This window comes from Elaeis guineensis, chromosome 16, assembly GCF_000442705.2.
Source record: "Elaeis guineensis isolate ETL-2024a chromosome 16, EG11, whole genome shotgun sequence".
Classification (NCBI taxonomy): Eukaryota; Viridiplantae; Streptophyta; class Magnoliopsida; order Arecales; family Arecaceae; genus Elaeis; species Elaeis guineensis.
Window position 1 is genome coordinate 29,725,148 of NC_026008.2, and position 72,089 is coordinate 29,797,236.

General features: G+C 40.0%; 2 protein-coding genes and 1 pseudogene across 3 annotated transcripts; all 3 read left to right on the top strand.

The window, feature by feature from the left end:
- Positions 1–17,513: 17,513 nt before the first annotated feature.
- On the top strand, positions 17,514–28,785 carry LOC105059357 (aldehyde dehydrogenase 22A1). The gene is made up of 14 exons (XM_010942622.4): positions 17,514–17,787; positions 17,898–17,941; positions 18,689–18,790; positions 20,244–20,371; positions 20,797–20,919; positions 22,670–22,823; positions 24,611–24,714; positions 24,801–24,879; positions 25,540–25,635; positions 25,801–25,938; positions 26,670–26,885; positions 26,968–27,159; positions 28,307–28,450; positions 28,526–28,785. The coding sequence occupies exons 1-14, from the start codon at positions 17,676–17,678 to the stop codon at positions 28,679–28,681; spliced, it is 1,788 nt and encodes a 595-aa protein (XP_010940924.1). The 5' UTR covers positions 17,514–17,675; the 3' UTR covers positions 28,682–28,785.
- A 12,441-nt stretch (positions 28,786–41,226) lies between these two features.
- Positions 41,227–45,296, top strand: LOC105059356 (large ribosomal subunit protein mL101 (rPPR4)). 2 transcript variants are annotated; one of them, XM_073250195.1, is made up of 2 exons: positions 41,227–41,724; positions 44,141–45,296. In XM_073250195.1, the coding sequence occupies exons 1-2, from the start codon at positions 41,446–41,448 to the stop codon at positions 45,125–45,127; spliced, it is 1,266 nt and encodes a 421-aa protein (XP_073106296.1). In that variant the 5' UTR covers positions 41,227–41,445; the 3' UTR covers positions 45,128–45,296. The 2 variants fall into 2 exon arrangements, with proteins under 2 accessions (XP_073106296.1, XP_010940923.1); XM_010942621.4 differs by having other exon boundaries at positions 41,234–41,724; positions 44,120–45,296.
- Positions 45,297–65,891: 20,595 nt separating this feature from the next.
- Positions 65,892–66,278, top strand: LOC140854393 (uncharacterized; annotated as a pseudogene).
- The last annotated feature ends 5,811 nt before the right edge of the window (positions 66,279–72,089 follow it).

Here is a 72,089-nt window from a genome sequence, read left to right on the forward strand (position 1 = left end):
TCTCCTCTTATAAAATTTTTTTTCTCATAGTGAAGTTTGCATGCCCCGTAGAGATGAGCCCTTTTTAGTTGATCTACATATTTGATTATTTTCTGTTTTATTTCTTCTTTCTTTCTGCTGCATCGCGCAGTATCGAAAAGATCTTGGAAGATGGTGTCCTGATCAGACATCCACCCAACAAATGATGCCAAAGACAACCTCCCTCCCACTCTCCTCCTTCCCTCATCCCCCCACCACCCTCTCCTCTTCCTCCTCATCCTCAAGTCCCATCACAGCCCCCCTCTCTCCTTCAACCCCTCCCATCCCAATTCCCCAAAAACCCCCTCATCCTCTTTGTTTGACCTCGAGTCTCAATCTCCTACCGACCATCTCCTATCCGATCCCACCACAATCCCCTCCAAGACTCCCCCAAAGGCAATTACCTAAAAAAAACCAACCCCATAGTCTAAGCCCAAGCTTTCGCCACTGCTTCTTTCACTGCCGCTTCTTTCGCATTGCTCCCCTCTCTACATGAATGCCCTCCTCCACCCTTAATTGATGCTTGCCCCACTATCGTCATCTCTGGTGAGACCAACTGTATTGTCCCTATATCCTTTTCCACCCGCTCCACTCTCATTAGTTGAAGCCAAGCTAATGATCGAGAGAGAGAGAGAGAGAGCTTAACGATCCAACACTGAAGCCTGATAACTAACATAATTGAGTCTTGAAAAGTAGGTTTGAAGGTGGGGCCAAGCCCAGACCTACCTCAATGGCTTGGTATGTTGGGTTGAGTATAACCCGAATCCAATTCATATGTTGAGCAAATCTATTTCTATCCCCTGACTATAGATATGCCAACTAACCAATAAGCTCCATATTGACGGAATCACTAGCCCAAAGAGTACTTTAGTAATTCAACAAAAAATATGATCTACTTCTTCGCTCATTTCTACCAAAAAATATTTTAAAAAAAGAAAAAAAAACTATTTCCTTCTTCTTTCTTTGAATTTCTCTTAACTTACCACCTTTCACTACTAAAGTAGAGGAGAAAAACAAAAATCTTGGTAGATAATCGAATCACCCATAGTTCTCTCTCAATTTACCATTTATGCCACTACTTCTACTCCTTACCCAAGTTGTCTAAAATTAGGGTTTTCTTATAATATTCCAAAGTGCATTTGAGTTCTTTCATAGATGTCCAATCCTTTGCCATCCGATTCTATTTGAACGATTTATATTTGTCTACCGACAACTAGTTGCAACTAGCTATACATGTAAAGATTGGCTCAATAAAGGAAAGATAGCTGACGACCTCAAAGGAAAGCTACTAGTGCCTGATCATTCTTCTCCGACATCACAACCAAGTGTGAAGGTAGATCACCCACCACAGCAGACATTGGCTTCGTCGAGTTATGCTGAGTTGGGGAATGGACAAAAAGCTTCTCGATCATAGGCTTACGTAACAATGGGCAATTGATGACATCATTGGGAGGCTTAGAAGGTTTCTAAAGAGGAAATCAATCATTTGCAACAATAGTTCTCTGATGTAATTATCTTCACAGATAATGAATATGATGGTATTTGTGAGAAGTAGGCCATCTTGTTGATTGGTAAGTTTTTTGGAGTTGGGTTTTCTGCTGATTTTATTTTCAAAGAGTTGAAACTCTAAATGAAGACTTTTTAAATGATTTCAAAATTATCCCATTATCTACTAGTCATCTTCTCTTTCACTTTCATTCATCGGAGGATTGTGATTGGATTCTTGCCAATGATCCATGGGTGCTAGCTGGCCAAGTCTTGGCTCTTGAACATTAGTGGTTAGATTTTTATCCAAGGGTAGATATTCTTTTTCAAGCGATAATTTGGTTGTACTTGTTTGACCTTCTTTTATGTCTGATGTTACTTAGAATCAAAGACAGATCCAAGATTAGAACTTAGGGGGGCCGAAGTATATAATCATAATTATGATAAAAATTTATATAGTGCTTGTATAAGTATGAATAAATAAATGTAATGCATATTTCAATGATAAAAATATATGAAATGTCTTATATTTATATACTAAATAATCAAATCATAATTTATATAAAAAAATACCATGATCTATCTTAAGAAATCATCGTAGTTGTGTACGATGCTCTTTTAGATCATAAAATTGATCAATGATGGAATTTGTATCAAACTTTTCAGTAATTCTTTTTTCAATATAAGTAATCGAGTAATCTACAAGAAAATTATCTTCCATCTTGTTTTGAAGTCTATTTTTAACAATTTTCATAGCTGAAAATGATCACTCAGTTGTTGCAGTTGAAATAGGAAGAGTTAATATCAAACAAATCAAATGATCAATCAAAGGGTAAACAATAGACTTTCATGTATTTGTCAATCCTTGACAAAGTTCAAAAATTGTTAACAGCTTCTTTGACTCTGGATGATGAGAGATATCAAGCTCATAATATTGTGTCTATATTATCAGATGTAGCTTTTTCTATTCACTAAAATCATCAGGATAAAATTTGCTTACTAGCTCATAAATATGATTAATATTAAATAACTTGTAATTATCTCTGGGATCCAAAGTTGAGCTAAAAGTATGTATTTTCAGTGAATCTATTATTAAGCCCTTACCACTGAGTATCTATGGTGGTAATAAACAAGTTTACCCGATAATGATGCTTAAATGAAATATGATCCTATTGTTGATGAGCTCAGCTCCTTCTAATGATGTAAGGAGTACACATATCAAAAATATTGATCTTATACTTCTCACAAAATAATTTTACTTCTTGAAAAAAAAAATTCCAACCCGATTCTCTCTTTCTTTGTATCAAAGTTTTAGAACTAGACACCAAAGTGATGGCATTTAGGATGTCTTGAGATTTACGTTGCAGGACTTGACACAAATCATGAGTAATTGTCATAATATCTTTCATAAAATGCAATATAATGATAAACTCATAAGATGTCATAGTATTATAAGCAAAATCTACATCACCTCATTGGGAATAGTTATCTTCTTTCATAATCATTTGAAAGACTGTGCAAGTGCCATCAAATATCTATAATAACCTTTTAATAGATACCAAATGAGAACCCCATGAGTATCTCCAAGTTATTACAATGTTTCAATTTAATGCAATCCACTGCCTGTCTTAATCTCATCATTGGCAATTAGATTGAAAATATTAGTAGCATGTGCTGCTCTAAGTTGATCATGCCTTTTGGGAGAACTACTAACAGTACTGATAATAAAATATCAAATTAGAAAAGAATTGCTGTATTGAGCTAACTTCTCTAGCTACTGCAACTCATGCCAATTATAAAAAATGAGCAAAATAATGAATATAATATACATAAGGATATTCTTTCAAAATCAATGTTTGTAATCTATTCCACTCACCGCATATATTACTAGCTCCATCATATCTTTGACCTTCAATATTATGAATATTAAGGCCATGACAAGAAAAAATGGATGCCATCTCATTTTTCAAAGTTAATGCTGTAGTGTCGACACATGAATAAAATCAAAAAATCTTTCTTGCATACAGCCTTCTTTATCAACAAATCTCAAAACAATAGCCATTTGTTCTCTTTTGGACTCATCTCGAGCTTCATCAATAATACCACAAAACTTTGAGTCATCAATTTTCTCATAAATAGTAGCACGAATTTTTCTTACAAAAATGAATAATATCTTTTTTTGAATACTAGGTGAGATATATTGAGCATTTTCAGGGGCATTTTCAAGAACAACATTTGCAACATTCTGATCATAAAATACTAAAAATTTTATTAATTCAATGAAGTTTTCATGATTCGATGATTTAGAACTTTCATCATTATCTCTAAAGGTGCATACTTGAAATGTAAGCCACCGAACTGCATCAATAGGTGTCCTAAGCCGCAAATGATGATTAGCAATTACTTAAGCACTATGCTTGTTGGAGACTTTCTCCATATGCTAAAATTGAGCCATCAAAGTATCACAAGACTTTACAGAAATGTTGTGTGGTGAATTTGGACAAGCTTGAACATGAGCTAAAAATGCATAATCTTTTTCATAAACTTTTTTCAATTTTTAAATCTTATTTCTGTAAAAGCATTGGTACCATGATGAATATTTGAAAGATTATTAAATATATAGTATGGCAAACAAAATGCTGTATCTTTAGTAGGCAAATACTCTAACCAACTAGAAAATTATTTAAACCAAAAGTATTGAAAATGTCATTGATATTTTTCTGAACCAGATGAAGGATATTCAGAAAGATGAGACTGATATGATCCTGCTTTAATATAAGCATGCCGAATTTCATCACATTGATTAATGGGATACTCCCATATTGGCACTATACGTAATCCTAGATTACATTCTAAAGAAGGGAGTATTTGCAGCAAAGCACCTATGTCATAGTGAACAATCAAATAAAAGAGAGGTCAGAGAGTTTAGGAACAGAGGAGCACACCAAATTTATGTGGTTCAGGGATTTAAAAGGAATCCCTTACGACCATGGGTAGAGATGAGTAAATCCACTATTTTGATTGCAAAAGAGAAAAAGCTCTCAAAATCTCAAAAATCCTCATACACCCAGTAATCTATCTCTCAATTTTATATAATAAAATAGAAGCGGAAGGGTGAAGATGCCGCTTGTGAAAGAAAGGAAGACAAGGACCCCCTCTTGGTCTGCTGAAGATGTGGGATATATTTAGATCCCGCTATTGCCGCTATTGCAAAATAAGAAGGATTCTAATAGGGAAGAAAATAAAAAAAATAAAAAAGAGTGAATAGGTTTCTGTTACTCCCATGATGATCGAGTCAAAACAGAACCTAACAAATCTCTACCTTTTGATTTGGACAATACAAAAATATTTTTCAAAATAAAATTCTTGTGAATACAAAATAGTAGAAGATACTCATCTCCACCAAAATGTATTTTCAAGTGCTGTAGACACCAACTAAGTCCAAGCAATGCTTGAACTTAACAACTGAAAGAGACTTCATCATCATGTCAGCTGGATTATCTGCAGTATCAATTTTTTTTACAACAATATTGCTTTCGACAATCACATCTCTGATAAAGTGGTACTTGATATCAATGTGCTTTATCCTTTCATGATAAATCTAATCTTTAGTCAAATATATAGCACTAAGATTGTCATAATAGACAACAGTGATATGCATACTAGAACTGAGCTCACTCAGTAAGTCTCTCATCCAAATAGCTTCTTTCACTATCTCTGTAGCTGCCATATACTCTACCACAGTGGTAGAAAGTGCAACTGTGGACTGTAAGGTAGCTTTCCCACTAACAACACAACCTCCAATAAAAAAAAGATAACCAGTAAGAGACTTTTTGTCCAGATCTCTAATAAAGTTCGAATCAACAAATCTAGTCAAAATATCACTATTCCTGCCAAATCCTAAACAAGTGCTAATTGTACCTCTCAGGTACCTCAAAATATATTTCACAGCCTACCATTGAGCTTTATCAGGATTTGCCATGTATCTGCTCACTACATTGACTGCATGTGAAATATCTAGCCTAGTGCAAACCATAGCATACATCAAACTACCAACTACATTAGAGTATAGAATATGTGACATACAATTTTCTTCTTCTAAAAACTGTGGTGACAAAGAAGCTGCAAGTTTAAAATGAGCAGCAAGAGATGTAGAAACAGGCTTAGCATCTGACATACCAAAATATTGAAGTATCTTCTCAATGTACTTCACCTGCATCAAATAAAGTTTACCTGTAGCCCTGTTTCTCTGGATCTCCATTTCAAGAATCTTCTTTGCTACTCTCAAATCTTTTTTCTCAAACTTACAGTTGAGTAATGCTTTCAACTTATTTATCTTAGACCTGACTTTTGCTGCAATCAATATATCATCAACATACAGTAATAGATAAATGAAGGAATCATCAGACAATTTTCTAAAATAGACACAGCTATCATAACAGTTTCTGAAATAATCATGTTATCCATAAAAATGTCAAATCTTCTATACTATTGCCTTAGAGATTGCTTCAAGCCATATGAGGACTTCTTGAGCAAACATACATGGTCTTCCTTTCCTTCAACTCCAAAGCCTTCAAGTTGTTGCATATAAATTTGTTTATCAAGTTCACCATACAGAAATATAGTTTTAATATTCATCTGCTCTAACTCTAAATTATGAGAGGCAACTAATGCTAGCAAAATATGAATAGAGCTATGTTTAATAATAGGTGAAAAAATATCATGGCAATCAATACCTTCAACCTGACTATAGTCCTTTGCAACTAACCGTGCTTTATATCTAGCATTTTCAACACCTAGAGCATCTTCTTTTTTCTTGAAGATCCATTTGCAACTAATCACTTTTTTTTTTCTTTAGGAGCTTTCATCAACTCCCAAGTTTGATTCCTACAAAGAGACTCAATCTCTTCTTGCATAGCAACTAGCCACTTATTAGAATCCTTACAAGATATAGCCTCTGTAAATTTAGAAGGCTCATTAGCATCAAGTGTTTCTTCTGCAATAGATAATGCATAAGCAACCATGTTTGCATAGTCGTATCTCAAGGGTGGTCTAGTGTCTCTTCTTTGCCTATCTCTAGCAAGAGAATATTGATTGCTGAATTTATGGGATTTCCTCCATCTGCTGCTGTGAATCAAGCATCTAAATAAAGCTGATGCTATTGCGGAAAAGGTCTTTGATGTTATTCTGCAGTTTCAAACTCCACCTACTCTGCTATACTATCTGGAGAATCTACATCTTGTGAAATAGAAATATCCTTCTTGGGATGTAACATTACAGATTCATCAAAAATAATATTTCTCTCAATAATAAATTTAGATGATTTGAGATTTGGGCACCAGAACCTATATCCTTTGACCCCTTTTGCATAACTGAGAAAAATACACTTCTTTGCTCTTGGCTCTAATTTGCCATCATTAACATAAACATAAGCAGGAGAATAAAAAATCTCTCAAATCAGAATAAGCAGGAGGATTACCTGACCACATTTCTTCTGGAGTTTTGAAATTAATGGCAGAGGCTGGAGATAGGTTTACCAAATGACAAGCCGTAGACACTGCTTTTGTCCAAAATTCTTTGCTTAAACCTGCATTTGATAACGTGCAATAGGCTCTTTCTAACAAATTTCTATTTATTCTCTCTAGAACTCCATTCTACTGTGGAGTTTTTCTAATTGTATGATGCCTGACAATGTCTTCATCTCTATAGAATTCTTCAAACTTTGTTGAACAAAATTCTAGCCCACTATCAGTCTCATCCTTTTGATCTGCTTTTCAGTCTATTTTTCAAGTAAAGCCTTCCATTATTTAAAATATTTAAATACTTCATCTTTGTGCTTCAAAAAATATATCCAAATTTTTCTAGAGTAGTCATCAATAAAACTCAGAAAGTACCTTGCACCACTTTTTACAGGAACACGAGAGGAACCTCAAAGATCTGAGTGGATGTAATCCAAAGTAGCCTTAGTTCTATGTATTGCAAGCTAAAAACTAACTCTTTTTTGTTGGCTAAAAATGCAGTATTTATAGAACTCAATATTTTCAATACTCTATCCACAGAGCAAGCCTCTTTTGCTTAATAGGGTCATATCCTTCTTACTCATATGTCCCAACCTCATATGCCAGAGCTTTGTTACATCTAATTCTGTCATAAAGGTAGATGTAGTAGCTGCTGCACCTATAATAATAGTGCCTAAGAGGATGTACAAACTATCATATAGTCTGCCTTTCATAAGAGCAAGAGCTCCGGTGCTGATTTTCATAACTCCACCTTCAGCTGCATATTTGTACCCTTTTTTATCAAGAGTACCTAGAGAGATGAGATTTTTCTTCAAATCAGAGACATGCTTAATATTTGTCAGTGTTCTCATAATGCCATCAAATATCTTGATTCGAATTATGTCAGTTCTAGCAATTTTACATGGAGCATTATTTTTCATCAAGACAACTCCACTAGTAATTGGCTCATAAGTGGAGAAGAACTTCTTATTAGAAGTCATATGATAAGAACAGTCAGAATCTAAAATCCAATCATCCTTGGATCTGACAGCATCAACAGGTAGAACATAATCTTCAGTCTCTTCTTTTGCAACACTAGCCTTAGCAGACTTCTCAATTTTCTATGCTTTCTTGTTATCTTTTTGTTGTCTATTCTTTAGCTTCCAACAGCCATCAATAACATGATCTTTCTTGCAACAATACTTGCAGAAATTAAATTTAGTTCTAGATTTATGTCTAGATTTATCATGATTTTCATCAGATGAGGTTCTTTCCTTGGGTTATCCTCTAACAGTAAGACCTTCAGACTGTTGATTTCAGAATTACCACCTGTCAAATCTCTGCCTAACAATTATTTCAAAAATAGAGATGATTTCATATCTTCAACTGAAATAGAGTCTCTGCCATATAATAGGGTCTCGCAAAAATACTTAAAAGATGAACGTAATAAACACAGCAACGATAAAGCTTGATCTTCATCTTCTATTTTCACATCAATATTTTTCAAATCCAGTAATATGAAATTAAATTTATCAAGATGGAGCTTGATAGATGTACCTTCTGTCATGTGCAACATAAACAGATGCTGTTTCAGATGTAGCTTGCTAGTGAGCGATTTGTTCATGTATAGTGACTCAAGCTTCAATACTGTCTTCTCATGAATGACCTCTCACAAAACTTCATTGGACAAGCTCAATTGAATAGCAGCAAGAGCCTTCTCATCTAACTCTTGTTTCTCATCTACCGACATGCTGGCTGGCATCTTCTCCTTGCCAAGCAGAGCCTTCTGCAACCTCTGATGGGTCAATAGAGCTTTCATCTTGACTTACCAGATAATAAAATTGATGCTTCGATCGAACTTCTTAATTTTGAACTTTATAGATATCTTGTATTTTTTTTTTGTTGTAGTTGAATATACCCAACTAAGATGCTCTGATACCAATTTGTTAGGGAGTATTCGCAGCAAAGCACCTATGTCACAATGAACAGTCAAATAAAAGGGAGGTCAAAGACAATAGGAAAAGAAAAGCATACCAAATTTATGTGGTTCAGGGTTTTAAAAGGAATCCTTTACATCCACGGGTAGAGATGAGTAAATCTACTATTTTGATTACAAAAGAGGAGAAGCTCTCAAAGTTTCAAAAATTTCCATACACCCAGTAATCTATCTCTCAATTTTGTATAATAAAATAAAAGAGGAAGGGTGAAGACACCGCTTGCAGAAGAAAGGAAGACGAAGACCCCCTCTTGGTTCACTGAAGATGTGGGATATATTTAGATCCTACTATTGCTGCTATTGCAAAATAAGAAGGATTCTAATAAAGAAAAAAATAAAAAAAAATAAAAAAAATTTGAATAGATTTCTCTTACTCCCATGATGATCGAGTCAAAACAGAACCTAGCAGAAGAACTATCAGCTTCTTTTTCTATTCTTAGATTTTTAGCAGGATGATTTTTGATATGAGTAGATTGTATATTTGAAGATGGAGATGACTCGATAGCTTCATCATGTTGAATATTTTTTTTTGAAAAAAATATTAATAGTACGTGGCTTTCCCATGATTAGCCTAATATAAAATTGATAAGAATAAAAAAGACTTATTAATTAGACAACCATTATTATAAACAAATAAATATAACAATCTAATAATTGGCTCCCACAATGCCACAGCTTAGTATCAAAGTTTGATTAACAATTGATAAATGCATAGAATATGATTCTAATTAAAATAATACTAAAGTAAAAGGTAAAAGCTAATTAACAAATGGTAGAGTTTAAGATTTAGCATTCTAAAATTGTTCAATAACTAAAACTAATTAAAAGTATTGCTATACAGTATATTGTTTGGTACTTTGGTTCCTAATATATATTTAGTTTATTATTAAAATAATTTATAATAATCTATAGAATTATTCTATTTTTAATTAGATAAATACTATAGTATTTTTAGTGTTTGTGTTTGGATGGCATCTACAATACTAATTTATGAAAAAAAATACTCTGCACCATACAAATTTATGTTCTTGTTTGTTGAATTTTATTTTCTATACATACATACATACACACACACACACAATAAATCTCAAAAATAAAAGTTAATCCATAGCGCTAACAAATAATAACAAATTAAATAGATAAACATTCAAATTTGGATAAATATTCAATTTATCAAGCATATAATAAATGATAAATAAAAGATAATAGAATTTAGAATAATGAAATAATAAAGTATGAAAGAAATAAAAAAAAGAAAAGAAAACTAATCTTGAGGAATCTATATATAATTCTAAAAATCTCTATTTTATTCTTCTACTGTATTATCATAGAGTGCTTTATGAAGGAGATGATAAAGTGAAAAGACAAAAAAAATGAAAGAGACTTGAAGAGAGAGAGAATGAAAGAGAAAGAAAGAGATTGATTAGATAGTTATAAATTTGTAGTGAAAGACAAAAAAACAAAAGAATAAAGAAAAGATAGAAACGTGGAGAGAGAGAATAGGAAAGAAAGAGAGAGAGGAAGAGAAAAAAACTCCTTGTAGGTGTAAACCACTTATAAAATTTTATATTTATTATAATTATTAATTATCTTTGACTTTTTGTTCACTTGCAAAAAAATATTACATATTATTTCATAAAAAAAAATATATTTTTTTTTTCAAAAGCTTGGGCGGGCCACGTAATGAATATGTCTTTATATTTACCTTTAATATATCTAAATATCTATATTTTATATTAATTTTTTTTACGTTTGGGCCCCCCTCTCCCTCCATCTATCCACATCTACTACTGGAATGTCTTTATTTATTAATAATTATGCTAAAAAAAATATTAGGGGAGGATATGGAAAAGCACGTGCACTTATTGATTTGTCAAAGCCTTTAAAGTCTAGAATTGATATTGTGACCAAAGAAAGGTGTTCATGGCAATAATTTTAGTATGAAAATTTATCATTGGTGTGTTTTCTTTGTGGATGAGTAGGTCATGCGGAACATAAGTATTTTTTTGTTGATGCAAACGAGATAGAATGCATAAGGTGTGAGAAAAGTCGTATTTTCAGTCCTTGGTTGGTAGCGACTTGGGTCTCGATAGAGAAAGACAAATGGAAGAGGGTGATGAACTAAAACCTCGATGGTGGTGTCATGGTTCTGTCGATTCTCCTTCAAAATCTTCTTCAAATATCGTGGATGATAGTCAGCAAACGGTTAAGAAGAACACCAATCAGCAAAAAACAAGTGGTTATATAGCACAATAGGTGGTTATTGGTGATGCTTCACATCCATCTAAATTTTTGACTTTGGATGAAGAGTATAGCTTAAAGTCTGATGTAGATTTTCAACTGATGGATTAGGTTGAGTACCTATCTTTTGAAGTTCATGCTTATCCATTTGACTCAAGAAAAGAGAAACAGAAAAGGAGTCTTCCATGGCATGAAGTTAGGGATCATATTTTCTCTCCCTCTCATTCGGATCCCAAGGTTCAAATTGTTGAGGATGTGGATAAATGTTTGGGTTAGCTTGAGTCACCTCAAATCAGTCAACTTGTTCTCATTTTTGATTCAGCTCCCTATCATTTGATTTAGCCGAAATAATATTCCAATTCGCTTGACCTCATTGCTCAATCCTCTCCTCTAACATCATCATCCTCTCAAGTTATTCTTCAATGTTTGTCAGTGAATTATGCTTTGCCAGAAGTAATTCTCATCAATCTTCTTTCCTATCCCTTGTGAAAGCATTGTCAGAAGATGGGAAAGAAAATAACTCCTCTTCTAGGTTATTGGAAGGTAGTTCTTCTTTGTTGGGTCCTTCATTAGTTACTTCCAATTCCTATGATCTGCAGGCTGCCTCTTAGTAAGTAGCTCCTCACTCTTCCTCCTCATCCTTATGATCATTCTTTCATGGAATTGTAGGGGGGCTGCAAAATCTTCCTTCTTTAATATTTTTAAAAAGTTGATTAGGGATTATGATCTAGATGTATGCTGTCTTTTGGAGACTTGTTTGGATGTTAGTTCTTTTCCTCAAGTTCAAAAATTTTTGGGTTGGATTTGAAATTTGTTTGTTGTCCCAGAAGATGGTTTATCAAGTGGTATCATAATTATATGGAAGTCAATTTTATCTGTATTAATCATCAGATAATTTTTGGGGGTATTACAATTTTGGATTCTACTTTGTAGATTTTGGGGATTATCTATACTAGTACAGATGGATTGCAACATCATATTGTCTAGGATATGGTTGTAAGAGTTGTGGGCTTGGATCTCCTAGTACTTCTTATTGGTGATTTCAATATTATTTTATCATTTTTTGAGAAAAAAAATGGTAAGGCCTTTGCTCTTACAAGGGATGTTAGAGAATTTTAAGATTTTGTCACTATTAATAGTTTTATTGATCTTGGCTAGAATGGTGCTCCTTTTACATGATGCAAAAATCGCTAGGATGGGGGTCATGTATAGGAGCAGCTTGATTATCCTATGGCAATTTCTTGTTGGTTGAATTTCTTTACTAAGGCAAAAATTTTCATTTGTCTAGATTTGATTTGGATCATTATCCCATCTTGGTTCATGTTCTTGCACACATATTATGTCAATCAGCACCTTTTTATTTTGAGAGATTTTAGCTTAGTTATGATGGCATTCAAAAAATTATTCGTCGGACTTGGCATGGTTACTCAGGACAGTCATCTTCTCTGAGGATGGTTAGATTGCTGAATTTGATTAGATGAGCATTATTGCAATGGAACAAAGAGTCTATGGGCAATCCTTTTCAAAAAGAAAATAAGTTGGAGGAGGAAATTAAGTCTTTGCAGGAGGAGGATATCCATTCGGGTGGTCTTAGTAGTCCAAAACATTCCGTGCTTCTTTGGAAGATTAGAGAATTAAACAAAGTTCTTTGATAGTATGAGATTTTTTGGCATCAAAAGACGAGGATGTTACGGTTAAAGATGGAGATTCGAATACTTCTTTCTTTCATCACTCTACAGTGTTTCATCACCATCGCAATCGCATCCATTGCTTAGTCTAATATGATAAGTCCAAGGCCACTTCTGATAATGATATTCATTATCTTTTTGATGACTATTTTTGCAATAAGTAGAATCTTAATTTGCCCCCTCCGCCCCCTGACCTTCTATCTATTCCTATTATTTTATCCTCTACTGACAATAAAATATTGATTGCACCTTTGTTAGACAAGGAGATGATATTATGAAGTCTCTTGTTGTTGAGAAATCACCGAGATTGGAATGTTTTTCACCATTATTCTATAAAATATTTTGGCCGATTATCAAGTAGGATATTTGTTTTGTTGTTTGTGATGTTTTGTCTACCAATCTTTTGCCATGCCATTAGAATAATACTTTTGTTTTATTGTTGTCAAAAATTGATAATCCTCGGGTTACAAAAGACTTTTGGCCAATTAGTTAATACAATACCCTATATAAGATTGTAGCGAAACTTTTAATGGTTTAAGTGTCTACATTTATGCCAAAGTTGATCTTAAAAGAACAATATGTATTTGTTTAAGATAGACAAATCTCTGATAATATCCTTATTGCCCAAGAAATTTTACATTCTTTACAAATTACACCGAAGTCTAAGCCTTTGATGGTTATTAAAGTTGATATGAAACAAGCTAATGATCGAATCTAATGGAGTTATCTTGAAGTTGTATTGTCTCATTTTGGCATCCATCCAACCTTTATCGAATGGATTATGATGTGTATTGCTCATCCGTTATTCTCTGTGCTGGTAAATGGTGGCCCCTCTTTCTAATTTTCTTCTTCTATTGGCATGTGACAAGTTGCCCATTGTCTCCTTTTTATTTATGTTGTGCTATGATATATTGTATGTTGCATATTTCGGTTCACCATGGCGCACTAAAGGTCTTTGAACCATCTCACGATGGTCCTTGGGTCTCTCACTTAATGTTTGCATACGATCTTTTATTGATATTGAGAGCTTCAACTTAGAATGCCACTATCAAGCAGGTAATGTTGAATTATTATGCCCAATTTGGTCAATTTATTAATGCCACTAAATCTTCCATCATGTTTAGCTCGAAGATTTGTTTGAATCTTAAGAATCAGAATTCCAAAATTCTACAAGTACACTTTATTATAGGTCTATTGGTTTATTTTGGAATTCCAATGTCTGGTTGTCGATCGAAGTTATCTGATTTGGCTTTTAAATTGATAGAATTTATGTAAAGTTAAATGGATGGAATTGGAAGCACCTTTCTCAAGCTGGTAAGCTTGTCTTAGTTCAATCCATTCTTATTGCTATCCCTCTATATTTTCTAACAAATGCAGTGGTTCTATTATCAGTTATTGATAAAATTTAGTGTATATTAGATCCTTTCCTTAGGGTCATGAAATTAGAAAAGATGGAATTCATTTGATTTCTTGTGGTGATGTTTGTAGACCAAAAACAAAAGGTGGTTTGGGTATTGTTGATTCTCTTCTTCTTAAAGCAGCAGCAACTTTGATATTCAATTCTTATTTATTTTAGGCTCGAATTATTATAGCATAGTACAAATTTAATGATAGTTAGGCATCTTATTGTTGGGGAAGAAGGTGTACTTCTATATGGAGGGTGATGGCCAAAGAAGGGAGAGCTCTAACTCATTGTTTCAGTGGTTTATTGGTGATAGAGCATGAATCAAAGTTTTATAAAATGCATGATGTGATACCATATCTCTATTATAGAAACCTAACCCATTAATTATGATTTGCAGCTGGATGGTATGTTTTTATCAATGTTTATTTCTTCAAGTAGAAAGCAGGATGAGGAAGTGTGATATGACTACTATGCTCCAGAGATAATTAGTTCCATAAAGGCTCTCCCTATTCCAAAAGTATCCATTGCTAATTTGTTTGTTTGGTCAGAGTTCAGGTCTGCCAAAGTTAAGGCTCATGATTTTTATAATTTCTTAATGTCTCTAAGTAATCTAATAGTACAATCCTTGACTTTCTTCTTTTCAGTTTGGCGTCTTGCTATTATCCCGCGAGTTTGGATTTTTTGGTAGTTGGACTGGAATTGTTTGTCGTGTAATTCCTTTTAAATACATAGGGGTATAGTTAGGGCTTACAATGGTAATTGTGATTATTGTGGTGTATATGAAGATATTAGCCATGTATTGCTTCACTATCATATAGCTAGAGCTACTTGACAACTTCTCACTGTAAGGTTTGAATATGCCGATTCCTTTGTTTATGGTCATTATATGATGTAGTGGTTAATAGGTAGAGTATTTTTCAATCTACTATTATTTATGCGGCTTAGCTTATTTGGAAGGCAAGGAATGAGAGGATCTTTCAACAATCTATTTCAATTCGAGCTCAACTTATTGATCTATCTTTTCAATTGGCTTTTGAATTCATGGAGACCATAATTGAAAGGTCATCCGACAATCTATGGCTCTGGGATACTTGTGACTCTAGAAGTCTCTTTACCTCCCCTATTCAGGTAGCTTGGGTATCTCCTCCCTTTGGGGTGTTTAAAATTAATTTTAATGGTTCCATGAAGGGTAAGGTTGGTGGTGTTGTTTATAGTTTAGGATCATATGTATTGGAAGATTGCTTTTAGCTGGTTTGTGATAATTTCTCATAATTTCTATTCTATAAGCCGAGTTTCAAGCAGTTTGGGAAGGGCTTTCCAATGCCATCTCCATATTGCACTATAATTTTGGAGGGTGATTCCTTCACTGTTGTTCTTGGATTTCTAACTTCGACATAATTGGAATTCTTCTCCACTTCTATCTGGTATGTTTCACCTCATTTTCTCTCTTGAGTTCTTCCATGTTCAACATATTTTTCGAAAGGCAAATCAAGGGGCAGATTGGCTTGCAGGTTTAACTTCATCAATTGACCTTTAGGCCGAATCGTCCATTCCTCCAAACCTTTCTCTTCTTCTAGCATCTGATTCATCCGATGTTTGTTTTCTTCATTTTTGATTACTTTGTTTTTATGTTTACATGTTTTCTTTTAATTGCTTTGGTTGTTATACCAAAAAAACTAGCTATATGTGTCACTAGTATATTAAATATAACAAATTTAAAATTCGTTTTAGTATTGAATTCAATGAATTGGATAGTAGGTTTGGTAATTATCTTAAACTTCAAGATTTTTTTCAAATGTTCTTCTTTCCTCGGATGGTCAATGCCTTAGAAGGACGGCATGAGTAAGAGGAGGGCCATGTGAGGAGGAGGATTATATAAGGAGAAGTGGATCTTTCGAGGTAGAGGTGATGAGTGGTGGCAATGATGATAGTGTCGAAGAGAGAGATGAATGAGGAGGAAGAGATAGCAATGCTTACAAGGAAAGAAAGGAGAGAGTGGAGGCAGCGGAGGAAGAGGTGGACAAGAAAGAAGCTCTCATCTAGATTTGTCATTAAATTTGCTTGCTAGGAAGGGGTGAAGAGGAGAACATCAACCTAGCCCACCACTCCAAGCTCGCCCTCCTCTTCCATGCGCTCATCGAGATTCGGTGGAAGAGCTGGATCTAATCTTTTGTTGTCGACGTGTGATATACTCATGGTTCGAGGACCTCACAATCTTTAGCCCCCTGATATACAAGCGGATCTTTTGCACTTGCTTCCTCTTTGGTCACCTCCACTCTCTCCTCTTTTCTCTCTCTTGCACCACCACTTCTTCTTCTTTCTCATTTTCTCTCTCCAGCACTACCACCACTATCACCCATCGTCTATACCTTCAAAAGCACCACAAGTAGAGGAGGCCATTAGATCGGGTCAAATTAAAAATGGGGTGAGTTAGGTCAAAAATTCATCAATCCAAATATGATTAGTTTATTAAGCTACTCAAAAATTTATATCTAAATTCAATCTATTTATTAAACAGATAACTTGACTTGATTCATATAATCCATTTATTAAATAAATCAAGTCAGATTAAATGGGTCAAATAGGTTTAACGAATTAAATATGTTAGGAGGATTAGATTAAATATGTCATAAATAGGTTAAGTAGATTTTAAACAAATTAAACATGTTTTAAATATGTTAAATTAGGTTGGATTTTTGACTCGATCCAACTATTAAATCGATCAAAATGGATTAAATGGATCAAAAATTTAAACTTAAATTTAACCTATTTAATTAATAGATGGAGATGAATTGATCCGTTTATAATCTAAACCTATTTACGTTAAATTCAAACATACTTGATATAGATCATTTGTAGATTAAATTGATAGGTTGGATCACAATTTATCGCACTTAACAGTAGGATAGAAGAAAAAATAATAAAATATTTTTTTTAAAAAAAATATAGAACATATAAAAATAATAAAAAAAATTAATAAATTCTAATAACAATAGAATATAATTTTATTATTTAAAAAAATATATTTTGTTTCATAAAAATATAGCAACCTCCATTTAATCGGTTGCTAATCCGTTAAGAAAGAAATCTTCCGCATGCCCTTATCAGAGGGACAAGATGGCTTCCATCTTTCTCATAGAATCTATTCGAGTAGCCTTCGAAAGCGGGGACTAGAACAAGACATGAACAAACCAAGATAGCGACGCGTGGAGCGCTTTTCGAACGCTCCTCTCTTTAATATTCTTTCCTCGATTTCCCGGGAACCCCAAATCCAAACCCAAGTATCCTTTTTAAACCTTCCATCCACATTCCAGAGCTCCACTGCTCTCGCGCGAGCTCCGGCAATGGGGTTCTGGTGGCCGTTACTCGTCCTCGGGATTGCCTTCGCGGTCTGCCGGTTCTTGCTCATGCTCATCCCCCCCAAAGTCCCCTCCATCGAAGTCGACGCCTCCGATGGTACTCCGAAACTAATCCTGTCTCTGCTCTGCTCTTTTTGTGTCTTTTTGTTGTTTTCTTGGTCCTCTTTGGGGGATGTTTGAGGGTTAATGAGCTCGAATTCGTGGCAGTGTTGGAAGATGGGAGCCAGACCAAGGAGAACAGCTTCATTTATGTGAGTAGCCCCTGGTGCTGCTTGATTGTTTTGTTTCCAATGTTTCTTGTTTTGATCGCATCTCTTTTTGGTTGAATTGGTTGTTCTTATAGCATTCTTGTAGTTTCGAAGTTTCTATGCTCTTTGATTAAAAATAGAAACATTGGACAGTAAATAGATGAGGATCTGAACTGATTTGAGCTCTCACCGGAGGACGAAACGAGATTAGACTAGCAGAGGTGACAAATGGTTTTTGGTCTCCTAATGTTCATTTCTTCCGAATGTTCTTAGTTGTATTGTATTTGGAAAGTGGTTATGCATCATGTTGAGTATATCTTGAGTTTACAAGCTTTAGAGACACAAAAAGGGACCTTTTTTTTCCTGAAGCAGAGGCGCTCCAGAAACCGCAGACCTGTCTTGTTTGGGCTGCACGAATAGCTGGCCGGGGATGGAGCCCTGTGGGCTCTATCTTTTGTAATTCTAAAAGAAGAGAATAATTGAGTGTTTTGGAAGTTGGGTGTATTGGGCGCTAGGATTTGTGATGAAATCTTGTACTCTGTAATCTCTAGTTTTCTATAATGAAATATTTGCATCATCTTTGCCCATGGACGTAGGTCAATAAACTGAACCACAAATATATTATATGCTCTTGTTCTTTTCTCTTTTTTGTTCTTGTTTCTTTATTCTCCCTGCCTGTTGCAACACATTGAAAGTGGTTAATTGAGTGTCAATTTTTTTGTGATTTTTTTTTTGTTTGATTTGTTATAGATACCACGGAGGGGAGGAGTGACGCCGACTGATAAGGTTCAGTGCTATGAGCCAGCAACAATGAAGTACCTGGGGTATTTTCCGGCACTGACACCTGATGAGGTTGGTGATGGTGATTTTTTTTCATTTATGGATATTCATTAATTGATTTAATGAGCTTTACTTTCTGTGTCATACTTATAGTTTGGACGGACGTTTAGAAAGGGAATCAAAAGAACTTTGCAAAATCTCCATCACAAGAAAATCAACTGTAGAACAGAATTAATCCTCATTTAAGCTTTTAGATGGATTTAATTTCTTCATTTCAATCCAGTGTAGAGCAGAATTAATCCATGGAAGGGAAAAGTTGCCATATGTTGCTTGGATTGAACCCAACCTTTCTTCTTTTTTTGAGAACCTATTCTTTTTTTCTTCATTTATCATCTGGAATTGTGTTCTGTTTTATCTTGTAAAAATTCTCAATTGAGAATAAAATGGAGGCTACCGTTACTGTCTTCACCTATAAGCATTTCGCTATCATGGGCCATGTATTGGGTTTTCACTATTCCATATTTACTTTTGGTTGAAAAATGAGATTGTCATTTATTAATTTCATGGTTTTTGATGGATCAAAAAGCAACACTATGGCACAAATTTTGTGTAACTATTCATATCAAATGTTTGATTTTCATGATAGTGTAACTGATAAAGGGGGAAGAGACATTATACAAGTATTGCAGCAGGATACATAGGATGAGAGGATTTTTGATGTCTATTAGAATTTGACCTTGTTAAGCTCATCTAGTTACATAAGGATGACTTGCAACATGTTGCCCTAGTTAGGGGATATATCGAATAAGGGAATTAATAATTGCTGTATTGTTTATTTCTTTGCATTTCTGCAGCAATGTTATTAAGACCTGTTACTTCAATATGCCTGACATATAAGATGGTATAAGAGGCCCCCTATTTCTGTTTATACTCCATCAGAGAAAGCATCTTTGGATTGATAATAATCAAGGTTGTCTTTAATGCAGACACGTTAGTAAATTGATTAAGAGCTCAACATTATTCGAGCAGTACTATCTTCAGCATAGGTACAACCCATCAGATTGAAGTTGCATTGTGATGGTTATCACTCTATTTCTCCAGCCACATTAGCTCAAACTTTCATTACTAGCAGTTTCTTTTGCTGACTATTTATCCAGGATAGTTCTTTTAGTAAATCTCATGTTTTGAACAACTATATGTTTTTCATTGAAGGTATTTAGGAAATACCCATTGGCCTGCTATGGTGATACCAATAACATATATATCATGGATATGTGATTAATCATCCAATATGTAGTCCGTTATTCTGATGTGAAAATGGACAAGCCTAATCATTGCAACTGGAATAATCATTGAGATCTGCATAAGTTAATATCTGCTATGTATCTACTGGATATCATACGCAGTTCTCTTGCTGTTTCCATAACATACTATTTCTTTTGGATTCACCTTCACCCTTTTCCTTGATTCTTGAATATTTTGTTCGACTTTTATTGTGAAGTGTGGTTGAAATCTGTTTGATCAGGTTAAGGAGCATGTGGCACAAGCCAGAAAAGCACAAATGATATGGGCAAAGAGTAGCTTTAGGCAAAGACGTCAGTTTCTGCGAATCCTTCTGAAATACATCATTGAGCACCAGGAGCTTATATGCGAGTAAGGACTGTAACTACATTTAGAACTCTTTTTCTTGTGGTTTGATTTTGAATGTGTAGATCAACTGAATGGGCTGTTGCAGATGGTATATCCAACCTTAAGGTAGCAGTAGTCTTCTTTAAAGAGAACTATAGATGTTTTCAAGGATTTCAACACTTGATTGTTTTCCAGATAATTGAGACTGCAGGAAGATTTTTCCTTTTTATCCGCATGTGCTGAAATAATTCTTTTGGATCTTTGTGCCAACTGTTCTCTTCTCAATACCATAGGCTTCTTGGATATTCAATTTGGATAACGAATGCCTTCTTTAGCTTGCAAATTAATTCATTTGACCCCCCCCCTTCCTTCTCTCTCTCGTGTTTTTTATGTCAATGCCAATGTATTTATATTCAAGATGCAGAAATCTGATTCTTGATGCTATATAGGATATCTTCTCGGGATACAGGAAAAACAATGGTGGATGCTTCATTGGGAGAAATTATGACAACATGTGAGAAGATTACTTGGCTTTTAGCAGAGGGTGAGAAGTGGCTAAAGCCTGAATACAGGTGCAGTGTAAAATATAGTTCCAATTCAAAGTGCATATTTAGAATTTTTATTGGTAATTATCTGCTTCCAGTCTTACTGCTTATTTGATGCATTATCTACATCACTTCATGTGGCAATTAACATTATTGAATTCAACTTTGCATTAAGTAATTTCTCTTTAAGTTCTAAACACCTGTTTCTGTGACTCCATAGTTGTGATTTTTCTTCTTTTCCACTAAATTACTGGCTTGAGATTAAGTTATGATCCATACGTCACCATGTTAAGTAATTTTTCAAAAGTGGCTATTGGCTAAAGCCAACACGACACTTCAAAATTGTTGGAGACTAAAGACCAAATGAAGACAGTGTAATCCATATAATCTTTCTTTTTGGCATCATGAAGATTTGCTCAGAGAATACTAAAAAGTGGGTTGCAGATTGTTCTTTTAACAAGATTGCATGGAGGGGAATGAAAGCATGCTTATCTCTCTGTTGAGAACTTACCTGAGAAATGCCCCGAAGTCCGATGAGAAGACTACAAAACCATGATTCTGCATGTGTCTTCTAAGATGGCTTACCTTATTTTCTACATCTCTAAGATTATGCTGTTTCTAGATAAGATGACTTTACTGCTAAAAGACAAAGGTCAAATGAAAAAGGAATAAAAAGAAGGATATAGGTAAATCTGAACTCCTATATAAACTGATTCATAATTATATATCCAAGAATTGATGGGGGGGGGGGTTTGACATAGTCTCATCCCTACATTTTACAGGCTATTGTTGCACTAGAAGGAAACCTAAGCTTGGTGCTCACATTGAATAAATCTATGCATGTACAAACACAAACATACACCAGATAGACACTTGCAGTTTCATTCAAATGGAGAATATTTGGTGTCTCAAAATTAACGTGGCACTAGTGCATTTTATTACAATTGTGCCGACCTTCATAAAGCTTGTATATTCTTTACTACCATATATATGTTTTCTGAGAGAATAAAAAGAAAAAAGATGACAGCATGTGTGATAATGGTACATCGGTTAACTATTGTGGATATCTATGATATATTGGATATAAATGCACTGATGCTAACAGTAGTTCTTCCTGTCCACCACTGGGACTGCATCTGTTGCGGATACATATCAGGACTGATACTAAATTTATATAATATAGACGCCATCTCCAATACAAGTAGCAAAACCATTTTCCAAAATTTAGTGTTACAACCATATGATACTCCTGATGGCCGTTAGTATCTGAATAAGAAAATAATTTCGCAGCTTTGATTTTGGATATCTTCAACCACTGTATTCAAAGTAAGTGTGCATTTTCCTGCAGTTCCACCTACAGGAATGATCATACATCGCATAATATGTTAAAAATATTCATGCAATTCATCATCTTTGAGTTTGTGCTTCTATTGGCCTAGTTGCTGCTTGGTTTCTTGAAAAATGCTGGATCTGCACAATGACATGGACACATATACACACGGGCAAATGAAAGAAAGGAAAAAGAACATTTGCTTATGTTTTGTATCCATATCTGCATATGCACACCCATATCACACCTTTTGTTTGTTGCTTGTATGGAGTGTCACATACAGTTCATCAAGGGTGGCATCGTGAAGAAAGATTCTAGATTGCATTATGCTGATAGTTGTTTTCTCCATTCTAAGAAGCAAAATGTGTTCTTGAATTAGCAGAATAAGTAAATGTATTTGAGTTTAGTAAATTTTTAAGTTTTATTTCAAACTTCATTGGTGTGCAGATCTTCTGGAAGATCGATGTTACACAAGAGAGCAAAGGTGGAATTTTATCCTCTAGGAGTGATCGGGGCAATTGTTTCCTGGAATTATCCCTTCCACAATGTTTTCAACCCAATGCTAGCTGCAGTTTTTTCAGGAAATGCCGCAGTTATAAAGGTATCTTCCTTCAATTAGGATGTGGTTTTTTTCCCATAATTTAAGTCACTTACTCATGGAACTTCTGCATATTAAAGGAAATTCTTAGGTATTGTCATTTGTTTCTCATTTTGCACTTATGTTAGAAGCAAAGTTGGCTGTACTGGTATTGGAGCCTGTACCACTGGGCCAGCGGCACGATTCAGTATACGATTCAGTATTCCCCCATGCCGGGCCCGAACTGACACAGTAGAGAGAGAGAGCGGGGGAGAGGGAGAATCGGAGAGAGGAAGAGAGAGGGGGGAGGGAGGGAGAGGAAGAGGAGGCCGGTGGTGGCCGTCGGAGGGCTGTGGAGGCCCTCAGATGACCAGATGAGCGAGAAAGAGGAAGAACCGGGAGAGGAAAGGAGAGAGAGGGAGGGGAAGGGAAAGAGAGAGAGAGAGAGGGCGTGGAGGCCGGCGGTGGACGGCGGAGGGCTGTGGATGGCCACATCTCCCTTCCTGATCTCTTGCAAATCCAAACAGGGGTGCTTGCCCATGTTTCCATCGATCAGTTATATCTGTTCACCGACTTACTCCCCCCCTCTCTCTCTCTCTCTTTGGAGGAGGATGGAGCTCAGGCGGCCTCCCGGTCTTTTTCTCTCTTTCCTTCCCTCCCTCCCTTTATCTCTCTCTATCTTTTTTTTTCTCTTTCCTTCTTCCTCCCCCTGTTCTCATTGGTGTCTCGTTTCATACACTTGAACTATTCTAGTCAGCCATGGGTATAGTTTGACAAGCCCCGAACTGGACGGTTCCGTCCAGTTTGGTGAACCCTACTTGGAAGCATGCTTTACCTTGGGAAATCAGCCCATGTTATCTATTTTTAACAATTATTCTGCTGCTGGACTCATGAAATGAAATTTGCTATTCAAGATGTCTCATTGATTTGTTCTTGAAGCAGTGTGTGGCACGGTGGAAGTTTGGAAACCAGCTTATCTCAAATCCTGGACCATTGCACAGGAAGATGGGTTAAAAATAACCTGTCTATGAATTCTAAATTTAAGAAGCAAGCATGAATGTACAGTACCAATTTTTTAATGGGAAATATACCATATTTAAATAAAGTGCTGGAGTTTCTGAGATACTTGATTGAGAGTAGGTGTCATCATGCTGCACCTGGGATAGCTAATAATGTACACAAAGCAGAGAAATTGGCTTGGCTTGGGCCTTTTTTCAGATTAAAAGATCAATTTGTCCAGGCTTTTGCAATGACACCCTGCCCGCTGAAGATGATAACCTTGTCCGGTCAACAATGTTTCTTCCTTTTGATGAGCTTGAGTTAGGAAAAAAAACTCTGCCTTCGGTGCTCTAGTGAACCTTTGTATTGGATATAGAAAAATATGTGTTTAATTTCAGTTTCTCATTGTTTGGTTCGTTCTGCATGTCTAGGCTTATTACTGCTGTTTTACATTTGAGCCAGAAACCTGATAGCATGGTTCAGAATTACAAATGTTCCAATCAGTCCTGTCCCTGCTCATGCAGTAACTTAAATGCAGGTGGCATATTTATCATTAGTTTTATTGTCTGTATTTACATGACCATATTGAAATGAAGATCTAAAATATCTGTCATAAATTTCATTTGTTTGATGCATATCCTAAAAAGTAGACATTCAATTCTGGAACATTAGTAGCACCATCATTGATGTTCTCTATTGCAGAAATGTGATTTAACGATATACCTTGTTGGAGTTCTATCATTCTTAAGTATTGTTCCTTAGTAATTTTTGTTCATGACCTCTTATCTGATTGGATGGCATTCTTTTAATAGGTTTCAGAGCACGCAAGTTGGTCTGGATGCTTTTATTTTCGAATCATCCAAGAAGCTCTTGCTGCTGTAGGAGCACCTGATAATTTGGTTCACGTATTAACAGGGTATACATGGACCTTCAGAATTCATGTTTGTGCTGCAATTGAAGTTTTACAAAATTGTTTTTGATAATTTCATTTTTCCTTGGCAGATTTAAAGAAACAGGACAGGCTCTTGTATCTTCAGTTGACAAAATCATTTTTGTTGGGTCACCTGGAGTGGGCAAGATGGTATGTCCTATATGATATCCTGGATAGTTTCCTGGTTGTTAACATTTTTTAATTATCTGATGTTTTTCTGAATCATTGAGTTATTTAAAGCTTCCTTAAAAATTATTTTGGGATGCACACAGTTTCTATTTGTTCAATTGTGATTATTATTTTTTGATAATAAGGAAATGGCATTCTCACATTCTGCTGCAATTCTCAAAAATAACTGACTTCAGAGTTCTATGAAGGTGCAGAACATGTTCTCCTGTATCCAAGCATTGATAATTGTCAAACTGTGGAGTTTAAGTTGAGAGTATCACACTACATCTTTACAAGTATTTGATTCCCTTTCCTTTCCCCTTAGTTTCAGAGCCAGCCAACTTATCTAGTTCTGGGCTGGATAAAAGAAGGGACAAGCTTCATGGGTACTACCTCATGTTTAGGGATCCCTTGGAGAAGGGTTATAATATATTTTTGATCAATAAAGAATGTAGGATTTTTTTTGTAAATAATAGTAAATCTCATTAATTTAATCAACATGCAGTGGTTTGGGCTCAGTAGGTTAAGGGCTGTGAAAACCACAAGTGGTCATGATTATGAACTGTCGATTTGTTTACTGTACTTTTCCTATTCATGCCTTTATTTGCTGGATTTTCATATTTGTTTTTTCACACATTACAGATCATGCAAAAGGCTGCAGAGACCTTGATACCTGTCACCCTGGAGCTTGGAGGAAAAGATGCATTTATTGTGTGCGAGGATGTAGATGTGCCTTATGTATTGATGTTTCTTTCTTGTTTTAGTTGTACTATTTTATATTGAGTGTCTTCAATTGGATTTCTTCTTGTTTAAAATAAAAACTGTATTAGGTTTTGTTATGTTAAGCATCCTTTGAAGAGTGCTGTTGATATGTTGCTTGAGTTATTTTCTCCCCTTTTGTAGGTGGTGCAAGTTGCAATTAGAGGTGCTCTTCAATCCAGTGGACAGAACTTTGCTGGTGCTGAGAGATTCTATGTCCACAAAGACATCTTTTCTACTTTTGTTGCTCAACTAGTCAAACTTGTTAAATCGGTTTCTGTTGTAAGTAGATCCATTTAGCTTAGCTGATGTTAAAATGTTCTACATCATTAGTTCTAAAGATGTCCTGTAGTACTGCAAGTCAAACCACTTACACTAACATGAAATGTCAGTCAATAATTGAAGACCTCAATATATTTAGTCACAATATTCTTGAGAGAGATGACAGTTAGGCAGTATATGTGCTTATTCATGCTTTCTAATAACACCCACCTTCATATGACAGGAGTTTACCACAAAAATATTGTGCATTGGTTTGGTTCTGGAATGATTGTTGAAGAAGTTAATGATATGAAGAGATTGGAAGCATGCTTCCAGCTACTTGACTGATTTAACTTGATTTTAGTGAATTTCAATTTGAATTACTTTATTTTTGTTTTCCTTTCTTGCAGATCTCCATACTGGTAGATAATGAGTTCCATAGGCATAAATTGTCACTAAGTAACTTTATGTCATATTCCTGTGACAACGAGATTGTAACCATTTTTTGTGGCTTCAAAATTGTATTTGTTGGATTTAGCTGCTTTCTTTTATGATAGGCACACAGGATTCCTGGGAGAAATACTTCAATGAGCCAATGCTTCTTCATGCAATATCTTCAGTGTCTCTACACATTTTCTAGACCTTATTATATCTGTGGCTGGTTGAATTAAGCTGTGCTTGTTTGTTGATTGGCATGTTGAATCACAAATAAAATTGAATCTCATTTTTGGTTGACCATCTTGTTTGTGTAGGGCCCACCACTAGCTGGCAGATATGATATGGGTGCAATATGTGTGCAAGAACATGCTGAAAAACTTCAAAATCTTGTGGATGATGCACTGGAGAAAGGAGCTGACATTGTGGGTCGGGGAAGATTTGGCCATTTGGGAGAAGATGTAGTTTATCAGTTCTTTCCTCCAACTGTTCTGGTGAATGTTGATCACTCCATGAAATTGATGCAGGAAGAGGTAGCTGAGAAATTCTCAAGCTTTTAAAAATTACATTTTCCACATGATGTTCTTTGTAAAGTCATATTTGATTGATCTCTAGGTTTTTGGACCAATCATCCCAATCATGACATTCAGTTCTGATGAAGAGGCTATTAGCCTTGCAAACGACTCGAAATACGGACTTGGTTGTGCTGTGTTTTCTGGTAACCAGAAGCGCGCCATTGAAATAGCTTCCCAGTTGCATTGTGGAGTCGCAGCAATCAATGATTTTGGATCAACATATCTGTGTCAGGTAATTGAAACATGCAGTCTGTTATGTTTGCCCTTGTTTCCTGAGCTAGATTCAAAGCTGAAATCTCGTGATCCATTCACAACACTATATTCACTTATAAGTAAGAATAGCAAAATTTTCTTGTAATAAATTAATCCTTGTCATCACTCTTTGGGGTCTGCAATGTGGTCCTCTTATTCACCAATTATTTCTGTCAAGTGTTACATCAGATGTATTGCATTTTTTTTTTCTTTTCTTTTTTTTGTGGAATTAGCTTCTTTGCATGCTTTTGCTCCATTTAATGTGGTTGCCCTTGTCTTTCTGCTATTAAAGTTGTCTTAATATAAGTTGTGGTTTATCGAGAAGTTAAAAAAAATTGTGTAAAACAGAATGAATTAATGTTACATAAATGGTATTGTCGTTTAACTTATATTATTCTGCAGAATATTGCTCAATTTACATATTTCTTTTAAGAATCAGTAATTTTGTAATGTAAGGACCCATTATAAACGTTGTTTTTCTACTCTTACTTGAATATCTTGTGCTATCAGAAGGTAGTATTATCAATCATGTTTGGTTTCATGTTATTCTGTATTGCCATTGCTTGGATACAGGGAATTTCAACTTCCATCAGATTTTTTGAGCTAACCTGAAGCAAATTATATTATTTCTGCTGTCCACATTGTATCTATTTTATCAAGTCACATGAATCGTTTATGCATAATCATTAGGTTGGTGGCCTATGGCTGAGGCAATCCTGGGTTGTTCATGTAGATGGGCGCTGTTGGCCCGAGCAAATGCATTTGTTGGACATCTGATTTAACCATGAGACTCTTTGTAAGGGTTTCCATGGAAAGCTCTATAGACACATTACATACTAAAATTTCCTCTATATATATATATATGTCAGCAGCAAGTGGTTGATGAATCAGCAAAATGATTTGGACTTAGTAACAGGGATAGGAGTGTGTCATATTTGGTTTTTTCTGAACGAGTGTTTGCTCCATAGTTTTTGTGTGGAAATGAGATTTTGTTCTTTGCCCGTAGCTCTAGGCTAGTTAATGATCTTACATGGCTGTAAAATTGAGTTTCGTTTCCCTCCACTACCTTCATATGATCGAGCAGTCAACAACACTGGCTGATTACCTTTTTCCCCTCTTCCATGTAGTCTCTGCCCTTCGGTGGTGTAAAGGACAGTGGATTTGGAAGATTTGCAGGTGTGGAAGGTTTGCGAGCTTGCTGTCTTGTCAAGTCAGTAGTTGAGGACAGATGGTGGCCATACATTAAAACAAAGATCCCGAAGCCCATCCAGGTCTGCAATTAGAAAACTTGCCCCAAATTAAGCATGGTGTGCATTTTACTAATGCACCTCTAACTTGTTTGACAGTACCCTGTTGCGGAGAATGGCTTCGAGTTTCAGGAATCACTTGTTGAAGCTCTTTATGGCTTGAATGTATGGGACAGGCTGCAGGCACTGGTTAATGTGTTGAAGATCCTTTCAGTGCAGAACTATACTTCTAGGACTCTGCTGGAAGGGCAATGAGAAGATCAATGAAATTTGTATGATCTGCTTCTACTTATTTTATGGATTTGCTTTCAAAAGATCTTTTAATCTTTAAATGCACTGCCTCTGCTGAGCTTTGAACATTTTTTTGGCCTCTTTCGAGGTAGATGTGATTGACCTACACCTATATGTTGTGTTGCTTTCCAATTGAGTACCAGAACCTGCCACATTTCTATTTAATCCTAGATCTCATACAGGTTCATCATCTTTAACTGAATGGGAAAGGGATGGCTAATTTGGAATAACATTGTTCCAGACACTTGACAACCTTAATCTTGTTAGAGTATTTGTTATGTTTTTAAGATTAATCTGCACTTGCTTGCATCTCTGGTTAAGGTGAACTCATTCTCAGAAGTTGGATAATTTGGTCATCTGGTTTGGGTGAAAAGGAGAATCTAACTCATCTACGACCTATCAGTTTGCATACACATTGGTCAGTTTGCATTGTTCTGTGCTGTTGATCAGTCGCACAGCATGGCGTCTGTAGAAAAATGGATATCGCCAAAATCATCCAATTCTTTGTGCAGATTGGATATAATGGTAGGTTTTGGTCTATTTTACTCCAAGCACTAGAAATGATGCATAAATATATATTAGTTATCATTGTCAGAGTGGCACTGAATGGTGATGGAACAATAACTATCTGATGCTTGCAATATTTCAAGTTTTTTCACTCTCTCTAATTTTTTACTACAATTTCCACTAATAATCTTTAGATGAAAAAAAATTGTTGTGTAGTGTTCTTTAAAAGTTATTGCCGTTATAAGCTGGCATACCGTGTTATGGCAGGGTGGCAGCATGTAATGGATATTATGGGAGAGTAATGTTTAAACAAGATTGACTAAAACTAATTAAAATTTCAAAAATCTTTGGCTTTGTACTTCATTCGATCTTTTGTTAAATGTTGTGTTCAGTGCTGACAACATCAGAACTGCAATTCTAGCTTGACACTAAGTATCAGTCCTGTCCATCACTTGTGGAGTTAAAAATTCAGATGTTTGGCTTTGGAACATTGCCAACTTACCTTGTTATGCAAAAGATTACATTGAAGCATCTGTTGTCTGAAGTAAGCATCCCTGTTCCCCTCCACACAATTTGTTTCCCAAGTCATCGCATGCAGACTGGATGAAGATATTCATTATAATTAGGCATTGAGTTTCCAAGCTAGTACGTGGGCATAAGGATTTATGAGCGGACACCTGTTCCCATTTTTTCTTAGAGAGATATTATCTAGCGTCCCTTTTTCCTTAGAGAGATTCATTATAATTAGTCTATAAATCTTTAGAACTTCAAAAAACGTAGTTCCGGCTTAGATCGTACTTGGAGAAATGTCTAAACTATCCTCTCTAATTTGATCAAAATCTTGTACTCTTATTGAATTACTTAGCTCATATGAATAAGAATTATACACATAGTAGCTCACATAAATAAGAATGCACACAAGGAGTAATACTAGCTATATCTATAATATCATAACTACAATTAACACAATCTTAATAATTAGCAACCATCTATTCTACTAGGTATCTTATCCAATTGCATGCTTAAAATTTTTTGCCTGTTACGAGCTTAAAAATTTTGTTGGATACAGATTTAAACAAGATTCGCTGTCTTGGTACCGGCGGCTACCTCGATACTGGTGGCTATTTTAATAGTACAGTTTGGTATGATTCTGTATCGTAACGAACCGACAACAAATCGACGAAGGCACCAGATCCGAACTGGAAGAAGAAAAAGAGAGAAATAGAGAGATAGAGAGAGGAAGAAAGAAAAGAAAGGAGGGGAAGGAGGGGGTGGGGATGCCGGATGCCCTCCGGCTAGCCGCCGCGGCCACCGGACGGTGTAGTCCATGCACTGTGCTGTGGATGAAATAGGGGAGATGTCTCTGTTTCACGAGTTTTTTTAGAATCTAAAACTTAAGTGAAACCGGCAAATGGTTTGTCGGTTTCATTGATTTTAATTTTTTAAAAAAATCTTTTAAACAGTGAAGCCGACAAATCATTTGCCGGCTTCATTGATTTTAATTTTTTTTAAAATTTTTTAAATAGTGAAGTTAGCAAATGGTTTGCCGGCTTCACTGTTGATCTTCGTTTTTAAAAAAAGAGTCGCGAGAACAGAGGCAACAGCCCCTGTTTCGCGACTGCGATGCCGCCGCACTGCTTCCACCACCTCCCTCCTCCGACCTCGATGAAGCTCGTATCTGCAACTGTGATGCCACCTGCTCCCATCTCGACGATCTCTCCTCCTCTCTCTTTCTCGCACGTTTCAAAGCTCTATTGGGTGAACTGACGAGCTGCAGACACTTCTGCGGCCCTCCGACGGCCGTCGCGGGCCATCGCCGGCCTCTAACGACTCCCACCTCCCTTCCTCTTCTCCTCTCTCTCTCTTTCTCACTTTCTCTCTCTCTCCCTCCCTCCTCCATCAGTATATCATTTGAACTGGCCAAATCGTGCCGGTTCTCCATCAGTCCAGCTCGATACGAGATGTACTGGTAGGTTTGGTACGGTACAGCATTTCATTTAAATTTTAAGTTTTTCTACATTCGTACCTAGATATCCAGTAAACCACCTAAAAACCATTTATATACCGCATCTAGCGGGATTGAAACCTTTTTTCAAAAAGAAAATAAAAGTATCAATAATTTCAATATATTCTTATGTTGGTGTATAATATTTTCCTTATAAGTTTTTTTAAAACATAGATACTTCTAGATTCCTCTTATTTTTGTTGCAAATTTGCAATTAAAGAGTGGTAGTGGCATTTAATATATAACCTTTTAATACTTCTATATTATTATTTGTTTAAATAATTTATAATTTTTAATATTTTTTAATACAATATTTGGTCTGATCAATGATCGAGATCCTTTGCTAAATTGATTTCATTGCATCAAATATGATCTTAATGGCGGATTCCATTAATATCATTTATATAGTTTTCATTTTTGAATTCTACTTAAAATTTATTTTATATTCAAATATTATTGATCTTATATCAATTCGGACAAAAAAATAGATAAACTTATACCATACTTGTATTTGCATGCATTTAAAGTAAATATGGATATGTTTAATATTCAATCTGTATTGATATTCTTTTAGAACAAATATAGATAATTTAATAATCATATTTATATGATATTCATGAATAAAATATGGATATGAATATTGACATTTTCGTATTCTATCCAATTTCAGCCTTATATTCTACAAATTTGGATAGATACTGAATGACTAGCAGAAGAATGCATATGTAAGAATTTCCATTAAAACCACCATTTTGTCATGCAATAACTTTACAAATACCCCTAGTATGTCCATTTTACTTTATGGTAGAAGAGAAAGTCTTTGTACACCGTGTGTGGTGCAATAAATTTGATGTGGAGTGCATTGCCTAATTATCTTAAAGCACATAGCATACTTAGTGATAGGACAAACATTTAATGCTGTTCAATTTTTTTTTTCTTAATTTTCAATGACAAAAATATCTTTTCTTCTATTCAGCAAAGAAAGAATAGTATTATTATTTCCTAATATCTTGTATGATTTTTCATGAATATATATGACGTCCTGAACCATATATATAACTTTTTGTATATTTATGACATCCTAAATAATATATATGACTTTCTGATGTTTTGTATAACTTTCTGTTAGTATATATGATATTCTGAATAATATATATGACTTTCTGTGGATATATATAACGTCATGAATAATATATATACCTTTCTAACGTCTTATATGACTTTCTGTGAGTATATATGGTATCTCGAATAATATATATAACTTTCTGTGAATATACATGACATCCTGAACAACATATATGACTTTTTAATATCTTATATAACTTTCTGTGAGTATATATGATATTTTGGACAATATATATGACTTCCTGTAAATATATATGACGTCCTGAACAATATATATGACTTTCTAATGCCTTATAAGGCATGTTAGAAAGTCATATATATTATTTGGGACGTCATATATATTTACAGAAAGTCTTATAACGTGTTAGAAAGTCATATATATTGTTTAAAATATCATATATATTTATAGGAAATCATATATATTATTCGAAATATCATATGTACTCACAGAAAGTCATATAAGACATGTTAGGAAGCCATATATATTATTCAGGATATCATATATATTCACAGAAAGTTATATATATAGTTTGGGATGTTATATATACTCACAGAAAGTCATAAAAAGTATTAGAAAGTCATATATATTATTCAGGATGTCATAAATATATAGAAAGTCATATATATAGTTTAGGATGTCATATATATTCACAGAAAGTCATATAAGGTATTAGGAAGTAATAATATTATTTTTTCTTTGTTGTATAGAGGAAAGAATATTTTCGTCACTAAAAATTAAGGAGAGAAAAAAACTGGACGGCATTAAATGTCTGTCCCATCCAAATATATTACATATCTCAATATTATTGGGCGGTGCGCTACTATTATACCGCACATGGTGCACAAAGTATTACTCTTGGTAGAAAGAGAAGCATTCCTTATTTTGGCAAACAGCCTTTTGCAGCCCATTTTGAGCTTTTAATGCCTTAAAAACTCCCATTTGTTCTCCTACAATCCACTCATTTAGTTCCATTGGGTCTCCTACAGTTTTCCATTATCCTTTTGTTCTCCATTGAATAAGATTTTGCCCACATAACTGATAAATTAATTTTCTCACTATTATCCCTTTTTTATAAGATAATTTATGTCAGTATTTAAAACCCAAATGACACCTATCACCAAGATCTCTGAAATACACACTCTTTTTTTTTGGTACGATGATTCATTCAAACAAATGTTGTATGAATACAACCAAGAGAATTGAAAAATAAAATATCCTAAAATTGCCTAGGAATGACCCCCACCTTAGTCCATAGAGTTTGTCTAGTATACTCAGCTATAAAAGTTGCCATCTAGTCAGCAGCAGTATTTGCATAATCGAAAACATGCCTAATAACCAGTACAATGCATCCTTCCTAGCAATATTGAGGTGTCATGCGGAAGGGGGTGAATGACTCCACCGTGGGTATATCTCTAGAGCCAGGATACCATCATGGCTGATTCAGCCTCCATAACAAGCTAAGTCGCCCCCAAAATTTGTCTGGCAAAGACAATCCCAGCCCAAACTACACGAAGCTCCATCTTAGAAACTGAAGGCTCCAATAAATGATTCCCATCAGCTGCCATAAATGACCCATGAATCATAAAGCCAGCCCCACCATATTTGCTTCTAACACTCCCATTGAAGTTGACTTTCAGGTCCAACGGAGGAGGGGACTCTCAAGAGATAAACACCCGATGGATCGTTGCATTAGTAGGATGGGAGCTCTGGATCATTGAAGGCCTAGATGTCATATCAATGATCTCTGTTGCCATAACCAAGGCTCTTTCAAAGATAAGCCTCGTCGAAGATCGCTTGGAATCAAACACCAGGCTATTTCTGGCTAGCAAAATACGAAGGGCCATATAGGCCACATGGATGCCTGCCATCCTAGAAATATCACCTCCAGTGCTGCACTGCAGAAACTCCGAAAAGGTCTAAGTGGGGTCCTCTGCTTGAGCGATCTGCAGATGCACCCCTCCAAGGACCAAACAGTTCTCACCCTCGATCATCGAAAGAGAATATGCCCATAGTCTCCTCCTTAGAGTTGCAGTAAGGGCACGACAACTAAATGTTCATGCCCCGAGCTCGCAAGAGGAATTTGGTCGGCAGCCAGTCCGAGATCACCTTCTAGAGGAATAGGCTCACCCTAGGATGCACTCCAATCCTCTAGATCTACCTAACATTCCTATGTTTGAAGGACTCCCTCTGATAAATCTAGTAGAGGTCAGTCGTCATAGCCATCGGAGTGTAGGAGTGTTCCCAAACCCTGACGTTTGGCTTGTTGAAGATGGGAGTCGCAAGGGACGATACCCACTCCCCTAACTACTTGCCAAATAGATGGGACACGGTTGTCGGATCCCACCCCCCACTGTCAGTATGAAGAAGATCCACAACTGTCATGGAGTTCGTCATCTCCACACTGATAAAGGTCGATCACTGACTGATTGGCAGATCTCTAATCCATACATCATGTAGGACACCGACAGAGTGTCCGTCTCCCACTAGCCATCTCATTTGGGGAAAGACATCAGGTATGCGGATGCAGATCTCTCTTCATAAGAAGAAGGCACTATATCTAGGATGAACCTCACCCCTGGCAGGCCATAGACCATACTTAGCCATCATGATCGAGCTCCATAGAGAATTCGGACTGAGCAGAAGCCAGACAACATATCTCATGATCAGGACCTCCCTCTTTGTAGCTAAAAACTGGATGCCCAGGCCAACCTTTCTCAAAGGCTGGCAAACCACATCTCAAGCAAGCAAATGGATGCCTCCCCCTCCTTTCGAGTGAGATCCCCATAGAAAGCTCCGAAAGAGCTGCTCCAATCTCGCCATCAGGGCTCTAGAAAGAACTGTGTGAGAGAAGGTAAATAAGAATGGAGTTGAGAACAAACCTCATTAGGGTGGCCTGCCCCATCATGGATAGTGCATAAGCTTGCCACCCATCCCACCAACTCTCGGATCACTCGCTTGATATCCACACACTTCGCCCTCCTCGGTCTGTGCTTAGTGATAGGAACACCTCAATACTGCGAGATCCTACTATGCTCCCCAATTTCGAGAATATCCCTGATTGCAAGCCATTACTGAGCCGGCATCCTCGGACTAAACACAATCATCGATTTGAGGAGGTTGATCTTCTGGCCTGACACTACATAGTACTTCTCCAAAATCTTTCAAAAGCTAATCGCGTTCTGGATAAAAACCCAATCGATTAGCAAACAATCATCTATAAAGAGGGGGTGAGAGATCAATTGGGCACTGGGTGCCGGCATATAGGGGTCTATGGTCGGCCCTCTGATCATACTATGAATACCTCATGAGAGAGTGTCAGCATAGATAATGAAGAGATATGGGGATAGGAGACAACCTTGGCATAGTTTGATCGTGAAGCAAAAGAAATCTGAAATGTCCCATAGAGCAGGATGGCAAAGGAAGGACCCCAAACACAAGCCAAAATCCAGCTGATCTATGTCGGTGGAAAGCCGATCCATCAAGGCCCTCTCCAAAAAATCCCAACTCATACGATTATAAGCATGCTCCATATCAAGCTGGATCACCATCAGGCCATGATGGGGGGTTGGTTCGTCGAAGATCGTGCATGAACTTTTGGACAATAAGAACATTATCAGAAATACTGCATCCATAAATAAATGCCTCCTACTTCGGATAAATCAAGCGAAGAAGAATGGGCTTCATCCTACATACCATCAACTTAGCATAGATTTTATAGAGGGTAGTACATAAGTCAATCGATCTGAAATGGTTGGGCTTCGAAGCATCCTGTCTCTTCAGGATCAGGACAATGAATGTCTACTTTCACAGCCTCGGTATTTGATTGATGGTAAAGAACTCCTGCACCGCCGCAACCACCTCAGACTAGATGAGTGGTTAGTATCTCCTGAAGAAGAGCGGAGAAAAACTATTGGGACCTGGGGCTTTGTCCTCAGTCATGGTCTGAAGAGCTCTCCTAACCTCTTTCTCGGATACATCCTCGACTAGACCCCTATTTTTCTCCCATGTGACCACCACTCCATAAGGGAGAAAAGTAGTCTAGGCCCCCCTAGCGGCACTGTCTAGCAGGATTTGAAGAACTAAACAATCTCCTATCTGATCTCCTCTTCAATGGTCAACCACTGCCCTGCATTACTTCTGATTGTCCAGATCCGATTCCTATATCGCCAGATGATGGTGGACTGATGAAAGAACCTTATATTTCGATTTCTATCTCTAATCCATTGCATCTTGGACTTCTACCTCCAGAGTATTTTTTGTTGTTGTAGAAAGGAGTGATGGATGGACAATAAGCCCTTCAGGTTAGTCAACTCAGCCTTCGCAAGTTTTTCTCGTGATCCTCCACTACTGGAGTGCCAAGAAAGAGGCCTCAACAGCCTTGAGTCTCTTGAATATATTACCAACCTCGATCCTATTCTATCTTAGCAGATGCCTCCTCATCAACTCCAATCTCCTGATCATACGATACCTGGCATTACCTCGGATAGGTAATCTTCAAACCTCCCTAACAATTGCTCAAGATCTGAGGTAAGAGAGCTGAAACTTCTCAAATCGAAATGGGCTTCAGTGAAAAGAGGAGATATTGGTGACCAACAACAACAGGCAATAATCAGTGGCAATCCTCAGAAGGTGGTGTACAAGATGGGTGGGATAGTGCTGAATCTAGCGAGTCGTAGCAAACATCTTGTCAATCCTCTCCCACACTCGAGGAGCACCAAAGCAGTTGTTGCACTAGGTAAACCTCTATCCCATAAAGCCAAGGTCCATAAGACCGATAGATTGGATGAACTCTTTGAACTTCCTGGAGCCCACATCCTCCACAAAAGGCCTACCCCTCCTTTTGTCCTCCAGACTAGTAATACAATTGAAGTAGCCAGATATGACCATAGGAATCCCTTGATCAGTTAGGCTAGCCACCTTATGCCACATGATCCTTCTTTCCCTATACTCAGTACTAGCATATATATCGGACTAGAGCCAAGTAAATCCATTTATTTCAATGATAACAACACTAACTTGCTGATTACAATGGTGGAACACATCCATTACAATAACTCCAGTATGCCAAATAACAATAATGCCCCCCAACAGACCTTGGGACTCTATAGCATAGAACCCCCAGTTGGTTGGGAAGCAATAATGAGCATGGGCTACATTAGGCCTCGACAATCTAGTTTCCATCAAGACACAAATTTTTGGACTGTGTTGCCGTATGAGTGTTCTGAAGGTGGAGCAAAAAGATAGCTTTTTCACTCTCCGAATATTCCAAATGAGAATCTTCATGGGTGAGACTGATGGGACGAGGGCGAATCCGGCATGGACTCCTCTAGCATCACACCACCATCTCCACATACCCCACAAACATCCTTGCTGTCCAGCTGAGCTTCCATAATGCATAGGGATGTTTTGAACCAGCCCATGGCTTCCTTGTGGCCCACAAACTCTCCTGCTTCCATCTCTCCTATTCCATCGATTTTTTCCATCTGATCTACCTGTTTCAGCACTACTGGGGATGGATCGTTGACGATTGAAGGTGACTCTGACTCTCCTATTGCTCTCGCTTATTGCTCACCCCCATTTCTTATCGCTCGCCCACTGGCTGGCGGAGAACCCTCTTTGCTCCCGGCTCCATCACCATCAGAAACACCCCCCTCCCCTACCGGTGATGTCTGCTGGTGGTGCCGATCAGGCCTGCCTCCCTTCGGCAAGGAAGCTTCAGGCGTTGGGGATACTGCGATCTCCGTAGCATTGCCCTTCCCCTCGATGATTGGTTCATGGCCTAGAGACCCACGCATGGGCTAGCTTCCTAATCCACCTCCAGGCCCACCTCCCCTCCTTGGGCTGAGGCCGGGTTTGCATACTGGGCTAGGCTCCTAGCTTGTTTTAGGGATAGCCCAGTCGTCTCAACTATGTATTGGTCTCTTGGGCCTAGACTTTCTACCAGGCCCAGCTTCATAGCATCCAGATCCAAGCCCAACTCAGATAGCACCTTGAATCCAGAGTCGGACTCACCTGCCTTGACCCGATCAGCACCGAAGTTAGCCTTACCCTTTGTCGGTGACCGCCATCGAAAAATCTTGGTCGGCTTTTGCCACTCGTCGGAGTCCGATAGTGATCCTAGAGAGCTTTCTGTTTGCTGAGGAGAATTGGGATGCGACGAAGAGGAGCTGGGGGCCGAGGAGTCGGGGTTGGAGTCCTCCGTTCCCTTATGCTTCATCGAAACCTTGATCGATCATGGCAACTAGATCCTGAAAGTCGCCATCCATGGGCCCATCCATGGTTGGGTGATGGTGGATGCCTTGTCACTCATCGCCACTTCCCCCTCCACCACCATTGGGGAAATCAAGAAGTTCTCCGACTGAAGCACCCGACTGCCTTCCGTCTTCTTCTTCAATGGGAATGTACAGTCCTCATCAACATACCCCATTTGGCCACATCGATAGCAGATGGCTGGAATATTTTCACAAACAAAAGCTTGCCAAAAAATCCCTTGATCTCCTTGAATGAGGACTCCCGGCTTTAAGGGTTCCACTGCATCGAGTTCTACATGGAACCGTGTGACCCCATCTTTCGGTAGCGGTCCGTGAACTCGTTCACCGCCACCAGTTTGTCGACCTCTATCATAATCCCTCTTAGCATTTTAGAACCCCAAAACTCCATAGGCAACCCTGGCAGCCGAACCCAAACCATTACTCTCTGGACTTGCTTCACCCCCGAGATGAAACTCAGCACCCATGGCTCAACCCCTAGCAACTGTCCGATGACAAACCATGGCCCACCATAAAGAATCCCCTTACAGTTCACCATTGCTTAAAACCGGATTAGGTGGTGATCTTCTGCTAGGGCGAAGGCCTCCGAGTCATATGCTAGCTTACCCCGATCTTTAAACTCTGCCACCTACTCCGACGGCACCCGCTGGCCGATGCTGCATATCAAGATGGAGATATCCTCCCATGGTTTCCATGCTGCTGCCATATCCTCCTCCGAAAACTCAAGAACCTTTGTGAAATACCACCGAAGCTTCTTCAACTCTGCTGGTGAGATCTTGTGCTCTGTCTATTAGGGCTATTGTGGCTGTCCCTGCACTGCTCAAACCCATGTCTTCACCTCCCTGTGCAGCTCCAACAAGGAGTGGTGGCTGTCACTGTGGCTCTTCCCTTGTCAGCCATAGCCACCACCCTGGAGTACATTCTTGAAAAAACTCAGCTAGCCAAGAGCCATATCATTCTCAGACAACTATCACCAATTTTGGAGCTCATGGAGGCAAAACATTCCAACGAACATAAGGTGTCCAGTTGGATTGCTGATTGCAATAGTTTGTTGGTATATCTGAAAAGAGCAGAATTAATTGAAACAGTAAAAAAAATTCTTTTTCTTCTGACTAATTGGACATTGGTGACCAATAGGGAGGATGTTTTGAAATTTCAAAATTGCCTGATATACAGTCGATAGAGATTTCTCAAGCTCAAGGATAGTTCCTCTACTAATGCACCCTCCCTCTCACTCTTCAAAGTATCAACTTTCATTCTTCCTTCATCACATCTTCTATTTCATCCAAATCATTCCAATACACTATTGTACATAAACTATAGTTTTGATTAATATAATTTTTTTGGGGAAGGCCTTCTCCTCTGAGTGCCTCTTTTTCATCTACTGTTTCTTTTATCCAACCCATCTTTCCAAAGGGGTGCTCCATCAGGCAACGGAAGCTGTGGAGCCAAGCTAAATGTAGGTTCTTCTTGATGTAAGAATTGAAGAGATCACTATTGATAAAGGGATGATAGAGGTGAAGCTTTTTTTTTTAGTAAAGATAGAGATGAAGCTATTGGTGCCGCATCTTTTCACTGAGCATTCAGTGATAATTTACTTTTTAATTTTTTTTTGGATGTATTTATATTTGAATGATGTGGAGCACTCCTCTTAATGAAAAAAAAAAAAAAAAACGATGCAGTAGATTGAAAAAGGTCTTCTGGTAGCCTCGGATGGGTCAAATGGCCGCTGGCCTGTGATTTTGTTGGTACAATGATTTCTTTTCTTTCTAAAAGAATCATACAAATCAATAAAAAAAAAAAATTCATCTCTATCTTCTCCAACAACCTTTTCACATCCCTCGTATGCTTTTCTTTTTGACAAGACTGCTTTTTTATTTCATTCTCCAGTTGATTTAGCTTTAAATAGAAAATTCAAGATTTAACTTTAAAAAAGGCTAAATGTTTCTCCTGTTTTTTCCCCCTTCCTTTTGTATATAGAGGGGTGCTACTGTGCCACGAACATTTAGGAATCACCAATACAAGGTGTTGAGGGGGCTACATACTTTAAAAAAATGACCAATGCAAGGAACGAGGATTATAAACAATTAAATTCTTTTTTTTCTAGAAAATACTAAAGGCACATTTGCAGTTTTTTTAGATTTGAAAGTTATTATTTCATTTTGTTCATGAAGTTTAAAAATTTTATACTTTAAAAGAGATTTTTGAGCAAATCTTCGATTGTTAACGGCTCAAAATTTAAAATGTAAAAATTCAAGATATCAAAGAAAGAAAAATACGGATTCAAGACTTTTCACTTAAGATAAAAATCTTCAATCTTATGATTGGGGTACGTATCTTATATCCTACACTATAAACACTATATGGCAGTGCATCCCATCAATCATGCATCTCAATTTTAGGGATTCTATCCATCCTATGCTTGTCTTAGATTGTCTCCGTCGCATCTTTATATCATTTGTTTCTATGATATACTGTTGGTATGGTGCGCATGGTGCGGGATATAACTTCTCCTTATGTAACCTGGCTCGACCCGGTCCAACGCACGGTAACGTCAAGCTCCGATCCCATCCACCTTCGAACCGGTCCAATTTTCTTCGAGCAATCCCGCTCGGCCCACTTGCTCCTGTCCTCGCCATAGTCGGTCGGCGAAGCGCCAAACCAAACGGCGGCACGTCTCGCTCCTCCCTCCGGGTCCTCTCCAATAAAATCGTTCTCCTCTCTCCCCTTTCCAACCTCCCCGAAATGACCCAGAGCTAGGGTTTCTCCTACCTTGCCCTCTCACCGAACCGAACCAGAACCCTACCTCGCTGCAAGGACCATGGGGAAGAGCCCGATGCATGCGCCGCCATGGTGGACGGCGGTGCTCAGAAGGCTCACCACCGCATCGGCGGCGGAGTTGAAGACCCAGGCGGCGAGAGAGGAGGCGGAATGGAAGCCACTCTACCGCCGGCTGTCGGTACTAGGCGGCGCCCCGGAGGGGAGCGTGACGGCGACGCTGGATCAATGGGAGATGGAAGGGTGGAGGATGACGGCACTCTGGCTTATGAAGCACATCCGCGAGCTCCGCAAGTACCGCCGCCACGAGCACGCCCTCGAGGTGAGCCCAATCCTCAAAAAAGCTGTTTTTTGGTCTCAGATCGTCTTGTTTGCTTGAACTTACCCTTGATAGGTGTTGCATGCTCGAATTGTATGGGTATTTTTTTGGTTATGTTACAAGTGCGATATGATCTACATCAGTATTTTAATTTCAAGCTATCTTTCATTTGGTTGGAGTTTGTTTCGATAACTCAGAATTGGGGAAGGTTCTTTTTGATATTTGGACTGGTCCATTTTTTGACGTGTCTGAGGTCTGACATCATATATTTCTGTGGTCAAGTGTTTGTGCTTTTGTATCATGCTTATTTAGTTTTCAGCGTGATTATCTCATATTTAGAGTTTGTTACGTGTATTTGCGGGTAGTTTATAGGTGGATTGTCTGTTTAGAAAGTTATTGCTTAAATGTGGATGAAGTGAGTCAAGGTTAGCTTGTTTATCAAATTAAAACAACTGTAAAATAGTTTATTTTGTTACTTGTAATTATGATTACAAACTTAATAATTACTAGAAGGATGGTAATATAGTCATGCCCCTTTGGATGTCATTTTGTATTGAATAGAGTTCCCTGATTTCTTCATGGATGCTACATTTGCTATCATATATGAAGTGGTGACTGTGGCTTCTCTCCCTGAAAGTAAAACATGAGTCACTTTGTACACTATACTTTCGGGAGTGAAAAAAAAGCTAAACTATTTATATCTGAAGAACAGATATATAACAGGTTGGAGCTCAAGAAATTTTTCTTGCTATGCATTAGATGCCATGGAAGCATGAAATGTTCTCTTAATGGTGTACCCTTTTGTAGACTGTGTGAAGTAGTAAACAAATAAATAAATTAGACTATGTTTGGTACCCTCATGTAGCTCCATACAGCAGCTGATAATTAACAAGTATGGATGTCTCATATGTCTCTGTTCTATTGGTTGGTACATTGTGATTTTTCTGATTCTCCAAACAAATTTTTACCTCTCTCTGTAGCTCTCTGTCTCTAACAGCATCAGTAAAGCCAACCTGGTTTACTCCACCAGCCCTTATACTTCAATTTGTATACCACCTGGTTTTGTAGTTGCACTCCATTCTTTCTAGGACTCCTTTATGCAATTGTATGGTTATAAACCTCTTATACTGTCTCTACCTCTGTCATCCCTTTTGTATTTACTTTCTAGCCCCATTGCATGAGCCTCATATGCTCCATCTGTCCATGGTTTTATTATTCTTCCCAAAATGATCCTTATGCATGGCATCGATGTGATTTGTTTTCCCTGTTGCTATGTTTATTGGCTTGCATATCTATTATCACCTGTACCAAACACCACATTCTTCATCCTTTATATTCATTCGCTCTTTGAAATTTTTTTACTTCTTGCTCTTCTATAGATTTTCAATTTCTTGTATTCAGCCTTCATTTTGTTGACTGCCTCTTAGGCCTTTAGATTCCAGGACCAAGTATCTGAGGGCATTTCATTTTTAACCTGTTGGCTTTCTAAGCACATCATATATTCCCCCCTCACATCATATTGTCCGATTAATTTTGATGTTCCTTCACATTCGATTGCATGTTCCAACTCCTGTTGACTTTAGCTGTCTGCACTTTGAATGAATTTAAATATGCCTTAGTTTGCTGTTCACTTGATCTGTTCTCCTAATTAGCAAAATCCATTTGGGCCAGTACATTATACGTGTTTCTCGAGACATGCCTTTTATCGTTGAATGTCTTGTCACATCTGCATGTGATTTTTATGTTTTGAGACATTGCTAACGTATACCTTGTCTTATAAAGTTTTCTTGTTGTCTATTTGATTTTTAGGCTGTGAAAGGAAATAGGAATGTGATTTTTAAATTTTGTTGTTGTGAAATCACATATTTGGGACATGCAAGATCACCATATTGTTTTAGGATCTTTTGAGTGCAAAGCAATCTATATTGGGCAGGGAGAAACATATATTACAAATAAAAAGGGAAAATTTATGGAAAGATTTACAGATTCCCATTCTATGCAACATCTATTGCTTCTTCATTTTAGGAAACTTGGATTTGAGGGAAGTTAACGAGGAAGTATTCTTTTATCATAGATTATCTTTTTTTTTTTCTTTCTTTTTTTTTTTTAAATGTTGTGGTCATATTTATTTATTGGTGCTCCTTTTTCTAATGTCAAAACAATTTTGGAACCACTACTACTGCATGTATAAATTGTTTGAAAATAGTATATATGTTATATCTATATATCTGTCTTCTTTTGAAACTAGTACTGATTTGTCATTGCTAAATAGAACTGATTTGTCATTGCTATCCATCCTTTTTTGTTTAATTTTTCGTTGTTTAATTCTAAATTTTTACGATTCTTAAGGTTATTGTGCATGAACGGCTATTTTTATTTGTGACTGACTTCTTGATAGATGATGCATTGGATGGAAAAGAGAGGTATGGAAACACCAAATGGCTACCATGCAGTACGCATAGATCTTATATCAAAAGTCAAGGGAATAAGATCAGCAGAGGAGTATTTTTCAAACCTCCCGGAACCTGCCAAGAACCGGCGAACCTACGGAGCTCTTTTCAGTTGTTACTGTTCAGGGAGAATGACGGACAGGGCCATTGCCCTCTTAGAGAAAATGAAGGAACGGAAGTTTGCATCTCATGTTCTCATCTATAACAACCTAATGAGCCTTTATATGAAGTTAGGCCAGCTGGAAAAGGTCCCAATCTTATTCCAGGAAATGAAGGCGAGTAATGTCCTGCCAGATAGCTGTACGTATAGGATCATAATGAAAAGCTATGCCTCAATGAGTGACATAGTCTCTGTTGAGAGAGTTACACAGGAAATGGAAAGTCAAGGTGCCTCAGATTGTCTTACATATTGCCATCTAGCTTGGCTCTATAACTCGGCTGGCCTTTTTGAGAAAGCTGAGGTTGCCCTCAAGAAGGCTGAATTAGTCATGGGCAGCCATGATTTGTCATCATTCCGTTTGCTTATAAGCTTATATGCTGCAGCTGGTAATCTATCAGAGGTCAAAAGGGTCTGGAATTTGCTTAAAGCCAGGGTTCCAAGGCCTACCAACATGAACTATCTCATCATGCTTGAGGCTCTTAGGAAACTCGATGATATGGATGGACTGAAGCAATGCTCCGAGGAGTGGGAATCTGGCTGCGTGAACTATGATATAAGACTGGTGAACATACTCATAGGTGCATACTTAAGAAGGGGGATGGTGGATGAAGCCAAATTGCTCCAGGAAAAGGCTGACCAAATGGGTGAATGGTCTGATGAGCACACTTTTGTGCTGTTTATAGATCATTATTTGAAGAACCGTAAATTAGAGTTGGCTCAAAAATATTCAAAGCTTGCAACTTCTATTGTGAAGAAAGGGCAGTTGAAAACTATAGAAACAGGTGATGTTTCCTGAATTGTGGGAAAGCATGTGGCTCAGAAATGTTTTCTTTTTATCCTTTTTCTTTTAATCTGAGGTATCCACAATATTCAAGGTGATTCCAATCCTAATTTGATCTGTATTATGAATTCTTTTTGGAGTATTTAGAGCACCTAATGCCAATAAAAAAAATCTTACTCATGCATTCTGGAATTAGTTTACGTTATATGTATAATTATGACCTTTTTTCCTTTTTCCTTTTTTTTTTTTTTGGCTTAAGAGAGAGGGAGATACCAATAACCCAATTAGGGATGTAACTTGCAAGTCTTGAATCTAGAATGTCTGGTTGCAAAGCAAAGTGACCACCCAGTCATAATGAGCACGATAGGTTACCAATGGAGCTTGGCTATGATTTATATTCAATGTAGGCTCTCTTTGGCAATGTTGGAGGTCGTAGGGTTTCGTATGAAGAGCTTTTGCCAGTGAATTTTTTATTTTTTATTGTTTGTTTACTACATTTTATGAGATGACGTGGAAGTTAACATCTGTTTGATAATCAAATTGAAAAAATATTTTTAGTATTAGAAAATAATAATAAAGAATAATATATTAGTACTTTCACTTATTTAATTACTTTTACTATCAACATTGTTATTATAAAATATGCTTAATTTATAAACTATTTATTTGATTTTTTAGTCTGCATAATATGGTAAATAATAAATTTTATATTAAAATAAATTATAATAATAGTTTTATAATATTATTATAATATTATTATAATATAATAATATAATAATATTATAATGTAATAATTGAAATATAATAATGATATTTATATGATTTTTCTGTAATATAGTATAATGTTATTATACTTTTCCCACTATATTATATTGTTATTATTATTATTATATCAAAAATTGTTATTTTAAAGTGTTATTAATTTATAAATCATATTTATATTTTAATCTCAATAATATAATAAATAACAGGATTATTTTTGGGTAATTATCAAGTTATAAGAAATATTATGATAGCAAACTCAGTAGTTCTTGATTCTAGTAGCAATATAATTATATAATTTTGATCATCCATAATAAAATTGTTCATATATTTACAATCATAGTAGCAAGATAAACGTTTACCAACATTTCTCAATATCTATGTTGCCAGCACAATACTTTAAATAAATAAATTAATAAATCACAGCAACAGTCGCAATATGATCACAAGGTTATTCAATGTATGACTCTATTCCACACTCCTTTTTTTTTTTTTTTTTTTTTCTATGGTTCATCAATCCTGAAACGACGAGTAGAGAGTAGATCCTCCTCATTATCATAAAGTTGGAACTCAACATTCTTAATTGTATGATTATAGTAATAAAAAGATACCAATTTAAATGTTTATGGTAATAAAAGTATTTTTAATTAATTTTTAAGAAAACTTTTATTGTGGGGGCTCAAACTCAAGTATGTTGGTGAGCTTTTATGCCCATCTTAGAAAAGAAAAGACTTCCCAATACATCTCAAGTAAAGTTTGTATTAAAGTTCCAAATTTGAGCTTTTTTCCAATAGTTTTTTTTTTTTTCTAAACTTTTTGGATGAAGTAGAAAGTTATTTGTGAATTTTTAACAAACATCTCAATCATTCAAAAAATGCTTTTGGCCCTCTAAGAAGTGCTTTTTGACATCCTAAAGCAATGCTAAATGGAGCCACGATGTCTTATCGAACGGAGTCTATTGATCTATCGATATGTGGTTACTAAATGTCCACTGGGATTTTTTCTATTGTGTTAAAGATACATTTATTTGGTTGAAGGATGCAAGCAAGAAATGTTTGTAAATTTCAAACAACATAAGACTTGGGAAGAAATCCTGGCTTCTACAATCGAAAATATGCTAAGTGGTGCAATGAAAGAATCTAGGAAATAATCAGAGCTACAACTGAGAGATTAAGAAAGAAATCAACCAAGGTTAGAAAATAAGGATTTAGCTTATGCAGATCTATTGATTGATATAGGTATTAACATGAGGAGTCCCTCTTTTTTTCCTCAATAGCTTGTATTATGTAGCAACCAGAATCTTTTTTTTGATGAATAGATTAAATTTCTAACATGAACTCATGAATTGAGGAGAAACAAGCACAGTAAACCAACCAAATCAAGCAAAGCTGTGCTCAGATCATGCTGAAGTACTCACAAAATCGGAGATGATGAACTCCTGAATCAAAACCAAGGTTTTCAATAACACCATTTTTCTTTTAAAGATATACAGATTGAGTTTTTTAATTTAAATAATGATCATTTAAATATCTTATTGCTATTATTATTATAAAAAAATGTCAGTAACAAAAAAAAAATGTTTCATCATTTGCCTAAATCATTATCAATCACATAAAATATTTTTCATTGTTGACCAAACAAAGCATTATTCTTTATACTTGCCATAGAATTCATGGTAAGAAATTATATTTTATGGAGCCAACAATCCAAATATTGAAATAAGAAAAGAAAAAAACTGTTATTTTACTGCCATTACAGATATATTGTAATAATATTATTTATTAAAGACCGTTATAACAGTCATTATTTTAGACTATGATCGAAAAACCTTAGATATTTTTTTTTTTGGTACAAATGAGTGATCACATCAGCCTAGAATGAGTGCAGCCTATAGAATCAAAATATAAAATATCACGAAGTATCCGTAGGCAACCGTCATTTTGGTACCAGATTCAGTCATCGATATGCTCGACAATAAAAGATGCTATTTAGTCTGTGACCCTGCTCGTCTTCCGAAAAATGTGCTGTGAGAGGCACTCCCATGCCGCCCCTTTCTCCATTGAGATCTCCATGGCGCCTTCAACCCATGGTCTCCGCCTTCAATCTCTTTTCTTGTCCATAAGCTTAACCCTCTCTCCCTTTCTCACTAAAAATGGCTTTTAATTGGTTTATGAATATTTTGTTATTCTTAAAGGAACTATTGATTTTATATTTAAGTGGAGTAAGTTCATATTTCTTGTTTATATAGTTTAGTCCAAAATCAAAATAATGCTGGCGATACTTTTAGTTTTTATGGTGTTTGTATTTTAATATATATTTGCTGTTTTGATCTTTCCTGGTTTCCCTCTTAATGGATAATGGCCGGCGATCGCAGTTTCTATAGTGTTCGGAGTTTGGGTTTTTCAGTGTTTTGCTGGTCATGTTTTTTTTTTTTGGGTCAGAATCCTTGTTCAAATTTATGAAGTGATCATTGTAAGCATGATCGGTTAAAATGAGCTAAGAGAATGGATAGCTAGAGACAACTTATTTTACTTTGCATGGTGCAGCTTGGCAAGCGGGCAATGCCCAAGTCCTTTGTCTAGTATTCTCTTCGTGAATGAATCATAGCAAATGACCGACAAAAATTAAAAAAGAAGAGGAAAAATGAGGAAATCGTAACAATGAAAAGGCTAGAAGACATCATATGTGGCAAATCACATAGAATCTATTTTATAGACGGCTATGACAGATATCCCTTCTAATTTGTTTGATATTTTATTTTTCGATGTCCATGAATGTATTTATTCTGGATTAGTTTGACAGATATCCCTTCTAATTTGTTTGATATTTTATTTTTTGATGTTCATGAATGTATTTATTCTGGATCTGGATCAGTTTAATAATTCTAGTCCACCCAAAAAAATTTTATTACTGACTTGTAGTTCTAGTGAGAAGGGATTCTTGAGGTACATTTGTTGGACGCTTTGATAGCCAATAAATATGCAACCAGAAAAGATGGAAGGAAAGGCTACGATAATAAATAGAACAAGAAAAAGAGAAAATGAATTTAAAGAAAAAAAGCATTGCAGGTTTCATCCTTTCCTATTCATAGGAACATGTTAAAATAGATTTATTTATCCATTACTCTGATTGGACTCAACTGACTAAGTTTAAATTATGAGACATCTGGTTCTCGTTTCTTAGTTTATTTTGTACTTGAAATGTTTGATTGATATACTAAATGGTTTGACTAGAATGGATCTTTGTGATTGAAGCTTATTATCATGTTGTGGATGAACTCAAAAATATTTTCCGGATGCTTTGCACATTGGGTTGCAAATTCTTGAAAGTGGAATGGATAAGAAAAAAATATTACTCATTTACTGTTGTTGGTGCAAAAATCCACCTGCGCCGGAGAAGCTGGAGTCGAGGGAAGCGCGGTCACCGCCGGGACCTGCAAAAGAAGTCTAAACTGGAGTTGGGGTTGCTCCGGCAAGACCCTCCGACGCTCAAGTCAGTTCTCTGCCTTAACAAGAATGGAACGCTCGAATAGAAATTTTAGCAGAATTTTTGAGATAGAAAGTAGAGCTTAGAGAGTAACGTATCTGGGGTCCCCCTTTTTTATAGGCGGAGGGAGTAACGGATTGATGGCGACGTTTGTAACCGCCCAGTAGTGGGCCGCTCGGGGCCAGGAGGAGTTTATTATGAAGAGTAATGGGGTGGAGTCGTGGCTGTCACCATGGCTCGCCACGTGGAGTCTGTTGCGGAGAGTGGAGCTGCGTCCGTTGTCGCGACTCACCAGAGAGTGATGGAGCCGCGCAGAATCCGTCGCAGGAAGTGGAGCAGAATCATGGCCATTACTGCGGCCTGCCACGTGGAGCTTGTTACGGGGAGTGGTGGAGCCGCGCAGAATCCGTCGTAGGAGGTGGAGCAGAGTCGTGGCCGTTACTGTGACCTGTCAGGGAGTCCAGGCCTGTCGGCCGAAGCTCGGTTGAAGCGTCTGGCAGAGAGAGGTGGCTATCCATCTGAAAGGGGCTCGGGTGTTGCTGGCGAGCCGTCTACTGTTGGGTGCCTTGAGCGTTAGCACTATAGGCGAGGGCCATTTGCTGTAGGGGCCCAGTCAGAGGCTTTCTGTAGACGAAGTCCGGTTTCCGTAGGAGTCCGGACGGAGACTTTCTGCAGCCAGAGTCGGGGATGAAGTCCGGCTCCCGTAGGAGTCCGGACGAAGTCTACCTGCAGCCGAAGTTGGGGACGAAGTCCGGCTCCCGTAGGAGCCTGGGCGAAGTCTACCTGCAGTTGGAGTCAGGGACGAAGTCTGGCTCCCGTAGGAGCCCGGGTGAAGTCTACCTATAGTTGGAGTCAAGGATGAAGTCCGGCTCCCGTAGGAGTCCGGACGAAGTCTTCCTGCCGTTGAAGTCCGGGACGAAGTCCGGCTCCCGTAGGAGTCCGGACGAAGTCTTCCTGCCGTTGAAGTCGGGGACGAAGTCCGGCCCCCGTAGGAGCCCGGACGAAGTCTACCTGCAGTTGGAGCTAGGGACGGAGTCCGGACGAAGTCTTCCTGCGGTTGAAGTCCGGGACAAAGTCTGGCTCCCGTAGGAGTCCGGACGAAGTCTACCTGCAGTTGGAGCTGGGGACGGAGTCCGGCTCCCGTAGGAGTCCGGATGAAGTCTTCCTGCAGTTGCAGTCGGGGACGAAGTCCGGCTCCCGTAGGAGCCCGGACGAAGTCTACCTGCAGTTGGAGCTGGGGACGGAGTCTGGCTCCCGTAGGAGTCCGGATGAAGTCTTCCTACGGTTGAAGTCCGGGATGAAGTCCGGCTCCCGTAGGAGTCCGGACGAAGTCTTCCTGCCGTTGAAGTCGGGGACGAAGTCCGGCTCTCGTAGGAGTCCGGACGAAGTCTTCCTGCTGTTGAAGTCTGGGACGAAGTCCGGCTCCCGTAGGAGTCCGGACGAAGTCTACCTGCAGTTGGAGCTGGGGACGGAGTTCGGCTCCCGTAGGAGTCCGGATGAAGTCTTCCTGCAGTTGCAGTCGGGGACGAAGTCCGGCTCCCGTAGGAGCCCGAACGAAGTCTACCTGCAGTTGGAGCTGGGGACGGAGTCCGGCTCCCGTAGGAGTCCGGATGAAGTCTAGCAGGTAGAAACTTGGGTGGAGTTCGTCCGTCGTGAAGAATTTGATCGACGCTGGTGGGGGTCTATTCGTCAGCAGAACTTGGGTATGTCGCGGAGGCCCGGCCGCCGGAGAGATGCCGCCGAAGGTCGGATGCCGGTAGAATCCCTGAGGGGTCACTCCTGACACGAACTTCGGCTGGGGGGTATTTTATACCCAACACCAGTCTTCCTACTTTCGAGTTCGAGTTTCGAGCGAAGGAAGTGCAGAAAAATTTTTGCAGCCAAAGTCGTTTCCTTGAATTTCGCACACGACCACCCTCGAAAATCTTGGCATTCAATGCGTGCGTGCTGGAGTCTTTTTCCGATTAAGACGATCTGAAGGGTCCTTTCGAAATTTCCCCCGGTGCGTAGTCCTAAGCGCCACACCATAATGGTCCCGCAAGCAGCTAGCCCTACGTCACGGTGAGTGGGACACGTGGCGGGCGCTGGTGGACTTAGGGATATCTGCCACCATAACTGCGCCAGGCCCCGTCGCTTATTTAAGCCCTCTCCTTCCTTCCAGGGGCTTCACTTCGCCTGAGAGTTGACACCTTTCTTCTGCCTGAGAGTTTAATCACTCCATCGGTGCCCTTTTTGACTCTAAGCGCTCTTCGCATCAATCTTCGCCATCTCCACCGGCTCCCCGCCGCCTTCAGTCGTCTGAGTCCCTTCGAGGGGTTCTCCCGTCGGGGCTTCTGCCCCGGAAGCCAACCTCGAGAGGATGCCATGGATCGAGAGGAGCATGAGGGGAAAAATAGCGGCCTGCGAATTCTCTGGCTATCGAACTGCCACTGAGGGTTCCCACCGCCTCAAAGGGGGCTCGAGGGAGGATTCCTTCAACAACGGAGATTTAATAATGGAAACAACCGGTAAGCGCATTCCGCCCGAGAATTTTGGAGTAGTTGAACGGGGTGACACCGGTCAAAGGGGGCAGAGTTGGCGTCACAAGCTGTGGCAGGATTCTTGACATCGTCGGGGCCGAGGGACCAGAAGCAGTCGGCGCTGATGGTGGGGTAGTAGAACTTGTTGCGGGGATGGTGGAAGTAGCACATGCCGACCTTGCCAAAGTACCTAGGATGGTGGTTGTCGTGGAGCACACGGTGGTGGTGCATGCCTCCGCCGCCATCGCGGCCTCTGAGGTATTTTCGGTTCTTTCCGATGCAGGTCATCATCGCTGCTGCCGTCGCGTCGCTGCCCCTTGAATTCTATCCCCCCTTTTTCCCCCTAGGGCTGGGGTTTCGATGATGGAGCAAAACGAGGCGGGGGGCGAGAGCTGAGGGATTTATCACACGCACTGAAAAATGCTGTCGAGAAGGATGGAATCGGAAGGAGAAGTCGGGAGCTTGAAGTGGTCCCCAATGTGTTCCTTTTGAGTCTCGTAGTAATGTTCTTTTTCCTCGGCCCCTAGGGCCTTATAACGTACACCTTGTTAATCAAGAAATGAGAAGAAGATTTTGTTACTTCGTCCACACTTTGCATCGAATTGCTGCCTGTCGAACTCCTTTCATTTACCATTGTTATTGTTGTATTCCCTTCTTTTTCTTTTTCCCTCTTTTTTTTTTTTTGACGTCGTTCGGAGGTTACTGGTCGTTGCCGCGTCGGCTCACTTTTCCAGTCATCCTTCTTCTTCAGCTTTAATGGCTCTGTAATGCATATTTAATAAATAATATGAGAAGGGAATTTTTCGCTACCTCTTTTACTCATGTGTTGAATTGTCGCTTGCCGAGCTTCTTTTGGCCTTTGCCTTGCTCGAAATCGATGCTGTTCAGAGGTACCCGATTGCCATTGCATCGACCCATCCTTTCATCCATGGCCGCAGATTTGCCTGGGGCCGCTCGGGTTTGACGCCCCCTTTCAGAGTTCGAGCTCGGAGGTCCGAGCTTCTCGTTACCCTGAGGAAGTCGTCTTATCTCGGGCTTGCGTTGAGAGCTTTCTTGAAGGCCAGGGTTTTTGATAAGAACCCCAATCCTTGCTGAGATGAGGTTCCCCGCATCTTTGATGCTGTTTGTTTTCCATTCATCGCTGACGCAGTCCGTCGCTTTCCTTTTTAACTCCCCTCCCCTTTCTCTTTTTTCTTTTTCGAGTGAGGATTTTTCCTCTGCTCTTGGTGGGGTCACGGGAGCGCGAAGGGGCCGCTGGAAAGGTCCCCTTTTTCCTATCCGATCTTGAATGATCAGACCTTAATTGGTGTCGGGATGAGGTTCTTCTCCTATTTCTGTCGTAATAGGTTTCAGCTCTGGTTAGGACGAGGTCCTCCTCTTGTCTCTAACAGGGCTATGGGGGCATATATGGGCGTTGCAGGGCCTCTCCCCCCATCCAGTCTAAATGTAACCGGACCTTCGACTTTGCTTAGGTTAGGACGAGGTTCTCCTCCTGTCCCTAACATGACTGTGGGGGCACATATGGGCGTTGTAGGGCCTCTCCCTCCATCCGGTCTAAATGTAACTGGGCCTTCGACTTTGCTCATGTTAGGACGAGGTTCTCCTCCTGTTCCTAACATGGCTGTGGGGGCACATATGGGCGTTGCAAGGCCTCTCCCCCCATCCAGTCTAAATGTAACCGGGCCTTCGACTTTACTCATGTTAGGACGAGGTTCTCCTCCTGTTCCTAACATGGCTGTGGGGGCACATATGGTTGTTGCAAGGCCTCTCCCCCCATCCGGTCAAATGTAACCGGGCCTTCGACTTTGCTCATGTTAAAATGAGGTTCTCCTCCTGTTCCTAACATGGCTGTGGGGGCACATATGGGCGTTGCAAGGCCTCTCCCCCCATCCGGTCTAAATGTAACCGGGCCTTCGACTTTGCTCATGTTAGGACGAGGTTCTCCTCCTGTTCCTAACATGGTTTGTTTCGATCATCCTGTCGGTATAGGCTCGTGACAAGAGAGAAGACATGTGGATATAAGACTTTTATTAAAAATGAAGTTACCGGTAATACATTCGTAAATTTTCAGAGCTCCATGGTCGCGGGAGGTCTGCTCCTCCGAGCTCCTTGAGGTAATAAGTTTTGGGCCAGACTACTTCTTTGACTTTGTATGGGCCTTCCCAATTTGAGGCGAGCTTCCCTCGATCCTGAGGTTGCGAGACGGCGGCTCGTCGAAGCACTAAATCTCCTGCTCTAAAGACTTTATTCTTGACCCGAGAGATGTAATAGCGGGCGACTTTCTGCCTGTAGGCTGCCATCCGAACTTGGACTACCTCCCGCTTCTCTTCCAGCAAGTCGAGGTTGGCTTTAAGACCTCGCGAATTGTGATGTTCGTTGAATGCTACGACTCATGCCGACGGGAGCTTGAGCTCAATTGGGATAACAGCCTCCGTGCCGAAGGCTAGAGCAAAGGGGGTCTCCCCCGTGGCAGTCTTTGGGTAGTTCGGTACGCCCACAACACATGGTAAAGTTCGTCTGCCCAAGTTTCCTTCACCTTTTCGAGCCTTGTCTTGATCCCTTGCAGTAGAGTTCTGTTGGTCACTTCGGCTTCACCGTTTGCCTGAGGATGGGCTACCGATGTGAAGTTGTGGGAGATGTTTAGGTCTTCACAAAATTCGATGAATCTCGCTCCCGCAAATTGCCGTCCGTTATCAGTAATTAGGATTCTCGACAGGCCGAATCTGCAAACGATTGACTTCCAGATGAAGTCTTGTACTTTAGCTTCTGTGATTTTTGCCAGCAGTTCGGCCTCTACCCACTTGGTGAAATAGTCAATCGCTACCAGGAGGAACTTTCTCTGCCCCGACGCCACGGAAAAGGGTCCAAGGATATCCATCCCCCATTGCGCAAACGGCCATGGGGCACTCAAGGGTGTAAGCTCGGTGGTGGGCTGTCTCTGCATGTTAGCATATCTCTGACATCGGTCGCACTTTCTGACGTATTCAATTGAGTCACGATGCATAGTCGGCCAGTAATATCCTTAGCGGAGCAACTTGTGGGACAAGGATCTAGCCCCCAGATGGCTTCCGCAGATTCCTTCATGCACCTCCCACAAGGCGTAGTCAACTTCCGAAGGCCGGAGATATTTTAAAAGGGGCAAAGAGTATGATCTCTTATACAACTTGCCCTCATCAAGGATGTATCGGGAGGCTTGATTTCTGAGCTTCCGAGTTTCTTTTGCATCATGAGAGAGAACCCCATCTCTGAGGTATGCTATCAGTGGGTTGATTCAACTGGGCTCGTGGTCAATTTCCATCACGGACCGCGATTCTTCCGTACTCGGGCACTTCAAAATTTCAAAGAGAACACCCTTGGGCAATTCGATCGGAGCCAGCATAGCCAGCTTGGAGAGAAGATCGGCCCTGGTATTTTTCATCTTTGGAATCTGCCTGATGTTGAAGCTACTGAAGGCGGGGACGAGCTCCTTTACCTTTTCAAGATACTTAGCCATGCTGTCCTCCCGTGCTTCGTAGTTTTTGCTGACTTGTCCACTACCAGTTGGGAGTCGCTGTGAACTTGGAGCCGATCTACTCCCAACTCTTTGGCGATCTTCAATCCTGCGATCAGAGCTTCATATTCTGCTCCATTATTTGTTGCGGAAAACTCGAAGCGCAGAGCGTACTCCGCGATGATTCCCTCTGGACTGATCAAGATCAGGCCCGCGCCTGTGCCCGACATGTTGGAAGACCCGTCCATGTAGAGGGCCCAAAAGCAACCAGAAGGGTCTGCTTCTTCTTTGGGGGAGTTCAATCGGGGCTCCAGACTGTCAATTTCGTCCTGTTCAGATTTGGCCTCCTCCGAGATAGTGTACTTCACTATAAAATCTGTCAATATCTGGGCCTTCACTGCTGACCTAGGTCGATAGTTGATGTCGAATTCTGTGAGCTCGATCGTCCATTTCGCCATCCTCCTGGAGGCATCCGCCCGGTGCAGAATCGTCTTGATCGGTTGGTCGGTGAGCAGCGTTACGGTGTGCCCTTGAAAGTAGGGTTGGAGCCTCCGGGCTGCAATCAATAGGGCGTAAGTTAGTTTCTCTAATTTAGTATACCTGGTTTCTACGTCTCTCAACGCGCGACTGACGTAGTAGATCGACCGTTGGATTTTTGCTTCTTCCTTGACAAGGACTGCTGCGAGAGCCATAGAGGAGACCGCCAGGTACAAAAATAGTTTCTCTCCAGGCTCGAGCTTCGCCAACAACGGAGGCGAGCCGAGGTAACTCCTTAGCTCTTCGAATGTCTGTTGGCACTCAGCGGTCCAACAGAAGTTCTTCGGCCGCTTGAGGGTCTGGAAGAAGGGTAAGCATCGTTCGACCGACCTCGCAACAAAGCGATTCAAGGCTGCTACCCTCCTTGTAAGGCGCTGAACCTCTTTTATCGACTTCGGGGCGGCCATCTCCTGGATGGCGTAAATTTTCTCTGGGTTGGCTTCAATTCTGCGCTCGATACCATGAAGCCCAGAAACTTCCCCGAGGTCACTCCGAAAGCACATTTAGTCGGGTTCAGCTTCATTTTATATTTTCAGAGGGCGTCGAAGGTCTCCTCGAGGTCGGTGACGTGGTTCATAGAAGATTTGCTCTTCACGAGCATGTCGTCCATGTAGACCTCCATATTGCGGTCGATCTGCTCCTTGAAGATTTTGTTCACCAGCCGTTGGTAGGTTGTGCCTGTATTTTTGAGGCCGAAAGGCATGACCCTGTAACAGTAAAGGCCACTGTTAGTAATGAAAGCAGTCTTTTCTTCGTCTTCCGGTGCCATCCTGATTTGATTATAGCTGGAGAATGCATTCATAAAGGTGAGAAGCTCATGGCCCGAGGTTGCATCCACCAGTTGATCAATTCTGGGCAGAGGATAGCTGTCCTTTGGGCATGCTTTATTCAGCTTTTTGAAGTCTATACACATCCTCCACTTGCCGTTTGCCTTTTTGACTAGGATGACGTTGGAAATCCAGTCAGGATAATTGACTTCTCTAATGAATCCGACTTTTAGGAGTTTGTCCACTTCCTCGGCTATCGCTTTCTACCTCTCCGGTGCATGACCTCAAATTTTTTCTTTCGTCGGTCGATGCTTTGGATCGACGGCCAGGCGGTGTTCCATGACTTCCGTGTCAATCCCTGGCATGTCTGCTGGAACCCAAGCGAAAACGTCTGCATTCTTTCGTAGAAAATCGATGAGATGCGTCCGCACCTCTTCCCACAGGTTGGAGTCGATCTTCACCACATGCTCCGCATTCCCGTCATTTAAAGGGATTGAAACCATATCTTCGATTGGGCCGCCCCTCTCCTCAGCGAGGTCGTCGCGGGCATCCAGCCCATCAACTGGACAGAGGTCGGATTGGTCATTTCTTTGCAAGGCTATGTTGTAGCAGTGTCTGGCCAGGGCTTGGTCTCCCCTGACTTCTCCGACCTCCTGGTTGGTAGAAAATTTCAATTTCAAATGGTAGGTTGACACGACGGCTCGGAGAGCGTTGAGGCCAGGTCGGCCGAGGATTGCGTTGTAGGCTGATGGCGCCTTCACCACCAAGAAATTCACCAGAGCTCTGGATTGTCTTGGATATCGACCTGCAGCTACAATCAAAGCTACTACTCCCTCCACAAGGACAGCATCGCCGGTGAACCCTACCATAGGGGAGCTAATCGGCTCCAAATGGCAGTCAAGGATGGACATTCTTGAGAAGGCATCTAGAACAAATTGTCGGTTGAACTTCCATTGTCGACTAGAATGCGGTGGACATCGTAATTAGCTATATTCAAGGAAACCACAACTGCGTCGTTATGAGGAAATTGAACTCCCTGAGCATCTTCTTCAGTGAAAGTTATGGATTCCTCGATCTTTTGCCGCTTGGGAGGTCCGACCAATACGCCGGTCGCTCCCCGTCGGGATTCTTCCGAGATGGTGTTGGTGAAATCCGTCGGAGGTCGATTGTCTGACCACTCCATGCTGGTGGCCGTTGCCAGAGGGGGAGCCTGGGAAACTGGAGGCGAGGTCGGAGCCTGAGATCTGGCCGCAGAGGCCGTGGGTCGCCGTGCGGATGCTTTGCGGAGAGGCATCGGGCGAAGATCTAGCGGGGGAAGGAGGAGAGGACATCGAAAAAGATGGCCGGAGGCGGTCCCGTTGAGCGCTCCTTTAAGAACAAGGGTACTGCGAAGACACAGACCCTTCCTCTAGCGCCAATCCTGTTGGTGCAAAAATCTGCCTGCGCCGGAGAAGCTGGAGTCGAGGGAAACACGGTCGCCGTCGGGACCTGCAAAATAAGTTTAAATCGGAGTTGGGGTTGCTCCGGTAAGACCCTCCGACGCTCAAGTCAGTTCTCTGCCTCAACAAGAATGGAGCGCTCGAACAGAAATTTTAGCAGAGTTTTTGGGATAGAAAGTAGAGCTTAGAGAGTAACGTATCTGGGGTCTCCCCCTTTTTATAGGCGGAGGGAGTAACGGATTGATGGCGACGTTTGTAACTGCCCAGTAGTGGGCCACTCGGGGCCAGGAGGAGTTTATTATGAAGAGTAATGAGGTGGAGTTATGGCTGTCACTATGGCTCACCACGTGGAGTCTGTTGCGGAGAGTGGAGCGGCGTCCGTTGTCGCGACTCACCAGAGAGTGGTGGAGCCGTGCAGAATTCGTCACAGGAAGTAGAGCAGAATCATGGCCATTACTGCGGCCTGCCGCATGGAGCCTGTTACAGGGAGTGGTGGAGCCGCGCAGAATCCATCGTAGGAGGTGGAGCAGAGTCGTGGCCGTTACTGTGGCCTGTCAGGGAGTCCAGGCCTGTCGGTCGAAGCTCGGTTGAAGTGCCTGGCGGAGAGAGATGGCTATCCATCTGAAAGGGGCTCGGGTGTTGCTGGCGAGTCGTCTACCATTGGGTGCCTTGAGCGTTAGCACTATAGGCGAGGGCCATTTGCTGTAGGGGCCCAGTCAGAGGCTTTCTGTAGACGAAGTCCAGTTTTCGTAGGAGTCCGGATGGAGACTTCCTGCAGCCGGAGTCGGAGATGAAGTTCGGCTCCCGTAGGAGTCCGGACGAAGTCTACCTGCAGTCGGAGTTGGGGATGAAGTCGGGCTCCCGTAGGAGCCGGGCGAAGTCTACCTGCAGTTGGAGTCGGAGACGAAGTCCGGCTCCCATAAGAGTCCGGACGAAGTCTTCCTGCCATTGAAATCCGGGACGAAGTCCGGCTCCTGTAGGAGTCCGGACGAAGTCTTCCTGCCGTTGAAGTCGGGGATGAAGTCCGGCCCCCGTAGGAGCCTGGACGAAGTCTACCTGTAGTTGGAGCTGGGGACGGAGTCCGGCTCCCGTAGGAGTCCGGACGAAGTCTTCCTGCGGTTGAAGTCCGGGACGAAGTCCGGCTCCCGTAGGAGTCCGGACGAAGTCTACCTGCAGTTGGAGCTGGGGACGGAGTTCGGCTCCCGTAGGAGTCCGGATGAAGTTTTCTTGCAGTTGCAGTCGGGGATGAAGTCTGGCTCCCGTAGGAGCCCGGACGAAGTCTACCTGCAGTTGGAGCTGGGGATGGAGTCCGGCTCCCATAGGAGTCCGGATGAAGTCTTCCTACGGTTGAAGTCCGGGATGAAGTCCGGCTCCCGTAGGAGTCCGGACGAAGTCTTCCTGCCGTTGAAGTCGGAGACGAAGTCTGGCTCCCGTAGGAGTCCGGACGAAGTCTTCCTGCCGTTGAAGTCCGGGACGATGTTCGGCTCCCGTAGGAGTCCGGACGAAGTCTACCTACAGTTGGAGCTGGGGACGGAGTCCGGCTCCTGTAGGAGTCCGGATGAAGTCTTCCTGCAGTTGCAGTCGGGGACGAAGTCTAGCTCCTGTAGGAGCCCGGACGAAGTCTACCTGCAGTTGGAGCTGGGGATGGAGTCCGGCTCCTGTAGGAGTCCGGATGAAGTCTAGCAGGTAGAAACTTGGGTGGAGTCCGTCCGTCGTGAAGAATTTGGTCGACGCTGGTGGGGGTCTATTCGTCGGCATAACTTGGGTATGTCGCGGAGGCCCGACCACCGGAGAGATGCCGCCAAAGGTCGGATGCCGGTAGAATCCCTGAGGGGTCATTCCTGACACGAACTTCGGCTGGGGGGTATTTTATACCCAACAACTGTCATATCTCAAATTTGGGACATAACATAGTCATACTATCTAGGAGTATTATTTTTAATAATACGAAGCCAACTATCATATTCTTAAATAACATAAAAGATATATTACAAATATAATATAATAAAAATGTTCAATTCGATCATTCATCAAATAAATAAATCAAAACTGGTTTAGAGCATCTAGATCCAAAATCAAATACAAAAACTCAAGTTTCAAAATTTTTAAATAGTTAACTATAAATCCATAATCATCCAATAAACTAAATTTAACTATAAAATTTTTAGGCTTGCTATGTAGATTCTCAAGCTTGGATCATCCATTATTCTTAGTAGTCTTATTTTTCTAAAAAAAATAAAAAAAAAATTTATACTAGCTTAGTAAGTAAAATTTAAACTTTCTTACCGGATCAAGCATAAGTTTTTCTATAATAATATAATATTTAAAAAATAATAGATATTATAAAAAATAAAATATTTTATAGATAGTATACTAAAGCAAGTTGTCGAGCAGATAATGCATACATAAATTATGAATATTTCATAAGCATAATTTGTAAGTCATCCTTATTATGTGTTCATGTCATGTTTTAAAATATTGCTCACAGATATTCATGTTATGATCACTTTATAACCATGATAGAGTCATATTTCTTAATTGATAAAATTTTTATTTCATATACTGATTTTGTGCCCGTTAGTGGGGCTATATTTCTAATAAATGCTAGCTCCATATGTCAACTTTTTCAATTTTAGAAATTTGTCCATAACTACTTGAGAATCTTTAAAATCTTTATATTTTTTTTAATATATATATATATATATATATATATAAAATAAATTCATGTTTCATAAGTATGCTATTTCATAAAACACTAGCTTACAATCCCGTGCCATGCATGGGATGCGATTTTTCATCATTCTTAACATATCAAATGACATCTCAATTGTTTACAAATCCAATATTATAATATAATATATCATGATCTAACTTAGGTTATAAAATTAGATAACAATTATTAAGATCATCATATTTCATGTCATAATAAATCATCACATATAAAGATGTATGTGCATATAAAAAATTACCATATGATATCTAACCAGCTTTTAACCTAAATATGTTTTATTTCTAAACAAAAGAATGGATGCCATGACAGTCACTATAGGCAATTATAACTGAAAATTTTAGAAAAGGATGAACCATAATCAATTATTTAATTATATCAAGAGCAAAACTATTTTTAAAAGCCAGAATAGATTTTTAAAAGGACCAGAATAGATTTTTAAAAGGATCAGATAACTATGGTTATTCTCATAATATAGCAACCATTACATTAAAATAGCTGTTAGACTTATCACCTATATATTGTTAACATCATTAAAAAAAAAAACTAAACCTATTAATATGTAACTTTTGTTATTCTAATATTAATTATAATAATCACTATTATATTAAAATGTCGTTATCTGAAACTATGATTAGGAGCCAGTTTTGCATTCCACATTCCTCAATCCAAAAGTGGCTATCTACAATGTCATTTGATTTTAACCATCTATTTCCATCCCATGCACTTCCAATCCGAATACCGTAAAACCATAAATAGAAAATAAAATTTGATTATCTGAACCCTAAATTATTCTCCAAAATCAGATCTATAAATCCCCCACCCACCATCTACCCCAACCACCATCCAGATATCATCGACGTAGCCATTGTAGATACCGTGGTTGAGGTCGGTGTTGATGTGCTCGAGGCTCATATAGACGATGGTCCCGATGGAGGAAGCTCCAAATGTTGCTAGCATAGCCATTATAGATGCTATAGTTGAGGTCGATATTGACATATGTGGGGCTCATATAGGCGATGGTCCCGATGGAAGAGTTGCAGGGGTCCATGGTCTGCACCAGAATCTAGCTGACACCGAAGTCGGTAATCTTTACCTGGTGGGTGGAGTTGATGAGGAGGTAGGAGAGCTTGATGTCACGGTGGACAATGAGCTGGCAGTGGAGGTAGGCCAATCTAGCGAGCGATATCGACGAGAAAGGGTTTGGAGGAGATGCGGTGGCCCTCGAGGAAGCCGTCGTCCAAATACTCGAGGAGGCACTGGATCTTGCCAGCATGGTCGTACATGCTATGGCACTAGAGGACATGAGGGTTATTAGTGGTGCAGAGGATCTTGATCTTGCAGCAGATAGTTTCATTGTGGTTGCTAAGGATGACCTTGAAGGTGTAGATCCAATCAGGGATGGTGAAATATGCGAGCATGAGCAACATGTGCCTCTCCCTCTCGAACTCCAACCCCTTTGATATTATGGCTGCCGGCGGTAACCTCACACCATGGAATATCGGATTCGTGAAACTCGCACAAACTCCCCCGCTCCTCTCAATTTCTCCCATCTTAGATTTACACCAATACTTGGATCCGCAGAACTCACAGACTTCTCGATTCTCCCAATTTCCTTGTTTAGATTTACATCAGCAGGGTACCATGCTGAACCCCACTTCCATAGATGAAAATATAGGATGTGATCATGCTTCCATCATATACCACCAAAAATTAATCCCACATGTAGAATAGAGACTCTACCAAAAACCCTATATGTCAAACGAAGGCTTTACCAATGCAGATACCTCCATTTTAATATATATATATATATTAGATATTCATGAAATCAATTGTCATAATAAGATATGCTTTTTCATTTCATATATGCTCATTTTTTATTTTATAAAAAATATAATTTTATCAACAGCAGATTATATGTATAGAAAATATGATAATTTAGAAATAAATAAGGAGTATAAGATCTATTTACCTCATTCACACTGGATCTTTAGATTTTATTTGAAGCATCAGCAAATCCTATTTAATTAAATTATAATTAAATTTTATTTGATGAATTTAATAAATTAAATAATAATAAAAAGAGGTTGTTGATCGAGTGTTCATTCTGATAGATCGGATGGGTTGGATTTAAGTGACTCGATCAAAAATCATGAAGTACAACTTGGTTCAAAGTCAAGATTGATCAATAAGATTCATCAATAATAAATTTCAAATAAAGGCTGAGGTGAAGGAATGATAAGATCAACTATGCAGCGGTGCTTGACTAATTGGATCGGTCCAAACAAGGTATACTCTACTAGTCATAATCGATTATAGTTTATATAATTCAATAAGATCAATGGTGACTAAATTTTAGCTATATCCGATAAGGACTAGGGTGGGATTAACATATTGCATAGATACCAAAGCAATTTTGGACCTCTTTTGAAAAAGATCATCTTAGGTTGAGGATAAAGGAGCAACTTTGATGGGGGTTCATGAATAAAATAGAAAGGGAAAGAGGGAGCAGAGAGAAAAATCTAGAGAGAAAGAGGAAGAAACAACTCTTCTCTCTCATGTTCTTTTTTTTCTTTCTTTATTCCTTTCTTTTTCTTTTTTCTTTATTAGCAAAATAGGGGAAGGGCATGGTCAATGGCCGTGGCAAGGTAGTAGCAAGCAGTGGTGCATGGCTGTCAGTGGTGGAGTAGGGGAAGACTAGTGGCAATCGGCCTGCCAGCCAAAAAACATCAAAACTAGGGCCAAACCAATCCTTTTCTTGATCATCCTTGGGTCCACCCTACTTGCCGACAGTTAGGGCCCTAGCATTGGCCAGGGGCCGGTGTAAGGGGGAGGCCAAAGCCCTCAATAATGATCACTATAAGCAAAGACGAACGGAGGAGGGGGGATAAAAAAAGGGGGATAAAACATGGTCTTCTTTCTCTATGGATTTCTGGCAAAATCGATGGCCAGCAATAGTCTAAGGCCATAAAAAAAAAAAGAGGATAGAGAGGACATGAGATGGGGGCCTTACCTTAGCTTCGATGGCGTCTTGGGTTCGATTTTCGATGAGTAAAAGAATGGAAAGCCATGAACTTAAATGAGAGAAAGAGATAGGAGAGTGCGATGACTGCCGATGAATGGCCTTAAAGGGTAGGGGGTCATATTTATAGAGAACCTTCTAGGGTTTCGCTTGAGTCCGACAATCCTAGGAGTCTCTCTTCTATCCAAACTCATCAGAGAAGGGAGTCTTCTTCTATCTTCTTTTTTTTCTTTTGTTTCCATTTGTGGGCTTGTGGCCCTTTTGGAGATGGGCTGGTCTATGGATCGGGCTATCACATTTTCTCTGTTTGCCTGCAGTTGTGATGTTTGAGTTTAGAGTAATTCTTTATGCACTGCATACGGCGCAATACTATTATACCATCCAATAATACTAGGGCATGTAGCGCATTTAGATGGGACGGATATTTAATGCTGTCCAATTTTTTTTTTAATTTTTTAATGATGAAAATATCTTTTATGATTTTTTGATATCTTGTATGACTTTCTGTGAATAACTTTCTGTGAATATATATGACTTCCTGTGAATATATACTATTCAGAAAGTCATATAACTTTCTGTGAATATATATGACTTTTTATGACTTTCTGTAAACATATATGACTTCTTGTGGATATATATATACTCACAGAAAGTCATATATATTCACAAGAAGTTATATATAATTTTTTATGAATATATATATCTTTCTGTGAATATATAAGATTTTCTGTGAATATATATGACTTCTTGTGAATATATTTGACTTTCTATGAATATATATGACTTTCTGTGAATATATATGACTTTATATGAATATATATAATTTTTTGTGAATATACATGACTTCCTATGAACATATATGATTTTCTATGAACATATATATGACTTTCTGTAAATATATATGACTTTCTATGAATATATATGACTTCTTGTGAACATATATAACTTTCTGTAAATGTATATATGTTCACAGAAAGTCATATATGTTCATAGGAAGTCATATATATTCACAGAAAGTCATATATATTCACAAAAAATTATATATACCGACAGAAAGTCATATATATTCACAGAAAGTCATATATACTGACAGAAAATCATATATATTTACAGAAAATCATATATATTTATAGAAAGTCATATATACTCACAGAAAGTCATATATATTTATAGAAAGTCATATATATTCACAGAAAGTCATTTATATCCACAGAAATTTATATATGTTTACAAAAAAATTATATATATTTAGAAAAAATAATATATGACTTCTGTGAACATATATGACTTCCTGTGAATATATATATATATATATATGTTTATAAGAAGTTATATATGTGCACAGAAAATCACAAAAAGTCATATATATTCACAAGAAGTCATATGATTTTCTTAACAGTATATATTCACAGGAAGTCATATATATTTACAGAAAATCACTCACAGAGGTCATACAAGGTATCAGAAAGTTATAAAGGATATTTTCGTCAATGAAAAATTGGGGAAAGAAAAAAGTTGGGCAGCATTAAATGTTCGTCCCGTCTGAATGCGCTATGTGCCCTAATGTTATTAGGCAATGTAACAATATTACATTGCATGCGGTGCACAAAAAATTATTTTTGAGTTTATGCCGTCCGTTTCTAGTCAAACTTTTAGTTTCTCATGGTTTTGAGTGTATCATCGAACAAGACCACTATAGGTTTTTATTGTTTGTTGCTAGTGTTACGAGAAGAGTAAGAGTAGGTAATTTTGTAATATATGCTACAAATCAATGGATGATTCTACATAGTCCGAGCCAAGTTTCTGATGAGACTTCTGTATTGTTTGACTGGATGGATGCTCTTTGAATGTGCTTCTTCTCAATGCATATGATTGGAATTGTTCAAGAATCCTTTGTAAACAAGAAATTCATGCAATGTTTGAGAATCTTGGGTCTTTCTTGCTACCTGAAATGTTTGCTCTTTTCTCCTGAATTAATTAAATGTACTGGGGCTTTCTTGTTCTCTATTTAGTTGATTAAACCAGCAGCATGGGCCGGAAGGCTGGTGGGTTGTACATAAACCCCAAAAAAGTTTGGAGCTGCTGGGAAACCTTGCACGAAGGAGATGTTGTCAATCCTTGGTTGCTTATCTCTGAACAAGAACAATGATGATAAATGCGTCCGGCAGAAAGATCTCTTGCTTGCTCCTTTTTCCCCCACTGATTATTGGGCCTAGATTTACCATTGCATCAATTTATTTTACATTTTTTACCATCAAAAATGAATTTTTAGTTTCTAAAAGCATACTTCTCTGTCATTCACAATTCTTTGATCCTTATTGCAGAGAGGGAAACCCAAAACTCCAGCAAGGACCATCAATTACCATTTGCAGCACCTTGGCAGAGATAAGTTCCTATAGTTGATTTATAGTGTGTTACATTCTTAACATATACAGAGCTTTTGTGGGCATCAGTTTCAGATGTGGATGTCTTGATTTTTGATTGTTGACATCTTATTTATTTCTGATCAGTTGAGAGTAAGCAAACACCTGAAGTAGATCTTGTGCTCTAAGTTGTTTCTTTCGTTGTCGGTGAAAGCATTATATCCCAAAGAGATTATAAACTTCAATTTCCAGCCAATGCAAACATCTGATTGGGAGCTGCTGATAGCCAGGATGGTTCCTATCAAGGTATCCACTATCCAATATACATTCCACAATGAGACATTATTATTGTGTTTGTGAGATGGTTTGTTATTTTGTTGGTATTTATGCTGGATTAATGTTTCTCTGTGGCTGATAGCCCTAGATACGCATATGGGCGTCTGGGGATAATGGCAGTTCAAATAACTCCATAGCACCATCAGTGACATGCAACCGAGGTTTTCAAATTCTGAATTCCGAGCGCTCAATATTTTTAATGGGCATCTGATACCATACTGGACAATATTTTTAATGGATACTTGACAATATAACTACTAAGATATCATTTTTACTGACCAATTTAATAGAAAATATTGTTAGAGGCACTGATTTTATTGTTCACTGACGATAAATTCATAATTATTGGTAAAATTGAGATCATGAGCCCCTAGGTGATGTATGAATGTGCCGCTGACTAATTTTTAGAGATATAAAATCAATGCATCAATTTTAAAATGGCATTTCGGCAAATTTTCTGCTATTTCCTGCTTTAAGTTTCTTTTCTTTTCTTTTCTCCTTTTTTTTTGAGAACAATAAATCTTGACTAGCACAAACTCTAAATGTTTTATAGAATGTTTTAAAACAGAAAAATTTGATCACAGTAGTTCATTTTTTTTTCTTCCTAAAATTTTAAAATAATAATAGAAAATAAAAGCAATACCAAAACCAGCCTCTTAAATAACACTATCTGAGATTTATATACATCATGTAAATCACTCGCTAATAGTGGTTGCTGCTTCAAAAATCATGTATGGTTATTTAATTAAAATTCCCAGGTATAATGAGCTAGCCTGCCTTTGGTTTAAGCTAAGGGTGAAAGTGATATGGATATTATTCATTCAGATCTGTTTTCATATTTGAATTAATTCGGATATGAACAGAAATTTAAGGATTCAATTAATATCTATATTCATCAAAGAAAAATAGATATATATATGGATAAATAACTATCCGATCTGTATCCGAGTATCTGAATTCATATGTAACCCTCTATAATTTTATATAGTATTTGTTGGGTATAAAATACCCCCAGCCGAAGTCCTCAACAGAATCAACGACTCCGCCAACAAGGCCGACCTTAAAAGAAGACTCCGCCCGGACTCTTACGGGAGCCGGGCTTCATCCTCGACTCCAACGGCTGCAGACAGACTGCGCCCGGACTCCCACGGGGGCCGGACTCCGCCGATAACTTCAACAGCAAGTAGACTCCGCCCGGACTCCTACGGGAGCCGGGCTCCGTCCTCAACATCAGCTGCCGGTAAGCCCTGTCCGGACTTCTACGGGAGCCGAACTTCGCCTCTAACTTTAATTGCAGGAAGACTTCGCCCGGACTCCTACGGGAGCCGGGCTACGTCCTTGACTCCGACAGCTGCAAGACAGACTGCGTTCGGACTCCTACGGGGGCCGGACTCCGCCGATAACTTCAACAGCAAGTAGACTCCGCCCGGACTCCTACGGGAGCCGGGCTCCATCCTCAACATCAGCTGCCGGTAAGCCCTGTCCGGACTCCTACGGGAGCCGAACTTCGCCTCTAAATTTAATTGCAGGAAGACTCCGCCCGGACTCCTACGGGAGCCGGGCTACGTCCTCGACTCCGACGGCTGCAAGACAGACTGCGTCCGGACTCCCACGGGGGCCGGACTCCACCGATAACTTCAACAGCAAGTAGACTCCGTTCGGACTCCTACGGGAGCCGGGCTCCGTTCTCAACATCAGCTGCCGGTAAGCCCTGTCCGGACTCCTACGGGAGCCGAACTTCGCCTCTAACTTTAATTGCAGGAAGACTCCGCCCGGACTCCTACGGGAGCCGAGCTACGTCCTCGACTCCAACGGCTGCAGACAGACTGCGCCCGGACTCCCACGGGGGCCGAACTCCACCGATAACTTCAACAGCAAGTAGACTCCGCCCGGACTCCTACGGGAGCCGGGCTCCGTCCTCAACATCAGCTGCCGGTAAGCCCTGTCCGGACTCCTACGGGAGCCGAACTTCGCCTCTAACTTTAATTGCAGGAAGACTCCGCCCGGACTCCTACGGGAGCCGGGCTACGTCCTCGACTCCGACGGCTGCAAGACAGACTGCGTCCGGACTCCTACGGGGGCCGGACTCCGTCGATAACTTCAACAGCAAGTAGACTCCGCCCGGACTCCTACGGGAGCCGGGCTCCGTCCTCAACATCAGCTGCCGGTAAGCCCTATCCGGACTCCTACGGGAGCCGAACTTCGCCTCTAACTTTAATTGCAGGAAGACTCTGCCCGGACTCCTATGGGAGCCGGGCTACGTCCTCGACTCCGACGGCTGCAAGACAGACTGCGTCCGGACTCCCACGGAGGCCGGACTCCGCCGATAACTTCAACAGCAAGTAGATTCTGCCTGGACTCCTACGGGAGCCGGGCTCCGTCCTCAACATCAGCTGTCGGTAAGCCCTGTCCGGACTCCTACGGGAGCCGAACTTCACCTCTAACTTTAATTGCAGGAAGACTCCGCCCGGACTCCTACGGGAGCCGGGCTACGTCCTCGACTCCAACGGCTGCAGACAGACTGCGCCCGGACTCCCACGGGGGCTGGACTCCGTCGATAACTTCAACAGCAAGTAGACTCCGTCCGGACTTCTACGGGAGCCGGGCTCCGTCCTCAACATCAGCTACCGGTAAGCCCTGTCCAGACTCCTACGGGAGCCGAACTTCGCCTCTAACTTTAATTGCAGGAAGACTCCGCCCGGACTCCTACGGAAGCCGGGCTACGTCCTCGACTCCGACGGCTGCAAGACAGACTGCGTCCGGACTCCTACGGGGGCCGGACTCCGTCGATAACTTCAACAGCAAGTAGACTCCGCCCGGACTCCTACGGGAGCCGGGCTCCATCCTCAACATCAGCTGCCGGTAAGCCCTGTCCGGACTCCTACGGGAGCCGAACTTCGCCTCTAACTTTAATTGCAGGAAGACTCCGCCCGGACTCCTACGGGAGCCGGGCTACGTCCTCGACTCCGACGGCTGCAAGACAGACTGCGTCCGGACTCCCACGGGGGCCGAACTCCACTGATAACTTCAACAGCAAGTAGACTCCGCCCGGACTCCTACGGGAGTCGGACTCCGTCCTCAACATCAGCTGCCGGTAAGCCCTGTCCGGACTCCTACGGGAGCCGAACTTCATCTCTAACTTTAATTGCAGGAAGACTCTGCCCGGACTCCTACGGGAGCCGGGCTTCATCCTCGACTCCAACAGCTGCAGACAGACTGCGCCCGGACTCCCACGGGGGCCGGACTCCGCCGATAACTTCAACAACAAGTAGACTCCGCCCGGACTCCTACGGGAGCCGGGCTCCGTCCTCAACGATGACTGCTGGTAAGCCCCGTCCAGACTCTTACGGGAGCCGGACTTCGCCTTTAACTTTAATTGCAGGAAGACCACGCCCGGACTCCTGCGGGAACCGGGCTTCGTCCTCGACTCTGATGGCTGCAAGCAGACTTCGTCCGGACCCCTACGGGGGTCGGACTCCGACTGCTGCCGAACCTCAGTCGATGGATCTGCACCCCCTGGCAGGCTACCATAACGACCACGATCCTGCTCCACTTCCTGCGGCGGACCCTACGCGACCCCGTTACTCCCTGACAGGCTGTATTAACGGCCACGATCCTGCTCCATTCCCTACGGCGGATCCTGTGCGATTCCACCACTCCCTGACAAGTCACGATAGCGGACATCGCTCCACTCCCCGTAACTGATTCCACGTGGCGAGCCATGGTGATAGCCACGATCCCACTCCACTACCCTCCGCAATAAATTCTTCCTGACTCTGGGCGGCCCACTACCAGACGGTTACGGATGTCGCTACCAGGCTACAGCCCCCTCCGCCTATAAAAGGGACCCCAGATACGTTATTCTCTAAGCTCATTTTCTTATCTCAAAACTCTGCTAAATTCTCCGTTCGAGCGCTCCATTCTTGTTGAGGCAGAGAACTGACTTGAGCGTCGGAGGGTCTTGCCGGAGCAACCCCACCTCCGGTTTAGACTTCCCTTGCAGGTCCCGACGGCGACCGCGACTTCCCCGACTCCAGCTTCTCCGGCGCAAGCGGATTTTTGCACCAACAGGATTGGCGCTAGAAGAAGGGTGGCATCTTCGCAATACCCTTGTTCTTAAAGGAGCGCTCAACGGATCCACTTCCGGCCATCTTCTCCGGCACCCACTCCTCCTTCCTTCATCTGATGCCTTCTTGCGAGGCCTTTGCACAATTATCTCCGGCTATGGTCGTCGATGAGGAGTGGCCGGATGACCGACCTCTGTCGGATTCCGTCAATGCCATCTCGGGGGAATCCCGACGGGAGACAACCAACATACCAGCTGCATCCCCCAAGCGGCAAAAAGTTGAAGAACCCATAACCTTTACCGAAGAAGACACTCAGGGAGTCCAATTCCCTCATAACGACGCGGTCGTAGTTTCCTTGAATATAGCAAACTACGACGTCCGTCGCATTCTCGTCGACAACGGAAGTTCAGCCGACATCTTGTTCTACGATGCCTTTTCAAGAATGTCCACTCTTGGCGGTCATCTGAGACCGATTTGCTCCCCCTTGATAGGGTTTACCGGTGACGTCGTTCCGACGGAGGGAATGATAGCTTTGACTGTGACCGTGGGTCAGTATCCAAAGCAGTCCAGGGCTCTGGTGAATTTTTTGGTGGTAAAGGCGCCATCCACCTACAATGCAATCCTTGGCCGACCCGGCCTTAATGCTCTTCGAGCTGTCGTATCGACCTACCATTTGAAACTGAAGTTCCCCACCAGCCAGGGGATTGGAGAGGTCTGGGGAGATCAAGCCCTAGCTAGACACTGCTACAACATCGCCTTGCAAAGAAGCGATCAATCGGACCCCTGTCCCGTCGATGGATTGGATGCTCGCGATGACCTCACTGAAGAGAGGGGCGGCCCAATCGAAGATCTAGTACCAATCCCTTTGAATGATGGGAACGCGGATCATGTGGTGCTAATTGGTTCCAACCTGGGGGAGGAGGTGCGGACGCGTCTTATTGATTTTCTACGAAGAAATGCGAACGTGTTCGCTTCGGTTCCAGCTGGCATGCCGGGGATTGACACGAAAGTCATGGAGCATCATCTGGCTGTCGATCCAAAGCATCGACCGACGAAAGAAAAAATCCGGAGTCATGCCCCGGAGAGGCAGAAGGCGATAGCCAAGGAAGTGGATAAGCTTCTCAATGCCGGATTCATTAAGGAAGTCAATTATCCTGATTGGATTTTCAATGTTGTCTTGGTCAAGAAAGCAAACGGCAAGTGGAGGATGTGTATAGACTTCAAAAGGCTGAATAAGGCTTGTCCAAAGGACAGCTACCCCCTTCCCAGAATCGACCAACTGGTGGACGCTACTTCAGGCCATGAGCTCCTCACTTTTATGGACGCGTTCTCCGGCTATAATCAAATTAGAATGGCATCGGAAGATGAAGAAAAGACAGCTTTCATCACTAATCGCGGCTTTTACTGCTACAGGGTCATGCCATTCGGCCTCAAGAATGCGGGCGCAACCTACCAACGGCT

Coding starts and splice junctions, on each gene's coding strand:
- LOC105059356 (XM_010942621.4), top strand. CDS start 41,446: ATGGGGAAGAGCCCGATGCATGCGCCGCCATGGTGGACGGCGGTGCTC. Junction 41,725..44,119: donor GCCACGAGCACGCCCTCGAG/GTGAGCCCAATC, acceptor ACTTCTTGATAG/ATGATGCATTGGATGGAAAA.
- LOC105059357 (XM_010942622.4), top strand. CDS start 17,676: ATGGGGTTCTGGTGGCCGTTACTCGTCCTCGGGATTGCCTTCGCGGTC. Junction 24,715..24,800: donor TTGGTTCACGTATTAACAGG/GTATACATGGAC, acceptor TTTCCTTGGCAG/ATTTAAAGAAACAGGACAGG. Junction 25,939..26,669: donor TTGTTAAATCGGTTTCTGTT/GTAAGTAGATCC, acceptor TTGTTTGTGTAG/GGCCCACCACTAGCTGGCAG.